This window comes from Coregonus clupeaformis, chromosome 13 (assembly GCF_020615455.1).
Source record: "Coregonus clupeaformis isolate EN_2021a chromosome 13, ASM2061545v1, whole genome shotgun sequence".
NCBI lineage: Eukaryota > Metazoa > Chordata > Actinopteri > Salmoniformes > Salmonidae > Coregonus > Coregonus clupeaformis.
Window position 1 is genome coordinate 16709951 of NC_059204.1, and position 55119 is coordinate 16765069.

The 55119-nt window shown below is 43.8% G+C and overlaps 1 pseudogene; it reads right to left on the reverse strand.

The window, feature by feature from the left end:
• Positions 1–3819: 3819 nt before the first annotated feature.
• LOC121578874 lies at positions 3820–44138 on the reverse strand (annotated as a pseudogene).
• Between the last annotated feature and the right edge of the window lie 10981 nt (positions 44139–55119).

Genomic DNA, 55119 nt, shown 5'->3' on the forward strand with positions numbered 1-55119 from the left:
GTTCTCACAGGGTGGTCGCGAGAGTGTCAGGGTAGGTGTCTAGGTGTTTCCGTTTGTGCAACCACGGTGGAAAGTCCAGACAGTACCTCCACCGTGCGCATTCCCCCTGAATACCTCGATTTGGCGCACGCGTTTTCAAAAACGCAGGCTACAAAGTTACCACCTCATCGGGTGGGGGATTGCGCGATAAACCTCCGGGTAGATGCTGTACCTCCCAGGAGTCATGTATACCCCCTGTCGCAGGCTGAAACGGCGGCTATGGAAACATACGTCACCGAGTCCCTGGGCCAGGGGTATATACGTCCCTCCACTTCACCCGCTTACTTGAGTTTCTTCTTTGTGAAGAAGAAAGACGGCGGTCTGCACCCGTGCATTGATTATCGACCACTGAATAAGGAGACGATCAGATTTAGTTATCCTCTCCCCCTCATTCCATCAGTGATCGAGTCAATGCATGGGGCGCTTCTTCACCAAATTAGATCTCAGGAGTGCATACAACCTGGTGCGTATCCGAGAGGGGGATGAGTGGAAGACAGCATTCAGCACAACCACGGGGCATTATGAAAACCTGGTGATGCCCTACGGTTTGATGAATGCTCCCTCCGTCTTCCAGTCCTTTGTGAACGAGGTGTTTCGGGACATGCTTGGTCACGGTGTGGTGGTCTACATCGATGACATTCTGGTGTATTCCACTACGCGCGCCGAGCATGTGTCCCTGATTCGCAAAGTGCTGGCCCGACTGTTGGAAAATGACCTTCATGCCAAGGCAGAGAAGTGTATGTTTTTCCAGCAGTCCGTCTCCTTCCTCGGATACCGCATTAGCACCTCAGGTGTGGAGATGGAGGGAGATCGCATTTCAGCCGTGTGTAATTGGCCGACTCCAACCACGGTTAAGGAGGTGCAGCGCTACCTTGGCTTCGCCAACTACTATCGGAGGTTTATCCGGGGCTTTGGCAAGGTTACAGCTCCCATTACATCTCTGTTGAAGGGTGGGCCGTCCTGGCTCCACTGGTCTGCTGAGGCTGACCTGGTATTCAGCAGACTGCGGAGTCTGTTCACCTCAGCCCCGGTACTGGCCCACCCCGATCCATCACTACCGTTCGTAGTGGAGGTGGATGCGTCCGAGGTAGGGATAGGCGCTGTCCTGTCTCAACGATCGGGCACGCCACCCAAGCTCCGCCCCTGTGCCTTCTTCTCTAAGAAGCTCAGCCCGGCGGAGCAGAACTACGACGTTGGTGATCGGGAGCTGTTGGCTGTTGTCCGAGCCTTGACCGTGTGGAGGCATTGGCTCGAAGGGGCGAAACACCCTTTCCTCACCTGGATGGACCACCATAACCTGGAGTACATCCGGGCAGCGAGGAGGCTGAATCCTCGCCAGGCCAGGTGGGCCCTATTCTTCACCCGGTTCGATTTTACACTGTCATACATCCCGGGTACGAAGAACGTGAAGGCAGGCACATTGTCACAGCTGTATGACACAGAGGAGAGGCCCAGAGACAACACCCCCATACTCCCGGCCTCCTGCATTGTGGCGCCGGTAGTATGGGCGTTGGACGCGGATATAGAGCAGGCATTACACACAGATTCATCTCCACCTCAGTGTCCAGCTGGGCTGCGGTACGTGCCTGCTCTTATCCGTGATCGGCTGATCTACTGGGCACATACGTCACCCTCCTCTGGTCACCCAGGTATCGGTCGTACAGTGCGCTGCCTGACCGGAAAGTACTGGTGGCCTACCTTGGCTAAGGACGTGAGGGTGTATGTCTTCTCCTGCTCGGTGTGCGCCCAGAGTAAGGCACCTAAGCACCTCCCAGCGGGTAAGTTACAACCTTTACCAGTTCCACAACGACCATGGTCTCACCTAATGTGTTGATTTCCTGACTGATTTTCCCCTCTCCCAAGGTAACACCACCATCCTGGTCGTTGTGGACTGCTTTTCCAAGGCCTGCCGCCTCCTTCCTCTGCCCGGTCTCCCCACGGCTCTGCAAACTGCGGAGGCCCTGTTTACACACGTCTACCGGCACTACGGAGTACCAGAGGATATAGTGTCTGACCGGGGTCCCCAGTTCACATCCAAGGTCTGGAAGGCGTTCATGGAACGCCTGGGGTCCGAGTCTAATGGGCAGTTGGAACGGGTAAATCAGGATGTGGGTAGGTTCTTGTGGTCCTACTGCCAGGACCGGCCGGGGAAGTGGTCAGTGTTCTTGCCATGGGCAGAATATGCCCAGAACTCTCTCCGCCACTCCTCTACTAACCTAACGCCATTCCAATGTGTTTTAGGTTACCAACCGGTTCTGGCACTGTGGCACCATAGGCTCCTGCGGTGGATGACTAGTTTCGGCACGCGGAGGAGACGTGGGATGCCGCCCACGTTCACCTCCAACGTGCCGTGCGTCGTCAGAAGGCTAACGCTGACCGCCACCGCAGTGAGGCCCCAGTCTTCGTACCGGGGGATCGGGTCTGGCTCTCGACCCGGAATCTGCCCCTCCACCTGCCCTGCCGGAAGCTGAGCCCGCGGTTTGTGGGGCCGTTCAAAGTCCTGAGGAGAATCAATGAGGTCACCTATAGGTTATTACGTTATTACGCTTCATGTGTCTCTCCTCAGGCCGGTGGTGGCTAGTCCGCTCCAGGAGTCTGAGGTGCAGGAGGTTCCTCCACCTCCTCTGGACATCGAGGGGGCCCCGGCGTACTCTGTCCGTTCCATTTTGGATTCGAGGCGTCGGGTGGGGGGCCTTCAGTACCTCGTGGAGTGGGAGGGGTACGGTCCGGAGGAACGGTGCTGGGTCCCGGTGAGAGATATCCTCGATCCCTCCCTGTTGTGGGATTTCCACCGTCGCCATCCGGCTCTCCCTGCTCCGCGTCCTCCTGGCCGTCCCCGAGGCCGGGGTCGGCGCGCTGCTGGAGCTGCGCGTCAAGGGGGGGTACTGTCACGACTTCCGCCGAGGCTGCCTCCCTTCCTTGTTCGGGCAGGCTTCGGTGTTCGTCGTCACCGGCTTACTAGCCACTGCCGCTCCATATATCATCATTCCATTTGTCTTGTCTTGTCAATTACACACACCTGGTTCATATCTGTCACACCCTGGCTCTGGGGACTCTATATGTTGAGCCAGGGTGTGTAGATTCTATGTGTTTGTGTTTCTGTGTTTTAGTTCTATGTGTTCTATTTCTATGTTGGCCAGAGTGGTTCCCAATCAGAGGCAACGAGTGTCAGCTGTTGCTGGTTGTCTCTGATTGGGAGCCATATTTATACAGGCTGTTTTCCCACAATAGTTGTGGGATCTTGTTCCGTTTGGTTTGTTCCGTGTTGGTTGTGTTAAACCTAGGACGTCACGTCATCGTTTATTGTTTTGTTCGTATTATCACTAAAGATAATAAAATATGTTTGTTCATCACGCTGCGCCTTGGTCTACTCCGTTCAACGATCGTGACAATATCCCCTCATTAGTCTGTGTATAAGTGTTCCCTCTGCCCCCTTGTCCTTGTGGGTGATTGTTTTATGTGAGTTGAGTGTAGCTACTCGTACCTTGTATTGCCGGGGTAGATTATTCCCCTGTGCCTGTATTTTGTTGTCGCTATCCAGCGCAACTGTGTAGGACGGAATAAACTCTGTATTCAGTGATTTACCCTCCTGTGCCTGACTCCTTCTAATCACACTCATCACAGCTCCAAGTAAGCTTCAGCCAATCTATCAAGTAAAATAAGAGAAAAAAATGTAAGTAGTAATTTTGCTTTGCAGATTAGTTGTGTGAGATCCTCTCACAAACAGTTAGTGTATCTCCAACTCAAGCTACGAAGGAGCTGGCTAATCTTCCTTCATGGCTAATCTTCCTTCACGTCGGCATGGGTGCCGTCCTCGCTCCACAGACGCACCTGGGTCCCACTGAGACAGGGCAGAGGGCACATCAAGGTCAATGTAGTGTAAACACAACCCAATGTTTACATGTTGACATGCTATGTAGCTCAATTAGTAGAGCATGGCGCTTGTAACGGCAGGGTAGTGGGTTCGATCCCCAGGACCACCCATACGTAAAAATGTATGCACACATGACTGTAAGTCGCTTTGGATAAAAGCGTCTGCTAAATGGCATATTATTATTATTATTATTATTATTATTATTATTATTATGTTACATCTAGAGATTAGGAGATATTTATTGTTGTGACTGTGGCGAGATGTGGGATTAATTTTCTCTAGAATGACAATTAATATCATGATCAGCAGCTGCAGATTTTACAGATAGCATGCAGAGTACTGGTGCATTAAATGAATGTCAGTACCAATGAAAATGTTTACTTTATGTGAATAATTAATAAAACCAAACCCACTGAGGTGGAGTAGAGTGTACCACAGATTACAGTAGGGGTGTTGCAGCTTGTTTACCTGTGCACCCCCGCTCCTGGAAGGCAGAGATGAGCTGCTCCAGGGAGGTGAGGGTGCGACCTATGAGCTGTGCTGAGCTCAGGGCCTCCAGGCTGGTTCCACGCTCTCGGTTGTGCTGCATCACCAGGTCATTGATGCAGATGGTGGGGTTGCTGTTGCTGACGTTGAAGCCACAGCCTGGAGTAGGAGATTGTTTAAAGACGTTCATTAAGAACACACTCTTCACCAAGAGTAACATAAAGGACTTTTTATCCAAGCACTGGCATAAACATCAATAAAATCTATCCTTAACTCCAAATTATGATTTAAGGCTAGTTTAGATCATCCATTACACTGCACTGGCATTAACATAAATATAAGAGGATTCTGACCAATGAGGAGATAGAAGGTTGGTCCCATGACTGTTGATGTCACCAGCACTCCTCCAAGCTTCATCAGGTTACCGTAGTAAATGTCATTACCAGGTCAATGTCCTAGAAAGAGACCAAAACTGAGTATGAGATACACAAACATGTATGACAAATAAGTGGCACTCAGAGGTACAATACTTTGCTAGTATATACTGTACAGGTACATAAGTACAAGTATTATGATACAGTATCCACTTAAAAACAAAACTAACTTGTAAGACATAACATGATGCTACACATGGAAACAGTAGATTTCATACTACAAGCTAAAACAGAGATCGAAAAAATATAGTTTTACATGGCCTGTCTGTGAAAGTAATCTGTACAATTGTGCAAATGTAGTGTCTCCATGGGTTCAAAATGCCATGCTGTATATCTGGCAATCTGAGCAGCTCTTCTGAGTCTGACCGGCTTTGAAGGTTAGGTTCTGCCCCATCTGCAGCACATCGCCTAAAACGGCCACCATGTCTGTTTATATTTACCCATAACTCATGCCCCACGTCTACATCTCTACAATGGCTTTGACAGGCCTACAGTACCTCCAAAAATGGCATATCCAGCCAAACCTGGCCTCTCGTCTTGATTAAGATAAATATTTAGGCAAAGTTAGCGTTGGCTGTTATTTCATCACGTCCGGTAATACTTCCTGTGCCATGCGTTGGCCTGTTCTACATGTTGGCTGACTGGCCAGCGCCCATAAACAACTGGGCAGTGTGACACCAGAGTGTTTCTCATCAGACTCCCACACTGCAGTGCATATAGTTTCTCACACACACACAAACACACGCACACACCTGGAAGCAAAATAGGGCCCTTACACCATGTCAAATAAATGTTTAATGAGAAGGGGAGAAAGGAGGGTTCTAGAACAAAACCCTTTGAACAGTGAGTTAGACACACCATTCATTTGGAGAGGGAAGTGCATTGCGCTGAATAGAACAACAAGAAGAGGGACACCTGACCGGCTATGAACAGCTGTGTGAAACCTGGAGCCCTCCCAATGGTATATGTATTAGTGCAGTAAGTCAGGTATTCTAGTGATGTCAGGCTGAAGCTCAGAGACATGGATTGGGATAGGGTGGGTCTATGGCTGTTGCTTGGAGATAGCATGGTGGTACCACGCAGCAGTATGTAGTGTTTGTACCTGGTAACCGGGCAGGGTGCGTACAGCCTCCACCACGGCCAGCACAGCCAGGTGCTGCAGGAAGGGGATTCTCTGGCCCAGTCTGGAGCTCACAGCCACCTGCACATGCACACTGAACATAGCACATCCCAGAGGACTCAGCCACGTGTTCCCCCCGCGGCCTGACACTCACGGCAAATACAACAAAAAAAAGAAAGAGGGAGAGAGAGGAGGCATGATGTAACAATTTTGGTTATTCATTGGGACGAGGTATAACAATTAACCAATGTAAGTGCATTGAGATAGAGAGAGATAGAGCTGTGGTGGAAACTGACCTCTACCCTGGAGTCTGTCGAGCAGCTCCAGCCATTAACCCCATTTCCTCAGGCAGCTGGAGCATCAACCTGGGGAGGACAGGAGGGAAGGAAGAAGAATTGTCAGAAGATGAAAGCGTTGCCTTCACATAACTGATTATAGTGATCGAGTATTATTCATACAATTGCAACACTCTGTAAATGAAACCCTCCAAGATAAATGGTAGTTGAGTAGCTAGTTTAGTCCTGCATTCACTCATTGGTGTCGCTATGAGAAATCATTTTCCAAAGTATTAGGTAGTTGAGGGGGAAGGGCTGAGTCGAGTGGTCCTTCTAGCACTCTCTCTCTCTCTCTCTCACACACACGCACATGCACCCCCCCTGTCTCTGTCCCGTCCCGTCAGTGCCCAGCCCTTAGCCCCTCTGGACTGGAGTTGAACCACTGACCTTCCTATCCCCAGGTGCTCCAGTCAAACAATTCCCCCACCAAAGAAAACAAGTGTCCACTTGACCCCTGTGACACACACACATACACACACACAACACACACAATAACGAGGTGTCAATCAAGGGATCTAATGCTAATTAATCACATAGTCAAAGTAGTCTGCTTCCCTGTGTGTGACGTGTGTCTACTTCAACAACTCACCAAAAACATTGGCCTACTTCAAATGTGATTACTAGTCAAACACAAATAAACAAGCAACTGCCTTTCCATTGAGAGTAAAAAGAGGACTTTGTTGATCGATCATTTTAGAATGTTTCCTCCGTTCTCTCAAGTAGCTTGGCTGCAGGTGCCTGGTAGTTAATGTTTCCTTTCTAGAAGGCCCTGGGCTACTAGTGTCGCGTCGCATGGCCACCCTGCATTAATCACACTCTGTTAAAGATCAACTACTCAGCCAGTAGAGGTGTTAACTCCGCACCTCTCCTTTCACCCCAAACCCACACCACGAATGCCAGACACACACATAGGCCCTGGACACAATCTTATCTTAAACATTTTGTCAGTAAGCTGTCTTTGCCATGTAAGGATGGTGTGTGTATATACACTGTGCAGTGTGTAGAAAATGCACATGAATGTAAGCACACCTAGCTTCAATGACTCTGGAGTCTTTCTGTACTAAACATTGTTATATAGTAAGTACACAAAGACTGACAAGACCCCATGGCCAATGTACACCCTGAGAACCACAAACAAATCCACACTGCCAAAATAGGCAGCGTTTGACAGTTGGATGCGACACACTGTCAATAACCGTGAAGCAAAATATTTGAACAAGCTGTCATCTCCAGAGAAAATGAATTGACCCAGAGGGCTTAGCCAAGAAGCCCTTCATCTACTGGCCCCTTCTCAAAGACTGTGGAGCTGGCAGGGCAGATGAGAGAGAAAGGGAATGTGGGCTTTTCTGATGCAAAGAGGCCGTGTCAGCAAATCAGATTAGAACAGTCCCGTGTTAATCCTCCCAAACTCTGTGGCCAAACAGCCTTCCATCTAAAGAGCCTTGTTTAGGGACAGTGTTTATCAAAGGGATGGTTGGGGCTACTGCCACCACTGATGACTCAATCTAGGACCTAACATATGGTATGTCTAGCTGGATGCTACTAGGGCTCACTTTAATGTAGGGACTTGTTCATTGTGCTTGGATGTACGGCAATGTAGAATTATCACAATACATTTTTTTAAACACATTTTCAAAAAGTGAATCAAAACCAAATAAATCCAATCTCTCAGATGAAAAATGGTAGTCTAGGTGGGTTGGGGAGCTACTGAGCTGCAGACAATAGATATATTTATTGGAGTCATTTCATAATGTTATTGTTAGCTGCAAATCCCTTGACCTATGCAAATATGTCAGAGAGATACATGACGGAGAGCGGTGGAAGCCAAAAAGAGAAATGAGAGAAAATAAAATGTAAAAAAATAGCCAAATTCTGATTTTGCAGATGTAGGAATTTGTCCTCTCAAACTGATAGTAATTAAATTGGACGTGGTGTAATGGCCCGACGGCCAAGAAACTGCCATCACGTGCTCAACAAGGAAAAACCAACAAAAACAAAAAACCTGGGCGGTTGCTGTGTCAAAAAACTGAAGCCTTGGAAATTTCTAGACATAGGGAAAACATGTTTTATTCTGCTGTACTTTATTTGACAAAATAAGATTAATAAAATGGTGAAGGAATAAAAATAAAAGAAGTAGCATGCAATTTATGCTAATCAATGATGAGGATGTTGAGTAACGTTTGGCCATGAACCTGTGATAAGAAAATAGTTTCATGGATGGTTTAGTTTAAAAAAAGGCATGAGATCCTGTATACAGCCATATCATAATAAATATGACACTGCTTATGAATATGAATCTTCCCTCACACAGACACACACACAAGCACACACCTCCCAACAAGGAACGGGGTGGCAGCCGGCTGCTCCCCGTGACGGTGTGTAGCTGCAGTGTGAGCTGTGTGTGTGTGTGAGCTGTGTGTGAGCCCTGTTAGCAGGAGCATGACCTCCCCGTGGCTGAGGCCAGTTAGGAGGTGGCCAGGCTCGCAGCACCGCGCAGAGGCCCTAATTGAGCGCTGCCGCAGTTTGGCAGGACCACCGGAGAACCCTGCGCGCCGCTCCGTGACGATGGCCGCCCCTTCGCCAATCAAGGCATGAGGGGAGGCGAATGGGGGGCCAGGCTAGCTCTCTGGGGTCCTTCAGCCCCAGAAATGAGCTTTTAATAAGAACATCACCGACTTAACAAGGCTAGGAAGACAGGAGCTGACCTTCTCACCAGGCTGCCAGGGTAGCGTTGTCCACCGATAAGTGTCTGATACAGCTGGGGGTGTGGGCAGCGTGTGGGTGTGCACGTGCACTTCAATTTGTGTGTGTTATAGGTGTGTGTGAGTGTGTGTGATTTTACGTTGTTTACAGCCGAGGAGGAAGGTTATGGACTGAGATGCAGTGGGAAGTGGGTGAAATGTACTACTGGTAATGTGAGAAGATGCCATGTAAATAGGAAACCATCTATGCATACTACATCTACAGTCCAAGTGTAGAAAGTTTGAAGCACCTCATGAAAACAACACTGGGATGAATACTCAAAGCACTTTTTAAGGTAGTAAGTGTGACGTAGTGTACACTAAGATTTAGCTCTAGCTGAAGTGTATTGCAATATCCATATGGAAGTCAACATTCACAATTGGCAATATCCCCCCAAATCGTGGACCACTGATTCATATGCTTTGGTAATGGGTAAAAGAAGTGCAAGTCAATTGCTTGCTCCAGCGTCCTTATTAGTCCAATGTCTCAAAAGCAGCTTTAAAAAAAACGGAATTGTAGTCAAAGTAAGGTTACTGTGGTGAGTGGTAGAATTTGTAACCAGAGTGAGAGAGTGCGAAAGAAAGAAAGAAAGAAAGAAAGAAAGAAAGAAAGAAAGAAAGAAAGAAAGAAAGAAAGAAAGAAAGAAAGAAAGAAAGAAAGAAAGAAAGAAAGAAAGAAAGAAAGAAAGAAAGAAAGAAAGAAAGAAAGAAAGAAAGAAAGAAAGAAAGAAAGAAAGAAAGAAAGAAAGAAAGAAAGAAAGAAAGAAAGAAAGAAAGAAAGAAAGAAAGAAAGAAAGAAAGAAAAGAAAGGGAGAGCCACTTCCAGTCTGTCTCTTCCAGCCCAGCAGTGAGTCCCAGACTGGTCCAGTCTCCACTATAGAGTCAGTAGACAGCCCAGCAACAGAGAGAGGAGAAAGAAAAGCTGCATTGTCCCAAAGCTGGGAACCAAAATGAGCCGTTTCTGGGTGGAGGGTGTTTTACCCCCCAAATGTCTCTTTTTCAGGGGCTTTGTCCCCTCTGAAATCAGTTCCCCCTTCTCTCCCTGGGCCAGCTTAGCATTGCAAACCAGCATCAAATTAATTTCTGCAACGCAAATATGAGATCAGCAACGGATAACACAAAACATCTCACTCCTAAACATGGTAATGCTCTTATATGCTCAATGGGAGGTTGTCAATTAAGGAGGTGGTGGGGGGTATGGGTGTTTGTGTGTGTTTGCGCGTGTACATGTATATGAGTGCGTAGAAGCAAGTGCATGTGCGTGTATGTGTGTGTGTGCTTGAGTGAAGAGCCATCTCTAATAAGGGCCAGCTCAGCCAGTCCAGGGCTGTAAAGCTTGGGGGGCTAATGCATTCCTCTAGAAAGTTAATCTCATTTTGAAAGCACATCCACGGAGCGCCGTTGCCGCTGGCTCAGAGAAAAGACCAAATGCATTAGAAACATTCTCAATAACGTCCACAAAGAGGGAGGGAAAAGGCCCACAATTAGCAATTAGACAGCTACAATGGCGGGGCTTTCACCTGCAAGTGAAACAAATGGACAAGGAAACTCTCCTCTCCCTGAACAGAGTAAGAGCAGAGGAGAGAAAATGAAGTGGGAGACAAAAGACGAGGAGTTAATTCACACTGTTTTAGATGAGAAACCTCATGGTCTATACTGAAGGGAATCAACAAGTACTTCAGATAATTTGGATGGTGGTGTCTGTACTGCTGCAATAAGAAATATAAAAACTCCCCATGCAAGTGTAAGTAAGTACAGTGCCTTCGGAAAGTATTCATACCCTTCACTTATTCTACATTTTGCTACAGCCTGAATTCCCCAAAACAAAATTTCACTCATCTACGCACAATACCTCATAATGACGACGTGAAACATGTTTTTAGACATTTTTGAAAATGTATTTAAAATGAAATAAGTGAAATAAGTATTCACACTCCTGAGTCAATACATGTTAGAATCACCATTGGCAGTGATTACAGCTGTGAGTCTTTCTGGGTAAGTCTCTAAGTGCTTTCCACACCTGGATTGTACAATATTTGCACATTATTCTTTAAAAATTCTTCAAGCTCTGTCAAGTTGGTTGTTGATCATTGCTATGCAGCCATTTTCAAGTCTTACCATAGATTTTCAAGCCGATTTAAGTCAAAACTGTAACTAGGCCACTCAGGAACATTCAACATGCTTGGTAAGCAACTCCAGTGTATATTTGGCCTTGTGTTTTAGGTTACTATCCTGCTGAAAGGTGAATTTGTCTCCCAGTGTCTGTTGGAAAGCAGACTGAACCAGGTTTTCCTCTAGGATTTTGCCTGTGCTTAGCTCTATTCCATTTATTTTTATCCTAAAAAACTCAGATGATAAGCATACCCATAACATGATACAGCCACCACCACGCTTCAAAACAGAAGAGTGGTATTCTAGTGCCTTATTGCAGACAGGATGCATGTTTTGGAATATTTGTATTCTGTACAGGCTTCCTTCTTTTCACTCTGTGAATTAGTTTAATGTTGTGGAGTAACTACAATGTTGTTGATCCATCCTCAGTTTTCTCCTATCACAGCTATGTAACTGTTATTTATTTTTTATTTTATTTTACCCCCTTTTTCTCCCCAATTCTGTTCTTGTATCATCGCTGCAACTCCCCAACAGGCTCGGGAGGCGAAGGTCGAGTCATGCGTCCTCCGAAACATGACCCGCCAAACCGCGCTTCTTAACACTTGCCAGCTTAACCCGGAAGCCAGCCGCACCAATGTGTCAGAGGAAACACTGTTCACCTGATGACCGAGGTCAGCCTGCAGGCGCCCGGCCCGCCACAAGGAGTCACTAGAACGCAATGAGCCAAGCAAAGCCCGCCCAGCCAAACCCTCCCCTAACCCGGACGACGCTGGGCCAATTGTGCGCCGCCCTATGGGACTCCTGATCACGGCCGGTTGTGATACAGCCCGGGATCGCACCCGGGTCTGTAGTGACGCTTCTAGCACTGCGATGCAGTGCCTTAGACTGCTGCGCCACTTGGGAGGCCACCATGTAACTGTTTTAAAATCACCATTGGCATCATGGTGAAATCCCTGAGCGGTTTCCTTCCTTGCCGACAACTGAGTTAGGAAGGACGCCTGTATCTTTGTAGTGACTGGGTGTATTGATACACCATCCAAAGTGTAATTAATAACTTCTCCATGCTCAAAGGGATATTCAATGTATGTTTTTATTTGTCTACCCATCTACCAATAGTTGCCCTTCTTTGCGAGGCATTGGAAAACCTCCCTGGTCTTTGTGGTTGAATCTGTGTTTGAAATTCACTGCTCGACTGAGGGACCTTACAGATAATTGTATGTGTGGAGTACAGAGATGAGGTAGTCATTCAAAAATCATGTTAAACACTATTATTGCACACAGAGTGAGTCCATGCAACTTATTATGTGACTTGTGTGAATACTTTCGGAAGGTACTGTAAATAGCCTTACACGAGCCTTGGCTTGTGCGAGCCGGAGCGGCTCATAGGAGCAGGAGCTCATCTCCCGTTTCTGTAGCGTGAAGCAGCCTGATGTACAAGTACACCCTCTGGACCTTACCCCCAATCGATCTCCTTAATGCTTAGTGCCAAGCAGAGATGCACCAGGTCCCATTTTTACAGTATTTGGTATGACTCGGCTGGGGATTGCACTTCGAAGCTTCCAATCTCAGGGCGGACACTCTAACCCAGGGGTTCCCAAACTTTCTTGGCCCGCGAATCCATTTTGATACAAAAAATGTTTCACGACCCCACCATGTAAACAAAGTGATGTAAACAAAGGCCAATATCTACTTTTTTAATTGGGGCTATGACAGTCTATTACAAATCAGTCTGACAGTACTTCAATCTGAAGGAATAATGGTTTGAAGTGACTGAAATGCATCAGAAAGGCATTGGAAAGTTCAGAAGATCATCAGGCAAGAATTTTGATGATGTTCTTTTTCCCCCAGTCTGATTTAAAGCCTGGTCTTGTCCACTCAGTTCTAATGAGTCCTGCGCGGCTTGTTGCAGTGTAGAGGGAAACAGAAGACACATACGTGTTCTTGAGAGTCTTATCTTTCAGTGATAGGGTCATAATATTTTGTAGCTTAAACCATTGAAAAGATAGAGCCACATTTGTAGGAAGAAAACAGAAACTGCTCCGTTTATTACAACCGCATCTAGCAGCAACCGGAGGTTTCAGAGTTTCTCTCGCGACCAAATTTTCAAATTAGGCAACCCCACATTGGGTCGTGACACCTGGTTTGGGAAACGCTGCTCTAACCACAAGGCCAGTGTACTGCTGCAATAAGAATGCAACGTCTCCATGAGCCAACAAACATGCGACTCTGACAAAAAACTGTATTCATAATATGAAATAAATTCTTGCATGTCTTTAAGCAAGACGGATTGCACGCCTCCCTCCAATCTATCTGGGTTGCTGGCGGCCTGCTTCCCCCTGAGCCCGGGCCTGTAGCACAAAACAGCTGTGTTGCTCTAGGTTGGTCTCCTCAAATCAGCAGCATGGCCCTGATTGGGTACAGCAGCAGCCACATGTGCAGGGACTCCCTCCTCAACCTGCACCATGCACCAACACACACTCTTTCCCCTCCCTCTCTCAACCTCTCTCTCTCACTCCCTCCCTCTCTCCATACACTTTAACCTGTTGGATGAAAAACAATGCAAGTCTTAAGACCTCAGGCGAACAGTTACAGGTCCACTACTGTTAAACCTGAAAGAGCAATACCTTCAAGTAGGGAGAGGAAAGGCAAAAAGGGATTAAGATAAAGAGAGAGGCAGAAACAGGGGTAAAGAGCAAGAGAGAGAGAGTGAGAGAAAGAAAGAGAGAGCGAGAGACAGGTAGAGTGAAAGAGAGACTCTGAGTGCCAACACTGCAGCAGCAGTAACCCCTACTACTCCATCACCAGCTCCATCCAGCAGCAGCATCCATTTCATCGCCGCTGACCAGGCCTGGCCCATTGTCCAGCTCATAATTACAAGCCCAGAACAAAGACATTACAAAGTAGCACGTCTGGGGATGAAAGAGGGGACCAACTCTCCCAGGAGAAGAGCAGGGTCCTTTTAAATCTGGCCAGGCTTTTGTGTGGCTGACCAGACCAGAGATAGGCTCCCAGGGCTTTGTTCCCAGAGGGGTCACTTACCCAGGGCCAAGGGGTCAGAGGATAAATGGCCACCAGCCAAGTCATCTGTGGGACAAGTGGGGAGGAGTGGTAACTCACACCCCACTAGACTGACACATAGACAGGGTGTGTGTGTGTGTCCCGGATTAGTGTAAAGGCCCAGTTGCTTACCTTGTTTTTGTGGGTATGGTGGGGGAACATTGTATATTTTTTTAACAGCTAACTTCCTGCAATTCTACACATTTTGTCATGGGGCAAAGAGAAACATGTGCAGTTTAATAGTTAATATCATGCTATTCTACACATTTTGCCATGAGGCTGAGAGAAAATGTTGCTGTTTTCCTGCAACTCTACACATTTAGCTGCGGGGGCTGCGGGGTTGTGTGGTACGCCAGTGAGGGGTGGGGGGTTATACTTCACACATCACACATAGCAGACAGAAAGGGGATTTTCAGCCCTCAGTAGACCTAGGGTTGAAGATTTGCTGTCTTGGTTCTTCTCAAACACCAGATGAAGACAGTCACAGGGAATGGCTGTTGTGTTGGCAAATAAAGAGCAACCCGTTTTTGACCACACTGACATGGATGACTGCCTCCATGTTTCAGAAATCATTACACTAACTTTCAGACAATGTCAAAATTAATTTATTTGACTGGATTTTCTTTTCCGATAATAAAACTTTAATTCAAATATAACTCATCAGGCAGAGTGATATAAGTCGTTTATTGGGGGATATTTTACTGAAAGCCATTTCCCAAAAAGAACTCTCCCATCCAATCCCCCAGATCAAAATATCTCATATTAAGAGATAATTTCTGCCGTCGATGCTCATTTCCACAACTGGATTTGCCGTGGTTAGTTTAAGCAAGTTTGCATTGATCATCCGCCGGCAAAAAGTGATGGTCAATAGGAGAGGAAAAACTAATCTGTAAATGTGATTAATTGAGCTAATCCTGTTTCCTCAAAGAGCGGTGCAAATTATCATTTAAAAAAAACACCCTTGGAGGTGTTCAATTGGAGGCGTCGTCAATTACTGAGGGCAGACGAGGGCGGGATATCCTCTTTTCCCTGACTCTGCTGGACCAGGCTAGACTGGCCCTTAAATGGCCCTAATAGAGCTTCAATCAGAAACGCCACTCTTTAGAACATAGGGAGAGACGCCACTTGATGTCTCTCTTTAGAGCTAGTGCTTTTTTGTGATGTCTTTGTTTTAGGACCTACAGTGCCTTCAGAAAGTATTCATACCCCTTGACTTATTCCACATTTTGTTGTGTTACAGCCTGAATTCAAAATGGATTAAATAGATGTTTTCCCTCACCCATCTACACACAATACCTCGTAATGACAGTGAAAACATGTTCTAATAATTTTTTTCACATTTATTGAAAATGAAATACAGAAATATCTCATTTACATAAGTATTCACACCCCTGAGTCAATACTTTGTAAATGCACCTTTGACAGCGATTACAGCTGTGAGACTTTCTGGGTAAGTCTCTAAGAGCTTTCCACACCTGGATTGTGCAACATTTGCCCATTATTTAAGTTAAAACATTCACTTTCTTCTTTGTAAGAAACTCCAGTGTAGATTTGGCCTTGTGTTTTAGGTTATTTTCCTGCTGAAAGGTGAATACATCTCCCAATGTCTGGTGGAAAGCAGACTGAACCAGGTTTTCCTCTAGGATTTTGCCTGTGCTTAGCTCCATTACGTTTATTTCTTATACTAAAAAACTCCCCAGTCCTTAACGATTACAAGCATACCCATACTCCCGAGTGGCGCAGTGGTCTGAGGCACTGCATCTCAGTGCAAAATACATCACTACAGACCCTGGTTTGATTCCAGGCTCTATCACAACTGGCCGTGATTGAAAGTCCCATAGGGCGGTGCACAATTGGCCCAGCGTCGTCTGGGTTTGGCCGAGGTAGGCCGTCATTGTAAATAAGAATTTGTTCTTAACTGACTTGCCTAGTTAAATAAAAAAATAACATGATGCAGCCACCACTATGCTTGTAAATATGGAGACGCTTTGTATTCAGGACATAAAGTTAATTGCTTTGCCACATTTTTGCAGTATTACTTTAGTGCCTTGTTGCAAACAGGATGCCGTCTTTTCACTCTGTCAATTAGGATAATATTGTGGAGTAACTACAATGTTGTTGACCCATCCCTATCACAGCCATTAAACTCTGTAACTGTTTTAAAGTCACCATTGGCCTCATGGTGAAATCCCTGAGCGGTTTCCTTCCTCTCCAGCAACTGAGTTAGGAAGGACGCCTGTATCTTTGTAGAGACTGGTACACCATCCAAAGTGTAAATAATAACTTATCCATGCTCAAAGGGATATTCAATGTCTGCTTTTTTATTTTTACCCATCTACCAAAAGGTGCCCATCTTTGCGAGGCATTGGAAAACCTCCCTGGTCTTTGTGGTTGAAATTCACTGCTCGACTAAGGGACCTTACAGATAATTGTATGTGTGGGGTGCAGAGATGAGGTTGTCATTCAAAAATCATGTTAAACACAACGTATTAAGTGACTTGTTAAGCACATCTTTACTTATTTACGCTTGCCATAACAAAGAGGTTGAATACTTTTCAGCTTTTCATTTTTTATTAATTTGTAAACATTTCTAAAAAGCACAGTTCCACTTTGACATTATGGGGTATTGTGTGTAGGCCAGTGGGGGAAAAAAAACTATATTTAATCAATTTTAAATTTAGGCTGTAACAACAAAATGTGGAAAAAGTCAAGGGGGTGTGAATACTTTCTGAAGGCACTGTATGTCTTGGAGAGGATGCCGGTCTTTCCTTGGAGCTTGTGTTTTCATGACATAGGTAGAACCTTTAAGCTATAAAAGCAATGACAGTCGCACACTCCATATATATAACCTCCCAGTAATTAATTGGGTAAAAAACCACCAACGTTTCGGCATCACTGTGCCTTCTTCAGGGTAATGTCATGAATGCTTGAATCAGGTTATATAGACAAACAGTGCAATTAGTGCAACCAATGACAATAGTGAGGGGTGTGTCGTAATTGCTAGGTTGATCAGAATGAATTGAGTGAAACTGTTAAAAGACAATAGCCCACAGCATATTGAATATATTATGCCATTGTTATCATTAGCATTAGCATAACATTAGCATCAACATACATTATTGTTTCATTTAATTTCACCTATATATATTAAAATATTTCCAATTTGATTAAAATCTTTTGGTTCAACCACAATGCATAATAAGCATTATCAACAGAATATATTGGGTGTATGCTGCTAAGCTGTAGAAAGAATACATTAATTTACAATAGCTGTTCACAGAAAATATAATTGGTCATAAGAAGGGCCTGAGATCAAAGTCAATATTCAGACCACTAGGGGTCAATGTTTTTAAATAGGATATCCAGTAGCCCTACCTCTGTAGTAGTAGGGTCTCGATGTTACCTCCTCTCCTTGGTAGAGCAACATGCTCAATGCCTGTGTATTTAAGGGAGGAGATGGGATGGTTAGCTTCAACAAAGTGAGCTGCTACTGGATAGTGTTCTTACACCTGATTGAGCTGCGGTGTTCAGCTATGCATTGTTTTAATTGTATTTTCATTTGTCCTACGTAGGCTTTCCCACATGTACAGGTGATGAGATAGATTACTCCCTTTGTCTTGAATGAGATGATACACCTAACAGGGATTTTTCTACCTTTCTCACAGAAAGTGTTGAGCCCATATTCTCCTACTCCCTGATCATGATACCTATTGAATTTCTGACAAAAAAATATGTTCATAATGTTAACTCCTCTATGACTTGTTCATGTGTCCCGGAGGGTTTGTTTCTCTATTCTCCCACTTGTGCAAGTGTGTGTGTGTGTGTATGTCTCTCGCTCTCCTTCTCCACTTGAACTCTTCTCTGAAGCCTGTGCCCTGCAAGGCCCTCTCCTCTAGCCTGACCTGCAGACTCCAGCTCCTTAGCATGCCGACTCACTGGAGATGTAAACTTTAATGCCAGCCTGCCATGCCAGATGTTCACCAGAATATGAAATGAGGACTTTAGGCATCTGCTTACAATTTTAGATAATTGCAGGTAGAGCATGCAAGGTCAATTGGACCAATTAGATTTTTATGTACAAACCTGCTGCTGCAGTTATGGGGCGTCCATTTTCTCTCTCTTTCTCACTCGCTCTCCCGCTCTCGTTTTCCCCTGCACAAGGTTTGTATTTTTCACAGGAAACAGGACCTTAATTCCATACAGTGTCGGTTTGGATTTTGGATTCTCTGTCAAAACAAACAGTGATTGCCAGGGCTTTGGCCCGACAACTGGGCCGCTTTAACCAGAAGAGCCCCTTGTTCGCCATGTTTGTCTTATTCCCACTTCCAGAGGAGGAAGGTGTTTTGCTCCCATTAGCTAAACACGGTCCTGTTTATATCCCTGCAACTCAAACCAAATATGTGGTGGGTTTTCACTGCTAAATTACACTGCTGGTGGTCATCTTTCAAGTCATAATGTTTTGAAATTATCTCAAATTCAGAAAGTCAAGCATATGCCGTTGGTGGTAATGAAGGATAAAATAATTTCTCTCGCTCAAACAAAACTAACTGAGAAGTATGATAAATGATAAACCACATTATAGAACACTGAGGACATTTTCAGAGGAAATATTCAGTTTGCATTTTACATCCATCACTTGTGCCTCTCACCAGACCAAACCTTTGTATAGCGAGAAAAAGAGAAGAAGTTAGAGGAGAGAAAAAGTGGGCCCTTGGGTTTTTCTCTACGGACCTGCTGCCTGGACTGGGATAGAGAGAGAAGGAAGGAGAGACCGCCGGACAAAAGTAAGTGTGGCGCTCCAGGCGCTAGGATCAGGTTCACCAGAGCAGGAAAAGCATCATTATGGCTCTCAGGACCCAGTGGAGTAGCGTTCAGGAACACCATGGGGTCTTATCCCACCTCGTTCACAAATAAACACTTCCACGCCATTAACAACCAGCCTGGCAGCCAATTGGCCTTAACAAAACAGGCTCTTTAAATGACTATTGGATGCAGAATGCGCCTCCCCAGTGCACTTCGAGGAAGATGTCTGTCTAGGTGAGGGGTTGCTACCGATCTGTCTTGATGCCACACACCACCATCAACAAATTTTTCGGACTATCAAAAAATACGGCAAACTAGTGAACCGACACCGTTATGCCACTGTTTTCACAGTCTGATTGACTGTGACCAAAATACAATAAAATAATAAAGATTACTAAAATGCGACAAGAAGCAAAGATATGTGCAAGATATCAGCATCGTTGTGTCTCAAAGGCTTTTGGTCTGACGTCATGAGATGTTCTTTTGACTGTATCATTTTGTAGCGAATTTAGTAGAGATTGAAAAACATATATATACAAGATGACTGTGGGACTGTGATGGGTATCTATCATCTATGATCAGTCTGTATGAGAAGTGTTAGAAAGTAGAGTGTGAGTGTGTAGCGGTGGGGTTAGTGAGTGTGTAGCGGAGGGGTTAGTGAGTGTGTAGCGGTGGGGTTAGTGAGTGTGTAGCGGTGGGGTTAGTGAGTGTGTAGCGGTGGGGTTAGTGAGTGTGTAGCAGTGGGGTTAGTGAGTGTGTAGCGGTGGGGTTAGTGAGTGTGTAGCGATGGGGTTAGTGAGTGTGTAGCGGTGGGGTTAGTGAGTGTGTAGCGGTGGGGTTAGTGAGTGTGTAGCAGAGGGGTTAGTGAGTGTGTAGCGGAGGGGTTAGTGAGTGTGTAGCGGAGGGGTTAGTGAGTGTGTAGCGGAGGGGTTAGTGAGTGTGTAGCGGAGGGGTTAGTGAGTGTGTAGCGGAGGGGTCCGTGAGTGTGTAACCTGCCAACTGGCTTCCAGCTTGGTTGTGACCTTGTGAGAACACTATTCTCTGTCTTCGGGCCGGCCTATTATTAGCTGCTGCTGGCCAAAAGCACTAATACTCTGGACAAACATACCGCCTCCCCCCTGAGCTCAGACCTGACCTGGCCGTCAATATAGTCCCCCCACCCCAACCACCAAATACCAACCCCCCTATACCAACCCCCTATCTTCATCAGCTCCCTCAGCCAATGATCCAGGCACTTTACCCCCCCACCAATTCCCCTTTTATTAATCTCCCCTTCAATGGCCCACTATTTATCCACCCCAATAAAAGAAAATCTCAACCATTGAGTTGAAGAACTGATTAATCTATAATTAAAGCTGTGTTTGGGGAATACATATATATATAGATATATATAATGTATTATATTATTATTAGCTTTTATATATTTATAAGGTTATTTAATTCTCTGGATTTTGCTTCCCACTGCTTTTACCAATATACTTGTGAAATAAAATATTGATTAAGAATGTTTAAAAATGTGCAAATGGATTGTAAAGTTTACCTGGAAATTATACATATTATAGCCTTCGATTAAATAAACTTCAGTTGATGAGGAAGAGGTGCAAAAAATAGTGATCCTTTTTATTGCATACTAAAAGATATGCATACAACAATGGCATCATTCTGTAGAAAAATAAGGTTAAAAAACTAAACGTTCTAAAACACTCAATCATGTTTTGTTGTTGCTTGAGTAATACATTGGTCAGAACATTTCTTGCACGTGGTAAGTAATTTGAAATTACATTTCCTTGCCAACACTGACCACTCCACCACCATAAAAAAGCATTTACATAGGAATGTGCAGCTAATTGCCGTTTTATGCCAGTTCAATTATTGGCATGAATTATTCAGCCTATTTTCACTTCCTGTCTTTCTTTGGCTTATAACAGGGAAAAAATAAATCTGCTCTATGGACGAATAACTTATTCGTTTTGCACTTACTGTACTCTTGGCCCGTGGGTCCTTTCCTCACCCTCCCTGCGTTGAAAATAGTCCCCCTTTTGTGAATTAAATAAACACTTTATAATAAAGGAAACGCTTATTAAATCCAGTGTACTGGTGGACCTCCAAAGAAAACTGCAAGCTATACTTGAGTAGCTCCTATACTGTCATGTATCAGTCGTACAGTATTCCACTACCACCTGCACAAAAACAAGCCCCACATCTAAGAGCACAGGCCAGCAAATTCATTGAGAAAAGCATGTTGTACAGACAAAATAAAGACCTATTGAGTATGACTGAGAGTCACACATACTTGATACCTACTGTAGTTTCACTATCATCACCAGTCCATATCATAATGCCAAAATACACTCAACACTGGGTAGGCGGCCAGTTGCCTATATGGTTGGTGTCAGTGAGGGTTATATTGACATTACCAGGGCTGTGTTCATTATGGCACAGCGTAGAAAAAGCGTTTTGCACCGGAAAACGAAAACGAGAGTTCATTATTGGACAAGTACAGATAATACCTCCCTGTTTCATTCCGTTTTGGAGTTTTCTTCCATTCGGTGCTTAATAATGAACACAACCCAGGTGCTCCCTTTTGATAGGAGCAAGTGCAGTCCAGGTAAACAATGGCAATCCCTTCACAGTCATCCTATGATTTCCAATAATAGACAGAACTCCATACACTTGACAGAACTCCATACGCTTGAGGGATAGGATCAAAAAATATTTTAAAAAATCCAACAAGAGGTTTTCCTCTAGAATAATACCACTTAATCAAGACTGGCGACCATCTGGAAATTAAAACGCTGAAAAATCAGAGGGAGAGAAATCAAAACTCTAAACTGGAGACTTCGTTACCTTACAACCTTAATGACAACACTGTCAGTTCCAATCATTTCAGCGCAGGTCCAGAATCCATTTTTCAAACTTTATGACAGCTCTAATAGCTTCCACCTGTTCCTGGGATCCCGCCTGTTGACTGGCAAGTTCCCAGTGAGATGTGGGGATGTAGACAAAGACCTCTATTAGGTGCTGTCTGCCTCTGCTACAGTGAGGTCACTCAGCCATTAAATTAGTTCCAGCCCAGCAGACTGCCCCCCAACCCACAGCATGGTTGGTGGACCAACCACCATCTCTCTCTACGTCGCATTCGCTTTCTCTCTCTCTTTTTTATCACTCTATCACTCTCTCCTGATCCCCTGTAATGGTGCAGATGCTGCTCTCGCTGCACTGCTGTCTCAAAACTTCACTTTCATTTAGACACCACTACTAATCCCAGAATCACCTCGTGGCACTACGCTGACAAGGGTATCACAGTGCGTATGTCATTGTATATGTCAATGTTCATTTAACAATGCTTGTAAACTCAACATCTACCACTCACACCCGCTAAGCCCCGGATGCTAACTAGAGATATGAGTGCAGCCAACTCGTACTTCTGCGTAAATCATTGATTGACGTCAATGGAGAGTTCTGTGAAACTTCAAGTTGGACTAAGTCTTAGGTTAGAATTTGGCCCTTGCTGACCGGCTACCCCCCTCCCTCCCTGTCCCAGAGCAAAGTGCAGGTAACATTACCCCAATAGCAGGTCCATGGTGGTGGGGGTGACCTGTGTGTAGAGCAGGGTGCGCCCCAGCGTGTGGGTCTCCAGGTGCTGGCTGTAGGTCTGCAGGCTGAACTGCTTGCAGTTCTGGAACTCTGGGGGGTCCGTGACCAGGGCCAGGATCCCCTCGGGCAGCAGGGGGGGCCCAGCCTGGAGATCCACACTGTGGACCACTTTGAGGGAGGCCTTGGAGGACTTGAGCAGCCTCTCGTTGTCCACTTGTGTGTGCAGCCAATTCAGGAAGTTAGTCCTGCGCTCCTGGAGACACAGAGGAAGAGAAGGCCTGTGTGATGAGTAACTGAAGGAATCCTAGGTTTTAATTTCATTCATGAGTTACAGTGATATGGTCATATTTCGTCATATCATATGGCTCCCATCCTTCCATGAAAACATACACGACATTTCCAAAAGTATGTGGACATCTGCTCGTCGAACATCTCATTCCAAAATCATGGGCATTAATATGGAGTTGGTCCCCCTTTGCTGCTATAACAGCCTCCACTCTTCTGGGAAGGCTTTCCACTTAATGTTGGAACATTGCTGTGGGGACTTGCTTCCATTCAGCCACAAGAGCATTAGTGAGGTCGGGAAATGATGTTGGGCGATTAGGCCTGGCTCGCAGTCGTTGTTCCAATTAATCCCAAAGGTGTTCGATGCGGTTGAGGTCAGGGCTCTGTGCAGGCCAGTGAAGTTCTTCCACACCGATCTCGACAAACCATAATTTTTTGTTGTTGTAATTTTACCCCCTTTTTCTCCACAATTTTGTGATATCCAATTGCAATCCAATTACAATCTTGTCTCATCGCTGCAACTCCCCAACAGGCTCGGGAGAGCCGAAGGTCGAGTCATGCGTACTCCGAAACATGACCCGCCAAGCTGCACTGCTTCTTAACACCTGCTCGCTTAACCCGGAAGCCAGCAGCACCAATGTGTCGGAGGAAACACTGTTCAACTGACTTAACCCGGAACGAACCCGAGGCTGTAGTGACCCCTCAACACCGTGATGCAGTGCCTTAGACCGCTGCGCCACTCGGGAGGCCCTTCAACAAATCATTTCTGTATGGACCTCACTTTGTGCACGGGAGCATTGTCATGCTGAAACAGGAAAGGGCTTTCTTCAAACTGTTGCCACAAAGTTGGAAGCACAGAATCGTCTAGAATGTAATTGTATGCTGTAGCGTTAAGATTTCATATCACTGGAACTAAGGGGCCGAGCCCGAACCATGAAAAACAGCTGTCGTGTATTGAGATTATGACTATTTTGGAGGAACAAGGAATGTTGTTTAGGTTAGTATCAGAAGGCAATGTTTTAGGTGTAATACCACATACCACAGACAGGAGGTGGGTTGTAGACAGGGGAGACTGGTGATTGGCCAGAAGAGGGGGCATCATTGTTTATAAATAGGGGGGAAAATGACGGAGAGGGTAGAGCAAGCAGCCATTCTGAGGCGTCACTCTCCGGGTGTCATGTCACCTGTTACTCATGCTGAAGCTTGTGATCTGAATAAACCTTATGATCGACGTTCAGTATGAGCAGACTCTTTAATTGATGGTAACACCTACGATTGACGTATACTACAAATGGAGGCTCCGCTGAGATATTGATTGCATCGTTATTGGTCCCTTTCCTGGATTCGCGAGTTGACTACTGTTCAAGCCGGCTAAAGGTGAGATTATTCACAAACTTTGGACACTAGTCATTTCGTTGATTGGGGAGAGGGCTTTGACGGTGTACAGTTAAAAGTACTTGGGTCGTTATTGAGGTATGGTGTTGCTGTTAACTGGGAGTCTGAACGAAAATATTTTAAATTTGGTTGATGTGTAAACGCTGTTTACAACAATGGATTGTACAAATGGATTGGTAGAGAATAAATGTTGGGAGATATCTGCATAATTAGAGCACCGTGAATCTGGAAAAGACCTCGAGGAGGCGATTCCCTAGGGATGGGCTACAAATCCTGGGCTTAGTTAGACTGAATCAGGTTGATTCCTTAAGCGGGAATTATGAAGTGAATTGGTGTATTTATGTTATACTTCTCCTCTGGCCGACGGGAAATTGGTTGGGGGTAACCGCTTGATATGAGATTCATCTTTCAAGGCAACAAAAAGTTAGATGGAGATATTATTGATAATCATGGACAATGATTGGGCCGCGGTGCGGGGTGTTCATTTGTATAGCTAGTAGGCCGCAGTTGGCTAGAGGCTGAAGCTAAGGCTGGGTTGTTTCAGGCCACGTGGTACATCGTGGCTAAATGCTGATGTTAATGCTTAAGGCTAACGGCTAATTGTGTTTTGTGCCACGGTGTACCTTAGGCTAAGCTAAAGGCTAATGCTACAGGCTAATTGTGTTGCGTGCTACATGCTAACGGATATCCTTAGAGATTCCATTGCGATGGATTAAAGTCTCTTAAACTTGTCACTGTCTGTAAGTCAGGTTGTATGTTTTGTGAGCGCTGTTAAATGTTGTTTGACTATAAGGGGAAATGGGAATTACAGCTGGACTGGTATTATTCTGTTTGGGGAGAGAGAAGAGAGAATCTTTCTTCCACGGTGAAAAGGGTTTTTTGAATGGTTGTGCGCATGCGTTTAATTTTGCGACACTATACTACAGAAAGGGGAGTTTATGGCACGAGATTAGGGAACGTTTTGTTTTACGGCACTAAACGACACCACGAGGGGATGCTGAAACTCAAGCATGAGGTTAAAATGATATTTGCGCATGCGTGGATTTCTGTAAAACAACACATTGGTTAAACTGCAGGGGGAGACAGAGGAACACAGACGACGGAACAAATACGCATAAAGAGATTTTAACACGATGATTCTAGTTTAAACTGCGATTGGTTAAAGATGAAACTTGTTTTGTAGCCTATTGAATTTATAAATTAAATGTATGGTAACGGATTATAATAGAGTGAATTAAATAATTAAATAACGAATAAAAATAAAGGTTTTTGGGCGAGCTATTTAGTTTTGAGTTTAGTCTTACAGTGAATAATGTAGAACAAACGAATATTGAATGGTTGGAAATACTCAGTGACTGCATTAACGACTAAAATGTTATGTTGTGTCTTTGTTCTTCTGTCATATGAGAGGAACGCTAAGCGAGAGGCGAGAGGAGATACAGGAAGTGCTGGCTGCGTCACATGACGTGACAAGGTGTGAGGCAGACGAGAGGATCAGATCAGGCTAGTACACAAAATCAATTTAAAGAAATGTGATAAAATGACGATTTTGCATAAGCTTGGCAAACTGATTCATTAAAAATTGCATTTTGGAAGCTGTGTATCACTGGGGTTTAATTACAGATGTGTTGGGAATCCAGGATGGATTGAGGATTCTTCTGTAAATTTATGATAATTAGAGCTAATAGAGCAAGGGGTTATGGGAATTGGAGTATTGAAGGGTTGTAAGGTTAGAAGGCTTTGTTTATGGGTATTTTAGTCTGAAGATGACTAACTTGCATTTACTTGCATTTGATGGGTTGTGGTAATATACTCAACACTAATGGATAAGTTGGTGACATAGGATATAGGAATAAAAATTGGGTTTAATTATTCAGGATTTATTTGGAGTTGTTAGGGTTATATTAATAATTACAGGGGGGAAGTCTATATAACTTATACAGTCTAGAATAACATAGTTCACAATAAAGGAATTTAAAAGGGTTGATATAGGGGAACATTGACTAAAATAGTAATTATTTAACTAAGGTAGTGTTAGGAGAGACTAATGGCAGATGTTAGTACACCTTTCTCACATACGGATTCAGCAGAAAGACACCCACCTTACGAGAAGGAAGCTTTCAGTGATCATCTAGCAGGGTGATTATGGCATCAGAGATGACGACGAATACGAGCAGAAACGACGATGAAGATAAATTCAAAACTCCAGAAGGAAGGAAAACCGGGATGTCTGGGAACTTAAGGAGATGAGGAGGATGAAGATGAGTGATTGAGAGAGGTCATGGGTGGACATGACTCGGTGATCAGAAGGAAGTGGCAAGAGAGGAAAGAAGGATACTGGAGACTTGATCTCTGATGAAAGTTGAACGAAGAAGGAGACAAGAGATTCGAGTTCTGATGAAGAAAGTGATGAAGATTTGGAGATGAAAGGTGTTGTATGTTCAAGAGGATTTTATCCTACAATGACTGGCAGAGAAGAAATAGGAGATATAGACCGAGGCGTATCAGGCCTGGAGGAAGAGACGACTTTGGGAGAGGTAGGGAGCTAGAGGAACAGCTCGAGACGCTGAAGATACAGAAGAGACAAGGGAGAAAACCTGCGGAGAACATTTTTAATCCCAAGAATTGGAGGAGAAGAAGAATACATTGAGGCAAAGATGCTGAAGAAAAGTAAGAAGATGATGGAAGACGATATTTCGAGGACAGAACTTGAAATATAAGCTTTTGAAGAATCCTGATATGTCAACAACAAAGAACAGGACGAAGAAACTCTGAGAAGTCAATCATACAATTGGTGGAGAAGAGAAGCTTGTGTGATGAAGAATCAGAGTGAACCAAATCAACAATCACTGTTACAGCTTCAACTGAACAATATCCGGAAGGGGGGTATCAGCTGAGAGCATCGATTAGAGGAGAAGAGAAAATAGCTAACAGTTGAAACCACCGGCCATTAGAAGTGATAGGGAATAGGGGAAAACTTATCTGTGTTCAGCCTAAAGAGGTTAAACATCTCACTAATTGATAACTAATTAGGATAGGGATTTGAGGTAGTACTTACTCTTAAAGTACTAATATTAGAAGATACTGTTATTGTAGTGTTGGGAAGAGAATTGAAGCGTACAATAAGATGCACACTAGACGACTGACTGTCTGGTAGAATATTTTACGAAGTAGGGTTTTTTGGGAATCATTTGCTTAAAAGATAATATCATAGGAAGGATGATAATGTATTAGATTACCTGTTAGACAATCTGTCTGGGAAAATAAACTTAAAAGGGGTGATTATTATTCTGGGTTACATCCTGACACAAAGAGATTTGAGGTTAGGCTAAAAGGTGTTTAGTCGTTTGCCAAGTCTGTGTGTAATGAGTCAGAAGCAGGTGGGGAACTTTCCCAATCACATATTCTACAAATTTGGTGGTAAGAGATTTTGTCAATAAGTCAGGGGAAAAGGTTTTAAATGTTATGAGAGAAAAGATTAGATTAAAATAAGTTAGGGGTAGGCTAGGTTGAAAGAACTCTGAGACAGTAAGCTAAGTTTCAAAGTTAGTAGTAAGACAGAGAGAGAACAGTGAGGAAGGACATTTTAAAGTTTAGTGGGAAGATATGGTAGGAGTTTAAATCGGTTAGGAGCAGATGCATTGAGAAAGTATGTGTTGCTGAATGATTTGAGGGTGATTGAGTATCTATATTTACAGTTTCCAGCAGGGAGATCAAGGTCATTATAGGTGTATTTTGTGTAATCAAAAGTTTGAAAGTCAGGGATTTAGAGATAGGACTGAGATTTGGGGAAAAAGTGACACTAGTGGTGATGGATGGAAGTACAAGTAAAGAGTTCAGAGCTTTGGGAAAAACTAGGAGTAAATAAGGACATTAACACTTCAGTCTATTAGAACAACAGGGAGAAGCAATTTAACTCTTTCAACATTGATAGGTATTAAAGTCATAAATATATTGCATTTGATTATAAGGGAACCAATATAGCACCAATTTTAGGGGGAAAATACTTATTAGGGTTTAGGATGGGGACGTTTCTCCCATATGGAGAGATAATTATGGAGTATAAGTATTGTTATCAGGACCAGGAGTAAAGGGAGGTATAGTTTAGAAGAGGGTTAGGAGTGACTGTTCACTTATGTTGCGTAATGTTACAGAGAAAGGTTAGGGAGAATATATGTGTACTTATTTAGGGCAAGCATTAGACTTTGTTCCGGTTAGGAATTATTGGTTAAAGGGCTATGTAATTCATAAAGTAACGCTTATAATGGAAGATTTGAAGTCTGTAAAACTTTCCACAGTCACAGAGGGAGTTAAGGATAAGTTTATTACAGTAGTCACTCCAACAGGGAATAATCGAATAGGATGTTGGTAGTTTCCCACTAGAGGGAATTAAGGGTTTTAATTCATCAACTAAATCAACAACGTTAATGGTAACTTTGGGAAGGGATTAATGATACGATGGTAATAGCAAATGTAGGAAGGATGACAACAACTGTTCTGAAAGTAGAGGTAGCAAGAGGGACTCAGGAGGTTATGGTACGAATGGGGTTAAAAGAAGAGAACAGATAGAAACAATATAGATTAATCTGAAATGGAGAATATAGATTCACCATGGAAGCTGCAGGATGGGGTCTTTTGATTTTGATGACAGAGGGGGGGGTATCTGATCAGTACTGCTCGTTCCTCTGTTGTGAAAATTAGAGATAGATTAACTCATTCTGTAAGAATCAGTGAGGAATCTTGAGGGTTGATGTCTGTTGGGGATGCCAGCCCAAGACGTGTTAGACGGTCGCGCGGCCTCTGGCAGGTATGGGTTAGAGTTATGCTTTGTCATGACTGTGGTATCGGCAACAGTCATTGACCGATAAAATAATGTCGTTGTCAGAACAGTGGTTTAAGCCTAGGGTTTGAGTAGTGTTCTTGGGTAAATGAATTACCCTATGGGAATTGTTAAATGGGAAAGGAAAATCAGGTAACAACGGAATCCTGAAGTATTCAGGTGAAACATTGAGGGCTAAAAGTTATTTTTGTTCTAATAAAACATATGAGGTAAAGGGTATGTTTATGGGAATATCATATTGGGATGTTATATGATAACTTTGGGTAAGCATGAACATAAGGTTAGAGATGACAAATATAATGTAATTTTTTATATACCAGGTAGTAGAAAAGCAGGATTTTGATGGTTAAATGATTAGCTTTTGACTGACAATGTGTCTATGGGAATTTTAGAGATATTTGGTGGGGTTGTGATGATAGAGTATATTCTTACCCTATGGGGGGATAGAATGTTGTTACAGGTCAACGTTGAAGCTTCCATATGAGGTTTTACCCTTATAAGAGGGATAACATTGGACACAGCTAAATCTAGGGTTAAAAGGGTGACATGGCGACATGTCATAGTCTTCAAGCCTATCATTGAAGGGTAAGTCTAAGGGAGAAGGGGGGACTTCATTCATGGTATGGTGTAACATTTGGGAAGATAATATTGATAAATATTAGTTATACTTTGAGTCCAGATAGTTCAGATAATATCACTGGGGTTATAGATGCATTATAAGGGATGCATTTGAAAGGATTTGGTTGCAAGATCAATTAGGCCCAGTAGGGGCAGTGATGGGTCAGATTCTAGTTTAAGCTTTGATAACACTGTGTGATGTTTGTACTGACTTTTGAGAAAGTTATGAGATTGAGATAGGTTGGAGAAGTGGTGCCTGGAGACAACACTCAGATGCCGGTGTTGACTGTTCCTGATCTGGATAAAGATGGACAAGTGGAACTGATGGATAAATATCATTTTGGATTATTTGATGATTTTTCAAATTGTTTTTCAATATTAGTATGATTTTTAGTATGATTTATGAATCAAAGGGGGGAATGGATAATGTGATTCATGCATCATTTATGTATCATTTTTTAAATTCTTAGGTGAAATGGGGGTTTAATTTGAAAGTGGTTGTTTTGCAAAGGATACTGTTTGGTCGTTTATTTTCTTGTCATTCCAGAAGCATTTGGGAGAACATGTGGAGATTGGAATACTCAAACAAAGACAATATGAAGGGAGAATATGACTGGAGGAGATGAAACAAGGAGGGTGTGGCTGATTCCATCATCAACAAGTCCATTGGAAGAGGACACTACAGGGAGAGGAAGTGTAGTGGACTACATTCCAGTGTCTGCAATGAAATATAGACATATTTGATGTGTAATACATAATTGTGTCATATTCTTAGGTATTGATTTTAGTAGAATGATGTTTGATGTTATTGAATGCAGATGAGGATCTTAGATGCTTTTGTTTATTTCGATGGGGTTAGGGACAGAAGGTCTAGGAAGGGAGAGATTCATTGTACGATTCGATGGGTTGACCAGCTGTACAATGGATATTTATGGATAGGATTTTGTTTACATGTGTATTTAGTTGCATCATACTTTCAAATGCATTTACATGGTTAATGAGGTTATCTGGAGTACCGACGGTGGTTGCCTGGGGCAGAGGGACCGTGAGAGAATTTTACTGTCTTGATTGATATGGATGGATGGCTGCTGGACAGTTTTTCGCTCTTACACTCCATAGAGATTTCTTCATATGTCATAGTAATGTATTCATACTTCATAAACAGTTGTTCATATGTCATAGTAATGTATTCATACTTCATAAACAGTTGTTCATATGTCATAGTAATGTATTCATACTTCATAAACAGTTGTTCATATGTCATAGTAATGTATTCACACTTCATAAACAGGTATTTCATAGAAAGGTATTTACACTCAAGAGGAGAATGGGTTTGGTTTAATGTTAAAGATACTCAATGAGATAAATGGTTACTAGTCATAATCCTATTCTGTTTGGTTTCGAGACGTTTAGTTCGTCTCGAAGGGGGGAATATGTCGTGTATTGAGATTATGACTATTTTGGAGGAACAAGGAATGTTGTTTAGGTTAGTATCAGAAGGCAATGTTTTAGGTGTAATACCACATACCACAGACAGGAGGTGGGTTGTAGACAGGGGAGACTGGTGATTGGCCAGAAGAGGGGGCATCATTGTTTATAAATAGGGGGGAAAATGACGGAGAGGGTAGAGCAAGCAGCCATTCTGAGGCGTCACTCTCCGGGTGTCATGTCACCTGTTACTCATGCTGAAGCTTGTGATCTGAATAAACCTTATGATCGACGTTCAGTATGAGCAGACTCTTTAATTGATGGTAACACCTACGATTGACGTATACTACACAGCCCCGACCATTATTCCTCCTCCACCAAACTTTACAGTTGGCACTATGCATTGGGGCAGTTAGTGTTCTCCTGGCATCCACCAAACCAATATTCATCCATCGGACTGCCAGATGGTGAAGCGTGATTCATCACTCTAGAGAGCATGTTTCCACTGCTCCAGAGTCCAATGGCGGCGAGCTTTACACCACTCAAGCCGACGCTTGGCATTGCGCATGGTAATCTTAGGCTTGTGTGCGGCTGCTCGGCCATGGAAACCCATTTCATGAAGCTCCCGACGAACAGTTATTGGGCTGACGTTGCTTCCAGAGGCAGTTTGAAACTTGGTAGTGAGTGTTGCAACCGAGGACAGACAATTTTTACACGCTACGTGCTTCAGCACTCGGCTGTCCCGTTCTTTGAGCTTATGTGGCCTACCACTTCGCGGCTGAGACGTTGTTGCTCCTAGACGTTTCCACTTCACCACAACAGTGCTTACAGTTGACCGGGGCAGCTTTAGCAGGGCAGTAATTTGACGAAATGACGTGTTAGAAGGTGGCATCCTATGACAGTGCTAAGTTGAAAGTCACTGAGCTCTTCAGTAAGGCCATTCTACTACCAATGTTTGTGTATGGAGATTGCATGGCTGTGTGCTCGATTTTATACACCTGTCAGCACGGTGTGGCTGAAATAGCAGAATCCACTAATTTGAAGGGGTGTCCACATACTTTTGTATATAAAACTGACACCTATGATGCCATCTTTATCAATGACAATCAACATGAAATATGAATAGAGTTAAAAAGCCGAGCTGAAGCCAGTCTTAAATTAGATAATCAACGGCTGTGGATAATCAATTACATGGCTGAATTTGGCGCTGGTCCCCAGAGTGGTGAAACATTCTGTTCCAGTCACTTCTCATCCATCAAAAGGGTCACACACTTTATGACTCCCACCAGAAAACATCTCTCCCGTGTTTTAGAACCATGTGTAACACTAAACATGTTGCTCAAGATGTCAGCGGATGCCCTTCCTCCACAGAGGGATTTGACATGATCCTCATCTACTATGATACTGTATATGGACACTACCAGACAGAGAATATTTCCCTTGCATTCACTGCAGGCTAGATCATTTGTTCCCAGCCAAAAACAGCAAAGTGAATTGTGTGAATTAAAAGTAATTTTTTGCTTTAATCACACAATTTTTTTTAACAAATCTAGTAGCTTATAATTTCAAATATCCAGGTTCTTTGCCGTAATGTTACCGGATATTACAAATAAGTTAAAAAGAAATAACTATGCTTCTAGTGATGTTCCTTACTGTAAAATGTGAAATGTATAGCCAAAGAATGAACTGAGGGCCTTTTGTAGACACAAAAGGATACAAAACCGCTTCTAAAGTCAAACCACTTTAAACATGATCACTAAACAGCTCTACCTTATTGAGAATTTTTAAAAGCCCAGCAAGAAACAGTAGAATTCTAAATAAATGCAGAGTCATAATGCATAAGATTGTGCTGCTACCAAGGCCCCAATTCTAGCGTTAGTTTTAGCCATGGGCAAACAGAATGCCTTGCATCTATTGACTGGTCCTCTGTAGCTCAGCTGGTAGAGCACGGCGCTTGTAACGCCAAGGTAGTGGGTTCGATCCCCGGGACCACCCATACACAACAATTTATGCACGCATGACTGTAAGTCGCTTTGGATAAAAGCGTCTGCTAAATGGCTTATTATTATTATTGTTATACCCCATAGAACCTCACTGTCTGCAAAAAGCAAACCACACCTCTGCCTCTCATTGTCAAGTGCTTTGTTTAACCTAACACTGGAGAGACGTCGCCCACAGGGATCCCCAACAATGACTAACACCATTACACACTGGCCAGTCCATCATGGCCTCTGTCTCTGCAGCCCCAATAGAGAGAAACCTAGCTAGCGTTTTTCCAGTAGAGAAGTAACACTTATTTTGACGACGAGCCTCGAGTCGTGTGAGGGGAGAGTAAATTGGCCACTTCATTTAAAGGTAATGAGCTAGAGAAGATGAGACCATGAGCTGTCACGATTATTTTATCTACTAACACTTTTCAGCAAGTGTTCAGGAAGGGAGGGAGGGGGGCATCTTCACTTGCCTTTTGTCTTTAGTTCAGTCGTGAGGAAGAGAGAGCTACAAATACCAGGCTCAGAAAATTGAAGTGGGAATGTTGAGGGGTATGGAGGTGGCAGTGGTGTGTATGGAGGGGAGTAGCAGAAATACAAAGTTGATCATTCAGAAGAACCACCACTCATGAGTTTTGACGGGTGGCCACCCCACAGGGGCCACTATATAAAGAGGAGAGGAGAGAGGAAGGTTCTGTAAAAAGGATACGTTGTGCCCCTTTTATCTCCCCAAATTAGGTAATTTTTTTAACAACCTTTCAAGGCACCATCTGCTGCCCAAACGTATATGATTAGCACCCCCTTGGCAACGAGAGAGGACAGGGATGATGGCCTAATTAGCCCAAATCCATATTTAGCGAATACAGTGATGGTTAATCAATTAGAGTCGCTTATCTGCATGCCTCAATTATCTGCTTTATGCCAATCACAAAGGAGAGAGTGGTCCCTGGAGACTTATTGGGCCACTGTTAACAAGTCTGACATCTTTGGGCTTACAGGGATAAGGAGGAGGGGGCTCAGTGGGTTTCTCTATTGAAAGCACTGACAGTGTCTGCTGCTTCCACAAAACAAGTAGGCTATACTTATACTGACTAGAAAATATCTATCTGAAGGAGGAATAAGTGAGCGAGGAGAGAGAGAGAGAGAGAGAGAATTGATGAAGTGAGCAGCAGAGTGAAATGGGGGATAAACCCTCCCATGATGAAACCTGTCTGCGTGGGGAACTGACTAAACCCATGTTATGTGACGGGGTAGAGCAAGGGAGCCTGGGTAGTAATGATACCACCAGTACCAGCACTACAAATTCCAGAGCTTGCACTGGCAGATGCACACAGTCCATCCACTCTCTCTAGTCAAGACACGGTGCACAGAGCAAACTCTATCCACCAGCCTCACCGTCTTCCTCCTCCCCCCACAAAGCACCTTCCATTTTTCAAGAACAATCTGGAAGCAGTCCCACATGCCCTCGCTTTCATCATCCTGGTGTTTGTTGTAACAAAGTGGTAGGGGCAGTGGGGTGAAGAGGTCACAACCCAGTCCAAACACACTGAACAGTCATAATAATACTACAGTTTGGGCCTTTTCTACGTTGTCGGGCACAAGGAGGCCAACTAGGGCCAAGTGGATGGATAAATAAGTCACTTAACTTGTCAGAGTCGTTCAAGTGGGCCCATCAGAGGTGATCTGCCAGGTGGAGGGCAAACGGTATGATGCGCCTCTCCTGTCCAGGGTACGTTTTGAGGTCTTTATTTGACATAATTGGCTAATGCGTAAGTTTTGGGGCTCATAAATCAAGGGCAAAGGGATTTTGATTTGGACATACAAGTTCTTTAATACATTTTTCAGTAAGTGTACACAATGACTACTCAAGAACATTAAACAAACTGACTGAAATATTTGCTCTTTGCTAAGATGCATCACCACAACAAAAATGATAAATTATCAGAGAGAGCAAAATAGAGATTTGCTTCCACCTAGGGGATAATTATTTCACCACAGGCTGCAGGGTGCGTAGGGAAACTTCTGCTGTCATTTGTCTCCCCCTTCCAAGAAACCTGTCTTTCAGAGTAATGGGTACAACAGAGTAGAGTACCATAACACATGGGCTGCAGTCTTGAGACCCTGGCTTAAATAATGACATTTTCACAATCCTTTCCCAATTCAAGTGTGGCATTTCAGCATATCTGCCTATCTGACAGACCTACTCTAGACTCTAGAGCCCTTTTTGGTTTTATGCTACATTACCCATAACTTCTGAGGTTGAAGCCTCCAGAAACAGCCTCGCTGTGTGTGGTCCTGAGGCATTTCACTTCCTGCTCTCATAGGCCCATCAGATGCCTTAGCCTGGCTGGGCCCTCGGAGATCCCTCTGAGGTGGGGGAGTAAATCCATCTCAAACACTGATTAACTTCCAGTGCAAATTCCCCACATACCACAGCAGCACATAGCACTGTGCCAGCGGGCCTATTAGAATATCAATGAAAGAGCCAGGGGCCTCATCATCATCAAACACAATAGAGGAATAAAGCCTCAGCCTGCCAGGCGCAAGTTGACTGGAAGGAGTAAGCTTCAGCCTGCCAGGCAGTGACTGGTTGTACACAACAGACTTGTATCACTTTTTAAACCGTCAATTCACTAATTTCACATAGAGAAATTGCATTGTGCACTGACCAATAAGGTGTGTGGGGTGTGTGTGTGTGTGTGTGTGTGTGTGCTACCACTTCCGTCCATGTCAGGTATTTTCCTGGCCACACACACACAATCCGTCCATCCATCCATCCATCCAGCCACCCACACACATGTGCTCGTAAACGCACACACACACACACACACACACACACATACATACACAACTAAACTCAGCAAAAAAAGAAACGTCTCTTTTTCAGGACCCTGTCTTTCAAAGATAATTCGTAAAAATCCAAATAACTTCTCAGATCTTCATTGTAAAGGGTTTAAAACTGTTTTCCATGCTTGTTCAATGAACCATAAACAATGAATGAACATGCACCTGTGGAACGGTCGTTAAGACACACAGCTTACAGACGGTAGGCAATTAAGAAAACTTAGAACACTAAAGAGGCCTTTCTACTGACTCTGAAAAACACCAAAAGAAAGATGCCCAGGGTCCCTGCTCATCTGCGTGAACGTGCCTTAGGCATGCTGCAAGGAGGCATGAGGACTGCAGATGTGGCCAGGGCAATAAATTGCAATGTCCATACTGTGCGACGCCTAAGACAACACTACAGGGAGACAGGACGGACAGCTGATCGTCCTCGCAGTGGCAGACCACGTGTAACAACACCTGCACAGGATCGGTACATCCGAACATCACACCTGCGGGACAGGTACAGGATGGCAACAACAACTGCCCGAGTTACACCAGGAACGCACAATCCCTCCATCAGTGCTCAGACTGTCCGCAATAGGCTGAGAGAGGCTGGACTGAGGGCTTGTAGGTCTGTTGTAAGGCAGGTCCTCACCAGACATCACCGGCAACAACGTCGCCTATGGGCACAAACCCACCGTCACTGGACCAGACAGGACTGCCAAAAAGTGCTCTTCACTGACGAGTCGCGGTTTTGTCTCACCAGTGGTGATGGTCGGATTCGCGTTTATCGTCGAAGGAATGAGCATTACACCGAGGCCTGGACTCTGGAGCGGGAGCGGGAGCGATTTGGAGGTGGAGGGTCCGTCATGGTCTGGGGCGGTGTGTCACAGCATCATCGGACTGAGCTTGTTGTCATTGCTGGCAATCTCAACGCTGTGCGTTACAGGGAAGACATCCTCCTCCCTCATGTGGTACCCTTCCTGCAGGTTCATCCTGACATGACCCTCCAGCATGACAATGCCACCAGCCATACTGCTCGTTCTGTGTGTGATTTCCTGCAAGACAGGAATGTCAGTGTTCTGTCATGGCCAGCGAAGAGCCCGGATCTCAATCCCATTGAGCACGTCTGGGACCTGTTGGATCGGAGGGTGAGGGCTAGGGCCATTCCCCCCAGAAATGTCTGGGAACTTGCAGGTGCCTTGGTGGAAGAGCGGGGTAACATCTCACAGCAAGAACTGGTAAATCTGGTGCAGTCCATGAGGAGGAGATGCACTGCAGTACTTAATGCAGCTGGTGGCCACACCAGATACTGACTGTTACTTTTGATTTTGACCCATCCTTTGTTCAGGGACACATTATTCAATTTCTGTGGAACTTGTTCAGTTTATGTCTCAGTTGTTGAATGTTGTTATGTTCATACAAATATTTACACATGTTAAGTTTGCTGAAAATAAACAGTTGACAGTGAGAGAACGTTTCTTTTTTTGCTGAGTTTATAATTGTCTAGTTAAATGTTTATTGTGGCAGCCCTAGTCCAGACCAGCTCCAGACAGGTCTGACAATGTAGAAACCATTTTGATTCTTAATACATGCAAATCTATGTCCAATATATGCAACAGGTTTAGAACAGGTTTATGTGTCCAGAGGGCAAGTAAAGAAGAAGTGAAAGCAGGGCTCCACAAGAACACAAACAGTAGAGCTAGAACAGACCTTTGATCAGCAGAAAGCAGTCAGCCTCATGACAGTTCTAGCTGAGAGACTGATGAGCTAACATTGGTAAAGCAGTAGAAGGGTTTTTTATTCAACTTGAGGATGGGAGTCATGTAAGACCTCTAACAGACAAGAGAGTTGATGGCTTCCAAACCCAGTTGTCTGGATTTTGTGGGGCAGGCTAGCCAGCCATTTTCACATCACAGGCCAATGGAGAAATATATATAATTTGTGGCTGATCAAATATACGGTAGGGAAGCCTGGGTCACATTCAGTTGGATTCATTCACCATATGCAACACACACTGACTGATGCAAATAGAAAATTCCATGAATAGAGCAGTCATGAATCCTTACTCTATATGTCTGTTCTACACAATAGACTTCTAAATAGATAACTGCACGTTCCAAAAACCTTGTGACCTCTGAACACGGCCCTGGTTGGGAGAGGCCTCAGCTGTAACGGAAAGGTAGCAGAGGAGGAGTCAGGTAGAGTATGTACCTCAGAGGTGGCGAGGAGGTAGACATGGCTGGGGGGAGGGGCCTGGCTCAGCTCACAGCTCAGGCCCAGGGACGTGAGGATCTCCGTCAGGACCTCGAAGCGTCGCGCGTTGCTCATCAAAACCCTCCAACGAAGCAACATCCTCAGCGCCGTCTCCAGGTGCACCTGAAGTCATGGGACTCTAGTATGTTGAGTCAGGGTGTGGAGTTCTATGTTGTTATTTCTATGTTCTCATTCTAGGTTGTGTGTTTCTATGTTTGGCCGGGTGTGATTCCCAATCAGAGGCAGCTGTCGCTCGTTGTCTCTGATTGGGGATCATACTTAAGTAGCCTGTTGGCAATCAGTTGTTGTGGGATCTTGTTCCGTGTAGAGGCTTGTATTGTGTTTAGCCTGAGGACTAAACGTTATGTTGTTCGTGTTTAATATAAAGATAAACACATGTATGCATTTCACGCTGCACCTTGGTCTGACCCGTCCTTCAACGAACGTGACAATGACTGATAAAGAGACATAGCTACACACACAGTGGTGTGCAAGACTTTACCTGACACAGCACGGCCTCCCCTCCCTCCACTCCACGCTTCACCCTGACGATGACCATGTCCTTGTCCACACCATCCCTGTCCCCCTTCAGCTCTCCCCAGAACTCCACCTCTCCAGGGTCCTCCCAACACCACTCTGGGGCTCCCTAACAAACACACTCCCACTGGCCAGCCCACTCAGATCCAGCTCTGTGGTATCAGCCCTGGTGAAGCTCAGCTTGCTGATCTGGTTCCTCCTGCTCTTCCTGGGCACCAGGGCCAGCCCCGTGGGGAAGAGGGTGGAGGAGAGCCCCAGGACCCTCCCACCCTGCTCCAGGTATGCCAGGAAGCAGGCCTGGAGCTGGGGGGTGAGGGGCTCGTCCGAGGCCAGCACTAGCAGGGCGACGCTCTCCAACCAGCGTTCACTGAGGGCCTGCTGTGGCCTCAGGGGGTACACCATGTAGCTGTCCATGTCGATGCACTCGCACAGCAGTGAACGCACCCTCTGAAACCTCTCCTGGCAGCCACCCGTGTACACCAGCACATTGAGGGGCTTCCCGCTAACGTTGACCCGCCGGCTCTGACCACGGAAGCTCTCTGCCTCATTCTCCTCGAATTTGTCCAGAGTCTCGTCCCCGCTGTCCATGCACGAGACGTAGTCATCGGGAAGGTTGGAGATGTTGTCGACGAGGCGTACTTGACGGAGAGGATGGTGCTGTTCTCCAGCTCCAGGCACTCGTGGCAGCTGGACAGGTGGAGGTGGTGGCCATGGCCCTCCATGTGCTGGTGGTTGTTGCCCAGGGAGTCCCCGCTGTCCACCCCAGTGCTGGCTCCTCGTAGGGGCTCCGAGCCTCGTCTCTCCACTAATGCCCTATGGACCTCTGGTGGTAGGAGCAGGCTGCCCTTCCTGTGTTGTGTTAGCTGGGTGTCGCCTCTCTCTGAGAGTACCTCCCACTCACAGGGAGAAGGCTCAGAGAGAATGATCTCTGTCTGTTTTTTGAGGGAGAGGGAAGTGATGTGCTTCTCTGACTTTCCCTTCTCCAAAAGTTATTTGAGAGCAGATTCTCTGAGCAGGACTGCTGGGGAAATGGGCACAAAGGGCAATATTTTAATTGCAAAATGTGGCCCCCTCTCCGTTTTAAGCAATGTGAAACAATGTCATAATAGAGTTGGAAAACTGATTTGGATAATGTTTTTGGATATAGCCTAGCGTTAACAATAATTAAGTGAAGTTCTGAGATAGCATTGGCCAACAACTGTAACTGCATTTAGGACAAAAAAAAGGCTTTAAAAAAATGACTTACAGTCCTTCCACTTCAAAAAGCCCAAGAAAGACACCCACCATCTCAGATTGTTCTGAAATGGTTTCTGTAGTTAGAAACAGATAATATTAGTATGCCTGAAACATTATTTTGTTAAAAGATATATATAAATTAAGCTAATTGATTGCACCTAAATTGTCCATTTGAAGTTATAGGATTCATATAGTTTTCTATAAATATAGTACCCAACATCCGATTTGGACCAAACATCTTCACATCTTCTCAAAAATGTTTAAGACAAAGGCCACCCAAGGACCCCCCCCAAACCCCGCACCAAGCCCACCCCAATGGCCAGTAAACAGTATAAGATCTCCATGTTTGACAAGTAGTTTGAAGTTGCGCCTTGGAGTATTGTTTAATCATACTATGTAATGTATTCTCAATTAATTTGGTGATGGTTCTCCCCGTTCAGAGAAATTAGCCATTGAAGTAGCTTGCATTTTCCCCCATAAATGAGTGTGAAAGCACCAGGTTGCGCCTACTAGATGCCGCTTTTTCTGCTATTGCCACACCCTTTTATCCATGTTGCTGGACTCCTGTGTTTATCAAATGGATCACAACATTTTCTTTGCAACTTTGGGTACAAAACCAACAGCTTTTGCTCATGATGAAAATAAATTGTGTGGTCATCCTCACAAGTCAAGCCAGTCCTCCATGAAAGCAATTCAGTTTGTCCTACTCTTAGCAACCTAATGCTTCAACCCAACTCTCCTTGACTAGTCCAATAAATGGCAGCTCATCTTAGAAGGCTATCCCTATGGTGCAATCCTCATATGAAGACTTTCCCTATCAGTCCAAACATTTTATGGAGAAATGGGCTAGTGACTGTTGTGACAACTCTAATAAAATAATACAATTACAAACCATTGCATTATTAGAAAACATATGTATACAGTGCATTCTGAAAGTATTCAGACCCCTTTACTTTTTCCACAATTTGTTACATTACAGCCTTATTCTAAAATGGATTAAATTGTTTTGTTCCCTCATGAATCTACACACAATACCCCATAACGACAAAGCAAAAACAGGAATATCTGAAAAATCACATTTACATAAGTATTCATACCCTTTACTCAGTACTTTGTTGAAGCACCTTCAGCAGCGATTACAGCATTGAGTCTTCTTGGGTATGACCCTACAAGCTTGGCACACCTGTATTTGGGGAGTTTCTCCCATTCTTCTCTGCAGATCCTCTCAAGCTCTGTCAGATTGGATGGGGAGCGTCGCTGCACAGCTATTTTCAGGTCTCTCCAGATATGTTCGATTGGGGTCAAGTCCGGGCTCTGGCTGGGCCACTCAAGGACATTCAGAGACTTCGTCCCAGTCTGAGGTCCTGGAGCTCAGTCAGAGTGACCATCGGGTTATTGGTCACCTCCCTGACCAAGGCCATTCTCCCCCGATTGCTCAGTTTGGCCGGGACGGCCAGCTCTAGGAAGAGTCTTTGTGGTTCCAAACTTCTTCCACATGGTTTTTGCTCTGACATGCACTGTCAACTGTGGGACCTTATATAGACAGGTGTGTGCCTTTCCAAATCATGTCCAATCAATTGAATTTACCCCAGGTGGACTCCAATCAAGTTGTAGAAACATCTCAAGGATGATCAATGGAAACAGGATGCACCTGAGCTCAATTTCGAGTCTGATAGCAAAGGGGCTGAATAATTATGTAAATAAGATATTTATGTTATTGATTTTTTATAAATTTAGAAAATTTCTAAACACCTGTTTTCGCTTTTACTTTTGGTGCCAGCGAGAATGACATAAGAAAGTAGTCAAGATGACTAGCTTGATTGAGCCGCCGCCATGTACAGCACCAGTCAAAAGTTTGCACACACCTACTCATTCAAGGGTTTTTCTTTATTTTTACTATTATCTACATTGTAGAATAATAGTGAAGACATCAAAACTATGAAATAACACATATGGAATCATGTAGTAACCAAAAAAGTGTCAAGCAAATCAATTTTATATTTGTGATTCTTCAAAGTAGCCACCCTTTGCCTTGATGACAGCTTTGCACACTCTTGGCATTCTCTCAACCAGCTTCACCTGGAATGCTTTTCCAACAGTCTTGAAGGAGTTCCCACATATGCTGAGCACTTTTTGCTGCTTTTCCTTCACTCTGCGGTCCAACTCATCCCAAACCATCTCAATTGAGTTGAGGTCGTGTCACGATCGTCGGAGGAAGTGGACCAATGCGCAGCGTGATAAGTGAACATACTTCTTTTATTCCAGAACAAAACAACAAACGATACGAAACGTGAAGTCCTTGGTTACAATACACACCATACGGAACAAGATCCCACAACACACTGTGGAAAACAGGCTGCCTAAGTATGGTTCCCAATCAGAGACAACAAGCAACAGCTGATACACGTTGCCTCTGATTGAGAACCACACCGGCCAACATAGAAACAAAAGAACTAGATAATAACCCTAGCACACAAAACACATAGAAACCACACACCCTGGCTCAACATAACAGAGTCCCAGAGCCAGGGCGTGACAGGTCGGGTGATTGTGGAGGCCAGGTCATCTGATGCAGCACTTCATCACTCTCCTTCTTGGTCAAATAGCCCTTACACAGCCTGAAATTGTGTTGGGTCATTGTCCTGTTGAAAAACAAATGATAGTCCCACTAAGCCCAAACCAGATGGGATGGCGTATCGCTGCAGAATGCTGTGGTAGTCATGCTGGTTAAGTGTGCCTTGAATTCTAAATAAATCACCGACAGTGTCACCAGCAAAGCACCACCACACCATCACACCTCCTCCTCCATGCTTCACGGTGGGAACCACACATGCGGAGATCATCCGATCACCTACTCCGCATCTCACAAAGACACGGTGGTTGGAGCCATAAATCTCAAATTTTGACTTATCAGACCAGAGGACAGATTTCCACCGGTCTAATGTCCATTGCTAGTGTTTCTTGGCCCAAGCAAGTCTCTTCTTATTATTGGTGTCCTTTAGTAGTGGTTTCTTTGCAGCAATTCGACCATGAAGGCCTGATTCACGCTGTCTCCTCTGAACAGTTGATGTTGAGATGTGTCACCATTTATTTTCATCATGAGCAAAAGCTATTGGTTTTCTACCCAAAGTTGCAAACACAAGAGACCAGCAAAATTGATAAAAGGGCAGTAGCAGGAACAGCGGCATCAAGTGGGCAGAACCTTGTATTTTCACTTAATTTATGGGGAAAATGCAAGCAACTTCAATGGCTAATTTCTCTGAACATGGGGGGGTGGGGGGGTTTCAGCAAATTCACTGAGAACACATTACATAGTATGAATAAACAATACTCCAAGTCTCAACTTCATACAACTTGTCAAACATAGAGAACGTATGCTGTATACTGGCCATTGGGGTGGGCTTGGTGTGGGGTTTGGGTTTAGTTTAGTTTATTAATTCGACCATTCTAAAAAACAAGCACACATAAAACTTGAAAAAACCATACATGCACATGAGTAAAATCATCGAGGATAACACAGAATAAAGGATTATTTCCATTGTGGTCCTTTTGAAACAAGATGTCTATGCAAGATCGAACACGGTTGAACACAGTATGACAGCGTGGGTGGCGTTTTACCATTTATTTGGATTCCTCGCATCTTAAACATTGTTAAGAGGTTTTTAAATGTTTTATTGTATGAATCCTATAAATTGAAATGGACAATTTTGGTGCAATCAATTATATTGAACAAAAATATGAACGCAACATGTAAAGTGTTGGTCCCATGTTTCATGAGCTGAAATAAAAGATCCCAGCAATTTTCTAAATCTAATATCTCACAGATTTTGTGCACAAATGTGTTTACATCCCTGTTAGTGAGCATTTCTCATTTGCCAAGATAATCCTTCCACCTGACAGGTGTGGCATATCAAGAAGCTAATTAAACAGCATGATCATTACACAGGTACACCTTGTGCTGGGGACAATAAAAGGCCACTCTAAAATGTGTAGTTTTGTCACACAACGCCACAGATGTCTCAAGTTTTGAGGGAGCGTGCAATTGGCATGCCTACTGCAGGAATGTCCACCAGAGCTGTTCCCAGATAGTTTAATGTTAATTTATCTACCATAAGCCGCCTCCAACGCCATTTTAGATGCCTGCATACTCACCAGACATGTCACCCATTGAGCATGTTTGGGATGCTCTGGATCGACGTGTACGACAGCGTGTTCCAGCTCCAGCCAATATCCAGCAACTTTGCACAGCCATTGAAGAGGACTGGGACAACATTCCACAGGCCAAAATCAACAGCCTGATCAACTCTATACAAAGGAGATGTATCGCGGTACATGAGGCAAAGGGTGGTCACACCAGATACTGACTGGTTCTGATCCACACCCCTACCTTTTTTAGAAGGTATCTGTATTCCCAGTCATGTGAAATCCAAAGATTAGGGCCTAATTTATTTATTTCAATTGACTGATTTCCTTATATGAACTGTAACTCAGTAAAATCTTTGAAATTGTTGCATGTTGTGTTATATCTTTGTTCAGTGTAGCTTAATTTCTCAGAGTTCACATTATATTTCAACAAAATAATGTTGCAGAAATGCTTATCTTATCTGTTTCTAACTACAGAAACAATTTCAGAACAATCTGAGATGGTAGGTGTAGAAATCCTCTTTCTTGTGCTTTTTAAAGTGAAACGACCCATATTCAAGACTTCCTTTTTAAAGTATGACTTCCAAGAGGCCAGAGGCTTTCTCTTTCTTGGTGAATTTTTAAGGTAGAACAGCCCCATTGAACACAGAGTGGGGTTTCACTGTCCGGTGCAGTCCCACCCAGACATGAGGAACAATCGAGTGGAGGGAAACACTCGGAAGGAGAGACAAAGTGGCTCATCTCAGGTTCCAAACCTCTGTCCACTCAGCAAAAGAGAGGCCCGCTCCCAAACTCTCAAAGGCACAGGCATGCGTCCTCTCAGTCACGCACACATACACCTTCAATACAGTTAATGGCTGTATTGTGGACTTCAGTGTCTAGGGGTGATATAGCCTAACTGTGCCACACATTTGGGACCTATTCACTGCAATATAGAACCAGTGTATTTATGTTTTTTCTTACTCACTGTGCACAGAGGAAAGTTAAACATGTAGTTTTGAGTTACATTTGGTTGAGTTTTCAACTAATGTAAATTCAACGTGGAATCAACAAAAAATGTCACCATGTCATTGGATTTAGGTTAAAAGTTGGCTGACAAAATAACAAAATGCTCTGAGGTTGACGACTTTTTGCAAATCCAATCAGTTTTCCACGTTGATTCAACGTCATCACATAGATTTTTTGGGTTGAAATTAAATGGAAACCGCATTGATTCAACCAGTTTCTGCCTAGTGGGCAATCATAGAGTACTCTTCTTTACTAAACAGATATGTTTGTTTGCATATATGTTTGACAGTTTATATACTGTATATAAAACCTGCCAGTTTCTTCTCTTCTTGATAAATATACTTGTGATCCATACTTTTTTCTTTTTTGTAGTATGATGACGAGCCTGGCTGCCCACTCTTTGTCCTGACGTAGCCTCTATGATGAAAGAAATGTTCTCTACCCGTGGGCCACAACTCAGAGAAGACCCCCACAACAGTGTCCACTTGCAGATGTCATCACATGCCTAGGAACAATAATACAGACAACATAGACACTGATCAAGAGTATGGACACTGATGGTATGGCTAGATATTAAAGCATATTTTAGAAAGCTAGTAAGACTATGACATCTATGAAACTATGTAAATGACTGACATATAATGTAAGTTAATGTGCATCAAAAGGATTTATTTTGACTTGTTACCTCATTTATCGTCAATGGAGTAGGCCTATTTCACATGATCGTCCACTGAATGGAACAATAAGTTGGCAATCTGGGCTTTGCCCATTCATTGCTACTGTAGCTGAGTAGCTAATATTTTTTACATGTCAAGGCCCCGGACGCTAGCTAAGCTATCTAACGGAACTAGCTAACTATCAAACAAACTTTTCACCTGTGATTCAGTTATGTAAATAGCTTTCTCGCCCAACTTGAGAAAAACGTCCTCCTCAGGCAGAGGTGGACTGAGCTGCTTATTGACACTTGTCTGCCAGGTTGGTTGTCCTTTCTGAAGAGGCTTCCCCTGTGGATTCAAGGCACAGAATATGAAGCTACTGACACTGGTTTTGTTCTCCCCGCACAGTCTGTGCAGGGTGCTCCGAATAACCACTGTGTAGCACTTTTGAAAGCGCACCCAGAGGTAGATGTAGCACAACGATATTAGCATTTTCTTTACATTTGGAAAGCAGTTTCTGAGCCCGTTATGGCCTTTTCTGCACAGAGCTCACGTTCGACCTAACCGTCACTTCCTTGTTGTTGACAGACTGGCTACACCAGCTAAAAATCATCATTAAGCATGCTCGGTCAGTGCAGACTGCAGCGCAAACATTCATCACGTGAGGGCGACAAAAGAGGGTGTATTTAGCAGACGCTCTTATCCAGAGCGATTTACAGTAGTGAGTGCATACATTACCCTCTGGATGTAAAAAATGAGAAGGGATGAAAAGAGTACAAAAATAAGCTCCTTATGGAAAATCAAGAGACACTTTTTGCTGACTATTATAAAAATGGGAAATAAGCAACTTAATCTTCCACACAGACCATCTCCTGGCATGGTGCAGTGCTATATTAACACACTACCCTTCTTGGGGTGTTAGCGATGGATGGAAACTCAGGATACTAGACAACGAGGACTCTGAGTCAGCCAATGTCAACCTGTACAAGTCTGGAACAGTAATGGTACAGGGCAACCCCAAACAGTTTCAGCTGTACTTTCACATAATCAAAGAGATAGCTCAGCAGGATAAGCTCTCTCTTGAGAAAGATACCCCCACCCCAAGCGTGTCAGACCAGACCTCTTAATTATACAACCCCACAGACGAGCAACCCCAAGCGGAAAGTCAACCTCCCAGCACAGAGTACTACTCCCTCATTGAAATGAAGGATAAATTCACCCAGCTGGAGGTAAGGCAGGTGGAGCTGGAAAAGCAGGTGACCACACTCCAGTCGGCACAAAAAGTTGTCCAGCTCAACAACACCCCCTCAACCAGAGCTGGGGGTGGAGAGAGACATATCTGCACTCTGGACTGTGGTGAGACAACATCAACAGGAGAAAGAGCAGGAGCAGGAGAAGAACAGAGCACTAGAGGAGAGGATCAGAGTGCTGGAGGAGAGGTTGAGGGGGATGGTGTGTGACAGAGAACAACCCATTAGAGAGCTGGCCACCCCCGCAGAGAAGCCAGCAGAACAGCCCACCTCAGACACTGACCAGTCTCGACACCACAGCAGAACAGTCCACCCCAGACCCTGACCATAGTCTCGACATCACAGCAGGACAGACAAATGAAGAGCCCCAAACCCAGGGGATCCGACCCCCTCTGAGCACCCCCCCGTCAGCCACCGTGATATCGCTCCTGACAACCCCCCCACACCCACTGAGGACATACACAAGCCACAGATTGTACTCCTTATGGACTCAAACGGGAAACATGTATAAGAAAATAAACCCAAACACACAGTGTCTAAACTCTGGTGTCCAAACACCCAGAGTTCCATAGACCTTCTGTCTGAGGACCAACTAGGGTCACCCAGATACATAATAATACACACAGGCACAAACAACCTGAGAGCACAGCAGGAAAGGGTGGCCACAGCACTCAAGGGAGTGATTGAAAAAGCTTGTGGTTATCGCCACCCAGCTACTACGAAAATACTTCCACCCTACTACCATACAGTGGGTAAATGCAAGTATTTCCCGTGACTGTGCCTCAAAACCAATTGTTTACCTGGCCCGCCACTCCACCCTGGACTTGAACAGCCTTTACGACCAGGTCCATCTGTTCAAGGCAGCAGTGCCCACCTTTTCCCGGACCCTAAAGGACATCGCCCTCAACTGCAGCCCCAACACCTCACACAGGAGCTACACATAGAGGGCTCACGTCGAGAGGACCTACATCCAGACCACAGCTCCACCAGCCACACCCCCACCCCCACCCTAACCAAGATCAGACCTATGCCCCTCCTGCCCACCCCATGCCCCCCACTCCTGCAAAGAGGGCCTCAACATGAAAGTCACACATACGCCCAGGCCGTGAGCAGGCAAACAGGCTCAACCCCCACTCTTACACTAGCCCAAGCCAATGGCATGTACCAGATGCTCAGCAGGCTCTGCTCACACTTACTGGTCTGAGGCCAAACCACATGACTAACCACATTGGACACTTTATGGAACACAAAGCCTTCACTATCTCATCCTGGAATATCCAAGGCCTGAGGTCATCTGCCTTTGGCCTAAAGAGCAGGAACCTAGACTTGACCAAAGAAATCAGAAATACAGACATTGTCATCCTACAAGAAACATGGTATAGAGGAGATGGACCCACTGGTTGCCCTCTAGGTTACAGAGAGCTGGTAGTCCCATCCACCAAACTACCAGGTGTGAAACAGGGAAGGGACTCTGGGGGTATGCTAATTTCGTATATAGAGCAGACCTACAGTGGGGGAAAAAATGTATTTAGTCAGCCACCAATTGTGCAAGTTCTCCCACTTAAGAAGATGAGAGAGTCCTGTAATTTTCATCATAGGTACACGTCAACTATGACAGACAAAATGAGGGAAAAAAATCCAGAAAATCACATTGTAGGATTTTTTATGAATTTATTTGCAAATTATGGTGGAAAATAAGTATTTGGTCAATAACAAAAGTTTCTCAATACTTTGTTATATACCCTTTGTTGGCAATGACACAGGTCAAACGTTTTCTGTAAGTCTTCACAAGGTTTTCACACACTGATGCTGGTATTTTGGCCCATTCCTCCATGCAGATCTCCTCTAGAGCAGTGATGTTTTGGGGCTGTCGCTGGGCAACATGGACTTTCAACTCCCTCCAAAGATTTTCTATGGGGTTGAGATCTGGAGACTGGCTAGGCCACTCCAGGACCTTGAAATGCTTCTTACGATGCCACTCCTTCGTTGCCCGGGCAGTGTGTTTGGGATCATTGTCATGCTGAAAGACCCAGCCACGTTTCATCTTCAATGCCCTTGCTGATGGAAGGAGGTTTTCACTCAAAATCTCACGATACATGGCCCCATTCATTCTTTCCTTTACACGGATCAGTCGTCCTGGTCCCTTTGCAGAAAAACAGCCCCAAAGCATGATGTTTCCACCCCCATGCTTCACAGTAGGTATGGTGTTCTTTGGATGCAACTCAGCATTCTTTGTCCTCCAAACACGACGAGTTGAGTTTTTACCAAAAAGTTCTATTTTGGTTTCATCTGACCATATGACATTCTCCCAATCCTCTTCTGGATCATCCAAATGCACTCTAGCAAACTTCAGACGGGCCTGGACATGTACTGGCTTAAGCAGGGGGACACGTCTGGCACTGCAGGATTTGAGTCCCTGGCGGCGTAGTGTGTTACTGATGGTAGGCTTTGTTACTTTGGTCCCAGCTCTCTGCAGGTCATTCACTAGGTCCCCCCCCGTGTGGTTCTGGGATTTTTGCTCACCGTTCTTGTGATCATTTTGACCCCACGGGGTGAGATCTTGCGTGGAGCCCCAGATCGAGGGAGATTATCAGTGGTCTTGTATGTCTTCCATTTCCTAATAATTGCTCCCACAGTTGATTTCTTCAAACCAAGCTGCTTACCTATTGCAGATTCAGTCTTCCCAGCCTGGTGCAGGTCTACAATTTTGTTTCTGGTGTCCTTTGTCAGCTCTTTGGTCTTGGCCATAGTGGAGTTTAGAGTGTGACTGTTTGAGGTTGTGGACAGGTGTCTTTTATACTGATAACAAGTTCAAACAGGTGCCATTAATACAGGTAACGAGTGGAGGACAGAGGAGCCTCTTAAAGAAGAAGTTACAGGTCTGTGAGAGCCAGAAATCTTGCTTGTTTGTAGGTGACCAAATACTTATTTTCCACCATAATTTGCAAATAAATTCATAAAAAATCCTACAATGTGATTTTCTGGATTTTTTTTTCTAAATTTGTCTGTCATTGTTGAGGTGTACCTATGATGAAAATTACAGGCCTCTCTCATCTTTTTAAGTGGGAGAACTTGCACAATTGGTGGCTGACTAAATACTTTTTTCCCCCACTGTACCTGACAACTGTGACTGACCCAAACTTAAGGAAAGCTTTCACTATGTACAGACTCAGTGAGCATAGCCTTGCTATTGAGAAAGGCCGCCATAGGCAGACCTGACTCTCAAGAGAAGACAGGCTATGAGCACACTGCCCACAAAATGAGGTGGAAACTGAGCTGCACTTCCTATCCTCCTACTAAATGTATGACCATATTAGAGACACATATTTCCCTCAGATTACACAGATCCAGAAATTAGAAAACAAACCCAATTTTGATAAACTCCCATATCTATTGGGTGAAATACCACAGTGTGCCATCAAACCAGCAAGATTTGTGACCTGTTGCCACAAGAAAAGGGCAACCAGTGAAGAACAAACACCATTGTAAATACAACCCATATTTATGTTTATTTATTTTCCCTTTTGTACTTTAACTATTTGCACATAGTATTGGAACCTTTGTGAGTGTAACGTTTACAGTTCATTGTTATTGTTTATTTCACTTTTGTTTATTATCTACTTCACTTGCTTTGGCAATGTTAACATATGTTTCCCATGCCAATAAAGCCCTTAAATTGAATTGAATTGAATTGAGAGAGAGAGAGAGAGAGAGAGAGAGAGAGAGAGAGAGAGAGAGAGAGAGAGAGAGAGAGAGAGAGAGAGAGAGAGAGAGAGAGAGAGAGAGAGAGAGAGAGAGAGAGAGAGAGAGAGAGAGAGAGAGAGAGAGATTATTTGCAACACTATCAGGGAAAGAAGAACTCAAATATCTATTAGGAGAAAATACACAATGTGAGAGGCTGTTTGCATATAACTGTCCCTCAACTCACCAAATGTTATACAATTATTATACAATTGCTTTCCTTAAATTAGAATTAAACTCATTCTAATCCATTCAATCTAAATGTGCCCAGTACAAATGCATATTACCTGTACACTTACCAAGAACTATAGGATAGGCCTATAAAATAGATGCAGAGACAGCCAGGGCCTAAAAGGTAAACAACATAATGAAAAAGAGAACAACAGAAAATGATTGCTTGTGTATCTGAATAACTAACTTTTCATGATCAACATTTGAAAAGCTTCAATTTAAATATCCTTAAGGGACCAGTGGAGGAAGGGGACCTGCAACTTGACAGCTGAAGACAGATCTCAAAGACTCCCCCACCCAACTCCACTTTTGTTTATTCAAGTGAACGGTCAAGATGAGAAAGCCTTGATAAACAGCATACCTGACCGTATGCCTCTCAGTCTAGGAGTTTGCAGGTAGTGGGTCAGTCAAGGACAGAAGATGCTCCCTCTTGGTCAGGATATGCAGCTGCCGTCGCTCACCATGAAAGCCCAACCAATGAGTTGCATGAGACGATACAGGGAGTCTGAAGAGCCACTTCGAAGGTATGAAGGTTATCTTTAGACTACTTAACCTACTTGGAATATGGAAGTAAAAACCACTTCAATAAATTATTTTCAACATTTGCAGTTATCCGATAATATGGAGACCATGGATTCCCTGTCACAGAGAAACTGGACTTCTAGAAAAAGTAAGGACATTCCCTTCTCTGCAACTGCTTTAGGCCTACAATTAAATTATGAAGTAATTCAATTTCATCCAACCTATCATCACAAGAAACCTGTAGCCTAGTAAACAAGATTATCTAATACTTAACAGACACAGGTCCTTGGAAATGCTATATCTTTTTTATTGTATAGGTTTACTAATTTGAGTTGAAAATGAACCTGCCTACTTGTCCTCTTTAGTTTGGCCAAGATAATGTGTCATCAAGAACCAGACAGATGACCAAAGGTGCCCATGGATTCCAGCACCCTGTCAGGTATGTAGACTGTTAGCAGTTGAGAGAAGATAGCAAGTTGGTATTGTAACCACATTGAGACAAATTTTGGGAAAAGAGCTGTGTCCTGAATCAATTTGATGATTTGATGTAACTATCACCTTTATAAAGACAATTTTTGTATATTCTACTTTCTTTAAATAGTAAAACACAGATGTATTTAAAAATTCTAAATACATTCATCTGATCCATAGGCTCTTCATGCCGAAGTCCAGGACTGAGGAATATCTGTCTCATTTGGGGAAGAAGGTCTTGGACAGTTTCCCTGTCCAAGCCACTCTCCACTTCTACAACGATGACTCCAGCTCTGAGGAGGAGGATGATGAAGATATGGAGGAAGAGCTGGAGGTTAATTCACACAGTTTCGATCACAGGTCCCATCCACTCAGAGAGAATTCAGAGGTAGCTAGTCTTTGCTGTTTTGGAAACAAGCAGGGGTGATTGGACAAGGGAGACAGACAGTGCAGCAGGTCACAGGAGACATGATACTTCCGCGGTGAGGGTGTAGTAGAGGATCCATGGTGTTCACCTGAGACAGCCACAGGAAGCCGGGAAGGGCCAGGTCACTGGCTGCATGAGGCCTCACTGAGGTGATTCTGTTTACACCAGCTCAGTGTCAACACACCTTTAACCTGGATATGGCAATTTTCCTTGACAACGTCTTATGTTCTCAGGACCTTGTCATGCAAACTCAAGTTGGCCTTGTGCTGGTCCCTCCTTTTGTGTTTGTAGTGAAACATTTTCTATGCTTTCTATCTTTTGTATTTATAATAATTTGTAATGTGTGTATGAAAAAGTGTGTGTTATAAATTGCTGGACATTTGAGTTACTGTGTAGATGGTTTGTTGGTTGAAATGTAAAGAATGTATGTGGATAGAATTTTATATTACTGTTGTTATGGATGCAAAGTAAACTTAAAAGGCTTTTTTCTTTATTAATTTCAATTATTTTAGCATTTGAGTTAAGCAATAAACATTTATTTCAAAATCGTATAATTTTCCTGCACTTCTTGTGGGCATGGATGAATACTTTTGTTCAGGATTGATTCACATGTCAGGGTCTTTAATATACCCTCAGACAGGACAGAAGTAATTTCCAATGGGACATGAATGATAAAGCCTCTCTATGTCCTATTAATGTCATAACCATAGACACATAAGAAATGACAACCACCCAGATTAGCTCATTTGTTATCAAAGTTGAGTCTTGATTTTATAGTCCATAAGCCGGGGGGTTGGTCGGGCTCACTTGAACCAACAATGTCTCATAGTGATTTTTTTTAAGGTCTATGTCCCTAGAGATGGAAAATGTGTGATAGAAAGCTACCATTGCTGCACTGCTGTGTGTTATCACTCTCTCTTGCATCCCTCCATTCCATTCATTTCCCCCATAGAGATTATACCCTATGACAATGTCAGTATACAACACAACTGATTGGCTCAAACACATTAAGAAGGAAATAAATTCCACAAATTAACTTTTAAGAAGGCACACCTGTTAATTGAAATGCATTCAAGGTGACTACCTCATGAAGCTGGTTGAGAGAATGCGAAGGGTGTGCAAAGCTGTCATCAAGGCAAAGGGTGGCTATTTGAAGAATCTGAAATATAAAATATATTTTGATTTGTTTAACACTTTTTTGGTTACTACATGATTCCATATGTGTTATTTCATAGTTTTGATGTCTTCACTATTATTCTACAATGTAGAAAATAGTAAAAATAAAGAAAAACCCTTGAATCAGTAGGTGTTCTAAAACTTTTGACCGGTAGTGTATGTGTAATGGTTTTCTGCTCTCATCATCAGGTAAAAACGTGTAGGCATTCCTATGGAATTTTACATTGTAATGTATGCGGCGAGTTTCTAGTTCTCTGTTTTATGAAAACAGTTAATAGGATAACATTGAATATCATTTTAATCAGCTTACATCCATGACTATTCACATGTATATGTCCATATTATGTTTGAAGATGAAATATTGCAATTATTGATCATATCTTCAGAAATCAGCAATTTAGATAGCTTTTTGGGCACATTCTTACTACAATCCTGTGAATAATGTAACATCTTTATATATATGGCACACCTGGCTCACGTTGTTGTGTATTCTAAATCACTATTAACATTGAAGATATTTTTGGGCATACTACAATTATATTTCATACAGTTATGTTCATGCGAAATTGTCCAATAAGACCCCATTGAGTTGTTTGGCAGCCATATTAGAAAAAATGCTTCTGTGGGGTTAATGAGTGAATTCTGTGATGGCCCGGTTATCTACAAATCTTTTTAAAACCCTGTTCTATCTGTGTCTGTGCAATTTGGTGCCTATATCACAAAAGTTACAATCCAAAAACATAGCTGCCCCATTACAAGGAATTCTATGGGTAAGTTTCCAACATTCTAATGTCAACGGCACAATATGGGAGATTTTAATAATAGTTGTAGCTGGTGCTTTCAAAGTTAGTGATATTATATATAATTTGAAAGGTAATTTCATGACCTTTCAGAACCACTTGTCAAACAAAGTTTAAAATGTATCAGGGTTTTTCTGTTTTAAAGACATTTATACAGGTAATTCTGATATGTACCCTAGAGGTCAACGGTTAAAGTTCTATTGATCTGAACTTTCCGAAAATGTAACTGATGGATAACTGCAAATCTAATCTTTCCAATTATATATAATTAAAGGGTATAAGCGAGCAATAACTTGGTGTATACTGACATTGTTTGTCCTAGGGTCAAATCCCTATGGGAAAATGAATGGAATGGAGGGATGAAAGAGAGTGATAACACAGAAGGCTCCCATTGCTGCACTGCTATCACATATTATCCAACTCTAGGGACATAGCCCTTTAAAAAATCACTATGAGACATCGTCGGCCCAAGTGAGTCCGACGGCCCAAATTTGGGGGTCTGGCTCATGGATTATTAGAGGTATTTGCTATTCAGCAAATTCCATTTGGGAGTAAACTAGTAAGTAAACTATTCCTAAATATGCAAAGACCACAGTGAGTATCAATAATTTAATATGGGCTGACCCATATTCTTTTATTATTTTTTAGGCAGCAGGTATTGCTCCAAAAGGACATTACCGTGCAACA